General features: G+C 36.1%; 1 protein-coding gene and 1 long non-coding RNA gene across 5 annotated transcripts; both read right to left on the bottom strand.

Annotated features, from left to right (window-relative positions):
• Positions 1-18906: 18906 nt before the first annotated feature.
• On the bottom strand, positions 18907-37144 carry LOC311283856. 3 transcript variants are annotated; one of them, XR_014626122.1, is made up of 6 exons: positions 36933-37137; positions 35017-35168; positions 32177-32299; positions 31816-31942; positions 28655-28736; positions 18910-20596 (listed from the first exon to the last, which is right to left on the bottom strand). It is a non-coding gene; the product is annotated as an uncharacterized lncRNA (long non-coding RNA). The 3 variants fall into 3 exon arrangements; XR_014626123.1 differs by lacking the exon at positions 36933-37137 and having other exon boundaries at positions 18907-20596; positions 31816-31920; positions 32078-32299; positions 35017-35250; XR_014626121.1 differs by lacking the exon at positions 31816-31942 and having other exon boundaries at positions 36933-37144.
• Positions 37145-37768: 624 nt separating this feature from the next.
• Positions 37769-59090, bottom strand: nrbp2b (nuclear receptor binding protein 2b). Of its 2 annotated transcripts, XM_084398598.1 has the most exons (19): positions 54509-54644; positions 54265-54380; positions 48663-48785; positions 48206-48307; positions 47454-47543; positions 47313-47353; positions 47114-47208; positions 46894-46917; positions 46013-46090; positions 45865-45920; positions 45657-45752; positions 42779-42911; positions 42172-42277; positions 41603-41653; positions 41385-41520; positions 41249-41302; positions 40466-40529; positions 39709-39764; positions 37769-39538 (listed from the first exon to the last, which is right to left on the bottom strand). In XM_084398598.1, the coding sequence occupies exons 3-19, from the start codon at positions 48738-48740 to the stop codon at positions 39455-39457; spliced, it is 1344 nt and encodes a 447-aa protein (XP_084254724.1). In that variant the 5' UTR covers positions 48741-48785; positions 54265-54380; positions 54509-54644; the 3' UTR covers positions 37769-39454. The 2 variants fall into 2 exon arrangements, with proteins under 2 accessions (XP_084254724.1, XP_084254725.1); XM_084398599.1 differs by lacking the exons at positions 54265-54380; positions 54509-54644 and adding an exon at positions 58882-59090.
• Positions 59091-62500: the final 3410 nt, after the last annotated feature.

Here is a 62500-nt window from a genome sequence, read left to right as displayed (position 1 = left end):
TTCATTTTAGTCATTTTTATAAATTTTAAAGTTTTTAAGCATTTCTAATTTTCTTCTACATTTAAGCTTTTCATCAAATATTAATATTTTATTTTATTTCATTTCAGCTTTGTTTCAGTTACTGTATTTATTTTTTGTAGTTTTAGTAGATATAGAGTATATCTTGAGTAAAGGTGTAAAACATTTTTGTTCTTCTTTCATCAGTCTAAGGGAAAACATTGTTTTGAGAGAGATCTGATGACTGAAACTGTCCAACCGTCCTGATCTATTGGAAACGAGAGAGCTCTTCTCTTAAATTAGGCGCACGGAGAGCGTCCTTCTGTCTGCAGAGGCGACTAGACGTTTGAATGTCCTCCTGAGGGACTTCAGCCCCATTAGGGCTCAGATTGATATTGTTTGAGATGGCAGGAAATCTTTAAGTTTGCGTTCATGCTCAGGTCTGTGCTCAAGGCTGAATTTGGCAGAGGAAAACCAGAGAGAGTAAAAATCCATCGATAAGGAGGTCCATGGATCATCTAAAGGGGACATTTTGGGTCAATATCTACAGTGACGAAGCATTCAGTCAAGTATGACTTTGCACAGGGAATTTTTACCATGTAGTTTATGAACCTTTGTATAACTGACAGTCAACACAACTGGGCACCAAAGCTCATTAAAGGTTAATCTGGTTAGAGGAAATGAAAGAGCAGAACTGCACCTTTGAGAAACAGTCGAACACCTGCTTGCCTTTTGTTACCACCATGTTTGCACTGCTAATCTTTAAATAATATATATCCTAAATTTAGCATAATGGTGACACATCACAACAACAGAACCTGTGGGTTTGCCTCTTTTCATATCTTTTGAGCTGTTTCTAGAAGGTTATGCATGATTAAATATGTATGTCTGTCTGTCTGTCTGTCTATCTTGTTTAAAAGTTTGGGGTCAATAATTTTTTTTTAAAGAAATTCATACTTTTACTCAGCAAGGATGCTTTAAATTAATCAAAAGTGACAGTAAAGATATTTATAAATTATGATGTTACAGAAGATTTGCATTTCAAATAAATGCTGTTCTTTGAAACTTTCTATTCATCAAAGAATCCAGAAAATATTATCACGGTTTCCACAAAATATGAAGCAGATATTACAATGATTTCTGAAGGATCATGTGACACTGAAAACTGGAGTAATGATGCTGAATTCAGCTTTGCATCACAGGAATAAATTACGTTTTAAAATATATTCAAATAGACAGTTATTTTAAATTGTAATAATAATTAACACTATTACTGTTTTTACTGTATTTTTGATCAAATAAATGCAACCGTGAAGCATAAGAGACTTCTTTCAAAAACATAAAAAAACTATTTTTTAACTGTATAGTGTAAAAATCTAAGTCAGAACAATAATAAATAGCGATGCTTGTATGATGTATTAGTGCCCATTAGTGCAAGTAATTCATTTTCAAAGTCATCTAATAGTCAGTTTCTATGGAAGCTTGTTTCCGCCACAAAATAAAAAAAATTAAATGATAATTGCGACTTTTTATCTCACAATTGCGAGTTTACATCTCGCAATTCTGACTTTATTTCTCAGAATTGCGAGATACAAAGTCAGAATTGCGTGAAATAAAGTCGCAATTGCGTGTTATAAAGTCAGAATTGCGAGATACAAAGTCAGAATTGCGTGAAATAAAGTCGCAATTGCGTGTTATAAAGTAAGAATTGCGAGATATAAAGTCAGAATTGCGTGAAATTAAGTCAGAATTGCGTGTTATAAAGTCAGAATTGCGAGATATAAAGTCGCAATTGCCTGTTATAAAGTCAGAATTCGGACTTTTTTTCTCGCAATTGCGACTTTATATCACGCGATTCTGACTTTATAACACGCAATTGCGAGTTTATATCTCGCAATTCTGAGATATTTTCTCAGAATTGTGAGATATAAACTCACAATTGTGAGATATAAAGTCCAATTCTAAGAAGAAAAAAAAAAGACGGACTTTTTTTTTCTTTTTTTTTCTCAGAATAGTTTATCTCACAATTCTGACTTTATAACACGCAATTGCGACTTTATATCATGCAATTCTGACTTTATATCTCCCAATTGCGTATTATAAAGTCAGAATTGCGTGATGTAAAGTCGCAATTGCGAGAAAAAAAGTCAGAATTCTGACTTTATAAGACGCAATTGCGACTTTATTTCACGCAATTCTGACTTTTTATCTCGCAATTCTGACTTTATAACACGCAATTGCGACTTTATTTCACGCAATTCTGACTTTATATCTCAAAATTCTGAGAAATAAAGTCAGAATTGCGAGATGTAAACTCGCAATTGTGAGATAAAAAGTCGCAATTATCTCTTAAAATGTTTTATTCTGTGGCGGAAATAAGCTTCCATAAGTTTCAATATGGAAGCTTGTTTCCGCCACAAAATAATAAAAAAAAAAAGATAATTGCGACTTTTTATCTCACAATTGCGAGTTTACATCTCGCAATTCTGACTTTATTTCTCAGAATTTTGAGATATAAAGTCAGAATTGCGTGAAATAAAGTCGCAATTGCGTGTTTTAAAGTCAGAATTGCAAGATATAAAGTCAGAATTGCGTGAAATAAAGTCACAATTGCGTGTTATAAAGTCAGAATTCGGACTTTTTTTATCGCAATTGCGACTTTATATCACGCAATTCTGACTTTATATCTCAGAATTCTGACTTTATATCACGCAATTGGGAGATATAAAGTCAGAATTGCATGATATAAAGTCGCAATTGCGTGTTATAAAGTCAGAATTGTGAGATATAAACTATTCTAAGGTAAAAAAAAAAAAAATAAGTCCGTCTTTTTTTTCCCCTTAGAATTGGACTTTATATCTCACAATTCTGAGAAAAGATGTCAGAATTGCGAGATATAAACTCGCAATTATGTGTTATAAAGTCAGAATTGCGTGATATAAAGTCAGAATTCTGAGATATAAAGTCAGAATTGCGTGATCTAAAGTCGCACTTGCGAGAAAAAAAGTCAGAATTCTGACTTTATAATACGCAATTGCGACTTTATATCTCGCAATTCTGACTTTATATCTCAGAATTCTGACTTTATTTCACGCAATTCTGACTTTATATCTCGCAATTCTGAGAAATAAAGTCAGCATTGCGAGATGTAAACTCGCAATTGTGAGATAAAAAGTCGCAATTATCTTTTAAAATGTTTTATTCAGTGGCGGAAACAAGCTTCCATAGTTTCAATGCTGATTACTTCTCATGCTGTACAAACTCAAAACAGTTGTTTTCCTTGAGAGTTACCTGAGCAAAGCCTGGAAATCAGGTTTAAAAAAAAAGATGGACCGCATTAAACGGACTCTAAGTGCTGCTGCAACCCTCCTTAAAAAGAAAGGCTGATGCATTGCAGTAATTAGGCCAATCCTTTGGCAATGATACACACACACTTCCTCTGTTCCCCCTTCTCTCTTCAGGTGTATGTGCGTCCAAATGAGCTGAAAGATTTAGAATGATGCCAGACGAACGAGGTCAGGCAGCGTGAGGCCGCTGGATCGTGGCACGTTATCTTCAACAAACACATGTCTTTCAGTCCAATTACACTCCTGCTGCAAATGGAGCATCTGACTCCATACACACATCGCTCTGTCACTCACACAATCTCCAACGGTTTCTTTTCAGAGTTCAGGCCAATGCCCACACGTACAGACACACACACAGATCCAGGGAGGAAATCATTAGCTTCCAAACAGGTGTTTTTTTTGTTTTTTTTACTGAAATGGTATGCCTGCATGGTGTCGCCTAGATCGAGGCTAAAGGTTTACTAATTGGTTTTACACAGCAAATCTTAGTATTTTTGTCTTGTTTATCAGTAAAAGTATTTAATCTTGACTTGTTTTCAGAGAATGCAGCGTAATGTCTCAAAATAACTGTAAAATTACCTAATTGGCTATTCATGTTGCAAAGCATCATGGGTATGTTCTGTTTTGTTCTCACCCTCTTGCAGAAGAAGTGTGCAGAATTTTCTTTTCATTTAATATATTTGTTTTCCCAGTGTCAATCAACTTTGCATTTTTTTAAAGTGTATCCAAATTCAGTTTCAAGGTAAGCATTTGGTCAGTCTTAAAAGTTTTATGACAAAACATAAATATTGCATCAGTAATTTTGACTAACCCCCAATTTCCACCGGCTGCGTTACGGCTCCGGCACGGCGGCGGAGTCAATAGGTTTCCATTAAAGTCAATGAGTGTATTTCCACTGAATGCGGTACAGCTGCGTTCCGACTCCGGCGATCCGCAGCCCTCCGGAGCAGATACGCAGAGCTTCTATTTTTGCCGGATGCCGGAGAGCTCCGCAGCAATTCAGCACTTATATCGCGCGATCATACGTGAATTTGCGAGATCTCGTGGGTCCTTGTGACTTCAGCTGTCAGTCATGACCGCAGCCGTTCCGCAACAAATACGGACCTGGTGGGTATTGACGGACGACGGAACACGGAGCTGTCACGCAGCGGAGCCGTTCCGCAGCCGTTCCGCATCTGGTGGAAATTGGGGGTTAGGCCCTGTTTACACGAGAACGCTCGCGGGTGAAAACGACGGCGTTTTTGGGGCTTAAAAACGCAAAAAAAATGAAACCACCCTCCAGAGTGGAAATCTTAAAAACGCTCCACCGTCGCGTTCCCGTCTAAAGGGTAAAAACGCAAACGTCTGCTAGACAGTGAAGGCACTGATCTGCTCACGGTGGCTCTCGTCGCGTACGCGTTTACGTCACAGACATGCGCTACATCGAATTTCACACACTTTTGCACACACCATATGCACGCAGATTTCCCCCCCATAACGCTTGTCTAAACGCAGAATAAAAAGTGATAACGCAACACTACTTTTGCGTTTTCTCTTCAGATCGTTTCCGTGTAAACATAGCCTAATTTACGTTAAATACAAAATGTCCACCATATATTGTGGACCTGTTTGAGGAGTCGTTTGCCCGACACCGTTTTCAACTAAAAACAGAAAACTGTGTATGCGTTTTGGCCGTTCATTTACAGGACAAAGGCGTTTTTAGGGGTCTAAAAACACAAGCTTTTGAAAATGGGTTTCAAAGTGCAAGTTTTTGAAAACGATGCCGTTATCATCTCCGTGTAAACCACAAAAACGTGAATTTGGGAAAACGGTGACATCATGCGCATGTGTATTACGTGTTCAGTCTATAGGCGGTGCTTAGTGTTTCTTTATAAAGTGATATCGCCAACTACTGGCCTGGCAGCAGAATACAGCGTTTTTAGTCGTTTCCGCGGATACGTGTGAACATGATCATTTTGACAAAGGAAATGATTGCAGTGTAAACATACACTTAGTGGGTTCTTCTACTATGAACCATTCCAAAAAATTTTTTTTAAATAAATGAAATATAGGCTATTTGATATAGATTAAACACAAAATGTATATTCTGCATTTTTTGCTTAAAATAAGAGAAAACTATTTGCCACAAGGGCAAGAAAAACAACAATTCAATCTTTTGTTGTTCAATCGTTGTTTCTTGGTTTAAGAATGTTTAGATAAATATACTAAGAAAATGATTGTCACTAGTTAATGGCTGAAGTATTTGTAGTAAGTAATTGTAGGTTACCACAGATGCAGGCGTTTATGTTCAAGTTTAGACATAAAAGTATCAAAATGATTTGTTTAGAAGGCTTTTTACTCAGAGCTTGTTTAGTTTTTTTATCAATTCAGTTGAGGTTGCTTTTGTTTGTGTGAGATATCAGTTCTGTAAATGAAAGATAATGGTTTCTTCTGGCCTTTGGTGCTCTTTATAACAATACTGACAGCAAACTGTTGCCCTGTTGGCCTACATTTCTCACGCTATCTAAAGCTCATTTACTAAGCTTCGCTCCGTCCACATGTTTACCAGCAGAAATATTGCTGTCGAAGACGTGGCCGCCCATCAGCTCCACTTCCCTTCGCTTCATCTAAATTGTCTCACAAACTCTCTGCTTGTGATCCGACAGAACTCAGGCTTGCGGAAAGTTTTCACGCTGCTGGTTTTCTCTCTTCACTTGTCTCTTTTTATTCTCTGTACTGCCTGCAGTTCTCGGCTCCCTCCTCGCTGTCTTTTTCGGTCTCTTATTAGTTCGCCTTCTGTCTTTTTCTACATCAACTTTTCATGATGCGATTCCTCTGAGGTTCGGCCCAGCGCATGCTCCTTCTGAGGCCCATGCAGAATTGATGTGCAGGCGGGTCGGGCAGGCATCCGTCTCCAGCCCCGGTCTTTGATGTACTCGTCCGTTCTCAGCCCTGGACTCAGAGGCACTTGAAAACGTGTTGTGTTATTGATTCCTGGCAGTGATTCATCATCAAATGTGTTAAAATTCACAAAAAGAAAATTGCGTTATACATCACTCAGAGAATTTATCCTTTGAATTTTCACAGAAACAAAACTTCTCTGAATTCTAGAAACTAAGAGAATAAAGAAGTTCTGAAAGGCACAGTTGGTGGACAAAATTCAGAAATTAATAATTGGCTAGTGTGGATTTGAATTGAATTGGCTACACCCACGGGATGTTGAATTGCAGTATCAGGAAGAGGGATTTACTGAATTGTAATTCTTCTATTTAAATTTCATCAGTCTAAAACAAAAGTTGCCAAATTATAAACATTGCATCATTAGTTGTGTGACTAATTATGCAGAATACAAAATGTTCACCACATTGTACACTGTAGGGGGAAAAAATACTATTCCTAATGAGTATTTTTGTCTTATTTTCCAGTTAAAGGCTGAATGTAGAAATCAGAAACCCTTGTTAATAGCGACACCGGTGGCCGTTAAGTGAACTGCAGCCTGCAACTTATTACTCGTGCACACATCACGTATCAATAAGAGACGTGCTGCGCCTGCGCGCTTTCATCTCATTACAAAATAAACACAAAAACTGACAGCGGTGAGAAATCAGCAATTAAGAAAGCATCTAATCATAACGATATGGATGTTTGCACCAGCTCTGCAATTTACCTGCATCATGGGCTAATTAAAATTACTAAGTTATGATCGTTTGATTATTAGACTATAGAAATCTGCCTATCTGAGAATAAATCCCTTTTCTTTGCATGACACACTGACATTGCGGCACAGAATGGCTCCTTCGGCATTATCCTGAATACTGTAATCATTCGTTTCATGTGTCATTCATAGACGAAGAGAGGCTCCTGGGAGCGCGCGTAAACATCACATCCTTTTGATTTTCCCGGAAAAAAACGTCCCGAGTCCTTCACATAAAATAGGCATAGAGTTCATTGACAACCTAGGAAGTCAGTTCTTTGTATTTATTTGTGAAATTTACAAGCAATTTCTGAGTGAAAATTGTTTCAATGTAAATCCTACACCAATTTTTTCAGTGTATTACAAAGTACTACAGTATACTTGCAGCAATATGAATTTTCTTTTAATTGCTTTGCATCCGCATTCTGTTTGCAGCCTCAATTGAAATGCAAAGCCTTCTGAATGACACCATCCTGTTTTGCAACTATCCTTATTGTCAATTACCTGAAATCAAGTGCATGATGTACATGCAGCCTGTACCAGCGTCAGGAAGTGTGTGTATTGTGTGAGAGGATTCCACCAGAGAGGATTTTGTAAGAAATGATTGTCACTTTCATCTCATCTGACTGTGTCTGTTCTCCTGGAAAACTCTGGTTTGTTTGATTCCAGCAGTTCTTGGTTCAGACCAAGTGCTTTGTGACCTTGAAATCCTCCATTGTGTATAAGCTGAAAATAAAAAGAGAGAGTGCAGACAGAGCAAAAGCTATGCAGGCAACAATGCACCATCAATTAAATGAGGGTTTTGTTTATCTGAAGCAACACATCTATTTGCGAGTTGTGGTGTTGCCCTAAAAAGCAATGAAATTCTAATTTGTTTCTTATGTTGTAAGTGCACTAAACCTGATGCTAACACAGTTTCCTAAACTAGTGCAATTCAACAAGTTTATAGTGTAATTTGTCTGTCCTTAAAGAGGCCATATAAGGCCCTTTTACAAAGTCTTCTTGATTTAGTTTTTAGGTTTACTAGAAAATGTTTTCATGCTTGAATGTTCAAATCACATATTTTACACTGTTGTTGCAGCACCTCTTTTCCCAGTCTGTCAGTAACGGTCTGTTTAGTTCCTGTCTCTGAAGCTCCTCCTTCAGTGTGCTCTGATTGGTCGGCTGGACCAGTGTGTTGTGATTTGTCAACCAATTTGAGTGTGTTTGGGAAATGTCCCGCCTCTTACCATAACCGTGAGTTTTAACACACTACTTACTAACTCAACCAGGCCTCGTCCCTGTTTTGTGTATGCCTTGGGTGGGAATTATTTAAATGAGGAATATTGTGACGTGTTCGTTCCTGGAATTAAACTCAAGGCAGTTCAGAAACAGTGACACTTATATAAAGAATAACTCCCTTTGGAGTGGCTTTGTAACTTTGCAGACCTTTTTAATGCTCAAACAGCAACATTACACACTAAAGAAAGTTGAAAAAATTATTGCAGAAAAAAAATGAGGATTGGATTAACATTCAAAATCCTCTGGAAAGGTGTCAACTGTTTGGTTTACCATACCAATATTTTTCTACAATTTGACTTCATGTTAGAGGTTTATTAAATGTGCAAAAGCGAGGATGCAAGCACACAGTGTCGTTTCAAGGTTACAACACAGAGCATAGTCTTATGAACAAACTCGCACGCTCGCATTGTGTCTTAACATTCAACATCATGCCTTCAAGATCTGGCCTGTTTTTTAATGAGGTCTCGGTAGATACTGGATATGAGGAATTGAGTTCTTCAGAACTCCTCTCTATGGTCGGCTGAACTCGCTGAGGCTTGAAGAGCTCGTCGTATTTAAAGTCCCCTCAAAACAGAGAGGATTTAGAAAGCTGAAGTGTCATGGATGTGTTGTTCCCCGAGAGTCATATTACAAACCACAGGGGTGCCATCCGGAGAACATTATGGCATAATATGAAGATATGATACACACTTTAGTAATGCCATTTCAGATTAGGCGTAACTGTGAGGATGGGTTTGAAGGGGGAATATAATGGAAAAGCGGATTTTCTGGAATAAAAGAGTTTGATGTATGTAATGAGCTTTCAAAGCGAGCGCCACAAGATGGCGCAAGATGGGGTCCCATTTGAGATAGAAACTTTTTTTTTTTCACCAAATTTTAGGGCTGTCAGAGTTAATGAGTGAGTTTAGATTAATTAATAATGCTTAACATGCAATTTAATGAAACTAAAGCCCTATTGGTATGCTATTAGTTTTAAAAGGGCAAAGTGGGATAATACAATAATTAAAAGAGCTTTATTCAAATTATCCATGTCAGTCATTTTTCCAGGAATAGCCTGCATATTCCCATGCCGTTAAGAATGTACTATCTATAAAGTAGCCTGGGAAAATACCCACAGGAATTTATTGGTAAAAAGCCTGTGAATAATTTTTCAGTAGCCCATATCCAGTATCATAATAATCCAAGACATATATGCGCATATTTAATATATCCTGCATAATTAAAAAAAACAGACGGTTAATGGCCCCCATTTACTTCCATAGTAGGAAAACAAATACTCTGGAAGTCAATGACTACCAACATTATTTAAAGGTGCACTGTGTAAAATTCTACATATATATAAAAAATGATATTCTATTTTCAGAAATCCATTATAATATACATAACTATGTTTTAAGTGGTGTATAAAGACCTTACAAAATGAACCGTTATGTTTTTATTACCTTAGAATGAGCCATTTCTATCTACATACACCGTGTTTCACGCCGCCATGTTTCTACAGTAGCCCTAAACGGACAAACTTCCAGTAGCACCTCACTGCAGTACACGAGATCCAGGGGGCGGAGTTGGATCCAGATCTAAGGGGTGGAGATTGGTAGGTTTAGGGGTGGGTTTAGGGATCAGGGGGTGGAGATAGGTAGGTTTAGGTATATGTAAGGTGGGAGGAGTTGGATCTGAATCCAACTCCTCCCCCTGGATTTCGTGTTCTGCAGTGAGGACCATCTCACAGAGCACGTTTTCGTCACTCTGTTGTTTTTGCTTCTTCTTCGTTGGTGTTTTTAGAGGCAACTTGCACCGTCACTATGTTGAATACGCACGAACAAGAAGTAGTAGTAGTAACGAAGTACGTATAGTGAAATTTTAACAAATGGAGGATCACACGTATCATTTTGCGCAAGAGCCGACAGAGCGGCAATCTTCGTCGGCAAAGAAGACAAAACACGATGCAGCCAGGCAAAGTCGGGACATTCGACGGGATAAATCCCGTATTAACATCGGTGGGGCTTTTTCCAGATGGAAGTTAAAAATATTTTAAAAATGGCAGCAAAGGTGCCTGTTTTCTGCTGGTTCGGTAAGTTAGTCCAACTTTAGCACTTTCTGTGGTACAGAAACAGTGACAATGTTACATACTCTTGGCTTACATTTCCCATGTTATTTGTCGGTGGCCAAAATCATACTTGCACTAGATGTGATAGTTTTTGAGATGTTCTTCATTTACTTGGGTATTTTAGTCCAAATGAGCCAACATTCGCTACTCTCTGCTGTCTCAGATGACGACATGTTTATCCTGTTTTGGCCACCGTATAGCTTCTTCGAAAAGGAGGGGTGAGCGGGGGCTGAGGCGTTGGTTGCAATTCGCAACCGAACCACTAGATGCCGCTAAAATGCACACACTGCACCTTTAAAGCGGCGCTATGCAGTTTTGGCAATTTCTTCGCTTTTTGCTCGCGGGTTTCTCTATAGAGCTCCCCCTACAGCTTCGGAACAGATATTTGACAACACTGTCGTCAAAACTCGTTGGCGACTCGCCCCCCTCCCATCTTCTCCCTCCTGTCATGTGCATTTGTTTTCAAAGAAGCCGGCGAACGCACGGAGCCACTGAGGTATGTATGATACACAGAAGGCTAGCACATAAATGTTTAGATAGTGTATGTGTGCAGTGCAGTAAAGCAATTCGTTACATCGCGAGACCTGATATCACGCGATACTTCCTGACGCTGAGCGTTTGGGCGGCCCGCCGGCCCAAAGTTGCAAGGGTGTTTTTTCCGCTCAAAGGCGCTAGGGGGTTGCGAGAAGACCACCATTCAACCCGAAAAAAGTCATATAACCATTCCAATGACTCCGAAGCTGTTCAGTTAAGGTAAAAAAACCCTGCATAGTTCACCTTTAAAATATCTTCATTTGTGTTCAACAGAAAAAACAACGTGCGGGTGAGTAAATGATGACAGAAGTTTCTTTTTTTTAGTGAACTATCCCTTTAAAAACTGTATATCAATAATTGGTTATCCAATTAGAAAATCCAGGCTCAATGCTAGGCTTTGTATGTTAAGATCAACATTCTAGTGCTCAAAGGAACCAAAAACCACTGATCATCCATTTTGACTAATTAGTCATCAGATCATCCCCTGACCACAGGCTCGGTGTTCATGTCTATGCAAACCCATTAATCAATTAATTCCTGTCAGGCCATCCGCTTCGTTTAAAGGCTGCGTTACGGCACCAAACAAACGTGAAGAAAATCATTTTCCATAATTAACAGTAAGCTGCTTAGCAGAGTAAAACTGAAGGCTTTTAAATTCCATCTGCCACATTCAATGCGCCTTCACAACACTGGGTCAATTTTGAGATCAATTTGCATATGCATGTTCCCCATTGTTTGCATTTCAATATGATTTGATGATGCGTTACATTTGCTGGTGTTTCAGATTCACTTTGACAGTCGGTGAATGGCAAGAGCTAATAAATAATTAATCAATTCAGCCATGCTGAGAGCATGGCATCACTCCAAAGTTTTAAAAGAGAAAGATAAAACCATTAAGAGCTCATGCAGGGGTTGGAGAGAACACAAGTATATGTTCACTAAGCCATCAGAAGTTATTTATCAGCAAAACCCATTTAGGTGTCGAGGCCTAAACTCTATATTTGCTTAAATACAGAACGGCTGCTAGAAAATGATATCAGTCTGATGGTTAGGTCAATTAAGTACATACTGTATATAAATGTGTGTGTGTAAAGATATATTAACAGTGTCTGCAAACACACAAGAATGCTGGCTATCTTAAGTCTCCATGAAATCAAAAATGAAATCAAATTATTTAACCGTGCACATCATTATTGTTTTTTATTGTTTTTGTTTTATGAGCCTTTGTAATCTTTAATCAAAATAACTTCTCCATCTTGCATCTTCTCTGATGAAGTGTTACTGGCGCGAGGGCGGGGCAAACCTGTCACTCACATGAGATCCACCAATAGCAAACCACAACCATCCAATCAATTCCCCATGGACAAAAATCAAGCCCCGCCCCTACATTTGTTCTTGTTCGAGAAGCCGTTCCACTCGGGGAAGAAAAGACTATCACAACTTCTGTTTCATGCCAACTTTAATACTTTTCAGTGTCTGCGTTTCTGCGAATGGCTATGTGTGCCAGAACCAAGCTTAACATTCTAATACCTACAATTACTAACACGATCACATTGCTATAAAACAGCAAAGCTACGAGGGCTTTTATTGTATTGTACATTTCACTTTCTTATCTTTATTGAGTGAACATAATCATTGTGACACGCTGCCTCGCTCTTCCTTCGGGTCGGTCGAGGGTCGTCCTGAGCTTATGAGCGCAGGAAATGGGAATCTAAATTAATTCACATTCGCTCTAAGCCGAATCTTCAAAGCTGAAATGAGTTCCCATTCGTGGTTGAATCTATCAATATGTAAATCAGCAGATGGCGACGGCCAGCAGAAAACGCAGCGCTGATCACTCCAAAAGAGGTTCCAGATAGGAAAGTGACGCTCCGAGATGAAGGTGTCTATCGTCATCCAGGTTTCAGCGCTTCATTTATGCAGGACGGTGATATGAGAAAGTTCCAGACTGTTTCAAATATCACACTTTATCAGGGAGAGTGAAACGCTTTATGTCAGCAAGCGTAACGGAGCGCCATATGAGCGTGACACGCTGAATATTTCATGTGGAATTTTCCTTACTGTGTTCCAAACACTCCCGGAGTGTTTCCTTCACTTTGCTGGCTGTGAAGGGAATTGCTAGATGCAATTCCCATTACCACAAAACAAACACGGGCAATAAACAAGGCTGTACTTTGATTGTCAAAGCACATTGCATTAAATAACAGTAGTTGTTATGTTATCTAACGGGGTATTGTGTATAATCGCTCTTGAATGAAAGGACATTGGCCTACCATGTTATTTACGCAGATTGGATCAATGACATCGACTCTATTATACAATTAAGAACTAAACTCAAAGCTAGATCCAAGTGTTTAAAGGGATAGTTCACCCAAAAATGAAAAGTTGTTCCAAACCTGTATGAGTTTCTGTCTTCGGCTGAACACAAAATATATTTTGAAGAATATTGAAACTGGCCCAATTGACTTCCAGAGTGTTTTTTCCTATGGAAGTCAATGTGGTCCGTCAACTGTTTAACCTTCTTCAAAATATCTTCTTTTGTGTTCAACAAAAGAAAGAAATTCATACAGGTTTGGAAAAACTTGAGGGCGAGTAAATGATGATGACAGAATTTGGGTGAACTGTCCCTTTAACTCTTTAACGCGCAACAAAAAAGCAGTAAGTAATGTTATTAATAATCCATATGTTCACAATCTTCTTTCAATGTCGGGTGCATTGGCACACAGTTTTAAGTGTTTTTAACACATTTCTACATATTTAATAACAGTATTATATATATATACACAATTTTGCTACATGTTTTATTATTGTATTCATATTCATTGCATTATGATGTGTTGCCAGTCGCAGATTCTTTTTTTTTTTTTTTTTGCAATCGCTTAAAACCACGAAATGTAATATTTTCTATTGTTTCCTGTCTGCTGCCTTTGATTAAACCTAACTGATGCCTTTTAGTTTAATAAACAAATTATTATGGTTGAAATAACATTTAAGCTGTTTAAACACTTGTTTGTACACGACACAGAGCATCCGATAACCAATGAACCGTAATGAGTGAAAGATTGGCAAACGTGACACTATAAGTCCAAACAGTCTGGCCTTGAGTTCAGTCTGAATAATAAAACTATTCTGTGCATTACATTGGACTCCATATGCAGTAGCTTCAATTCAGTACTCCTAGAAAATAAGGCGCTACATTTTCCTCAGGGGTCAAAGGTCATTACTTTAGGGGCTATTAAGGGTCAAAGGTAGTGATAATTACACTCACCGATCTGTATTCAGCCACAGAATAATTATGATGTTCAGTCATCACAGCAATTGCTTAATGAATACTTTGAATCGTTCACACACGGCTAGAGATGCAATTTATATTTTCACAAATCTCAGCTCTGAGACAGAAAATTGCAGTCTGAAGGGTGCGATGTGTTTATTTATTTATTTATTATTGAAAGTGTGGACAGAAATGTAAATGTCATAATATAAATTGTAAAAGGTGAAAAACAAACCTTCCAGCTGTAGGACTGAAATTAATCCAAGATATTTGAAATGAACAAAGACATTTGCTTTACTGTTTTCCACCCCCTCTTTCCCCAATGACCATTTGGAGTTCCCAAAGGCACAGAGGGGCTGATAGAGATCAAGATGTGTGTACTCCAGGGGGTCGATGAATTGTCACACCTTTAATACAATGGGGGAAGCTGTAATGATCTGATTGGTCAGCTTGAATGTCTCACATGGTCAGGGAAAGGATAAAAGAAGATTGTAACTGTTGCTCTATCTCTTTAGCCCGGGACACAGCAAACCGACGCCAAAGAACTAGCGCTGATGAAAGCCGACTGTGTTCTCGCCTCGCGTCGCCTGCGTCGGGGGAAAAGCTGCACTTGAACACACCGAGAGAACTACAGCCGACTGTCAGCTAGAATGTGTGTTCTGCGCCTGCGTGTAAATGAGACAACTGTCTATTTCTGCAGATATATTCATCTATATCCGTCATTCAAAAGGGGAAACTGACGCTGCCGGCTGCTGATACACAAACCATAAACAAAGCAGCGCGTGCTTACCGTTTTGAATATCAATCCTGCTAAACACTTTCTTTATTCCACTCCGCTCATGTTAAGGTTAACCCTAACCCTCAGGTAAGATGACGTAACATTAGAACTGCCTTCTATTCGTCCCGTTTTGACTTCTTTGCTCGCTGTTTTGCTATTCGTGCACTGACTCGTTCACTAAGCTGAACAGCCAATCAGAGTACTCTCTCTCACCGACGGCCTGACGCCGATTCAACGTCGATGTCGAATCGGCCGAAAAAAAGCCGACGAGGACCAATTTCAGCCGACCATGCGGAACCGTGCGGAACACACTCTGAGAAGACCGTCAACTTGGTGTGTCCCGGGCTTAAGATGCTCTGGCTTTTTTTATTCTCAGGCCCTTCCTGGCTTTGGGTATTTCTCTTCTCTCTCTCTCTCTCTCTCTCTCGTAACATTTTATGCTGGGTACAATTAATGGTAGAAGTTATTATCATCTCATACATCTATTTTGTAACTATTTTAAGATTAACCATAACCATATATTGTCATTAAATCCTTTTTACAATTACAATCAATTACAAATAATGTGCTAAATAGTTTTGATTTGCTATTGACTTTGAAGTGCTATCTATTGCAATACAATATCGTCACTCTATACAGCAACGCTCTCCCACATATTTAGCTACTGTAACTGCGCTTATTTACGTAGATGGTATAAGTAGCAGTGGGTGGTAATAGACAAGAAATGTGCAGTTTTCTACCATCATGCTGACAACGTTTCTTTAGTCATTCGGCAGTCTTGCAGCCTGAACCCCTGCAGGAAATCTTACACAGCCTAAATAACGAGACGTCTTGGGACTAAATCCTTTCCTTTCTTCCTTTTTTATTCTTTACCTGGAAAGACAAATCACGTCTGTCTACTTGTGAAGTTATTATCCGTATGCTTTTATGGTATTGGCTCGACAGAAGCCACAGTGTTACTTTGCCCAATGATATTTCCCACAATGCATTGCTCAAATGTATTATTGAGGCTGCATCTGCCATGTGCTACTTTTATCCCCAGTGACCCTTCAGAGTTTGAGAGGCACTTAAATTCATAAAATCTTCAAGTGTTGACTGAAACCAAGCAATTTTTTCTTGTTTCCTTGAACTTATTCCGATATTGGTTGTTTATGCAGGGAATTTCTTTGTTTCCATAAAGGTATAGGATCATCTACAATCTCTCTCGTCACGTGTTTATATTGGATTTGATCTGAATATGATCCACAAGTGTCTGGACTTCACATTGAGGGCTTTAAGTGTGGTGTCATTTATTTCAAATCTATTTGATCAATTGATCAAAATACAACCACACTGAGGAATAATGACAGTGAAAAAATTAAATATAGATTAAATGATAACTGTATGTGAACCAGAAACATACAGGAACACTTTCAGAAAGAGGAAACGAAATGAACGAATGTGGATGAGAATTGACTTTCCGAGGCTTAGGGCATTGATTAAATGAAATCCCGGTCTGATTATGGCAGAATGGGATTACATGGAAAAGGAAATGTTGGTTGCTCACACTGCAAATGTCTGGAATCACAAGCTCATGCAGTGATTGACTTTTCACAGCTGTACTGATAACAAGAGGATGAAAACCAGTGGATAACAGTAATGAAATATGAGAACTTACTTTCTCTTCAATAATAACTTTTCGTCCTTTTCCTAATCATGCAATCATTCTTTCTACTCACCAAAGAATCCTGAAAAAAAAAGGTATAATGGTTTTTACAACAACATTAAGCAGCACAACTACTTTCAACATTGAAAAAATGTTTCTTGAGCAGCAAATCAGCACATTAGAATGATTTCAGATCATGTGACACCGAAGGATGGAGGAGGATGGATGAACTTGAAAGTTCTAAGTTATGAACAAACGTTTTTTCAGTAGAATGTTCACAAAATGCTATTTATATGGAATGGAATTTGTTGGACGTTCGTCTAACGCTTTTCAACTTGTTTCAGAACATTCAAAAGTAACATTCCCATAATATTTGCAAAATTATAAAACAGAATGTTCGTATAACCAAGAAAAAAAGGTTTTAAAACGTTTAAAAACTGGACGGTTGGGTCGGCACGATAACCTCATGGGCAGCGTTCTGACATATGGTGCCGTTGTGCTTCGGGTGACCCGAGTTCGAATCCCGGCTCGTGGACCTTTCCCGATCCCGTCCCCCGTCTCTCTCCCACCTCGCTTCCTATCCACTCTATACTATCCTATCACAATAAAGGCAAAAATCACCAAAAAAAAAATCTTACAAAAAAAAAAAAGAAACTGGACGGTTGGAAAGTTCAGGGAACATTCAGAAATAACGTTTAATGGGAATGTTATCAAAACGTTCTTTAGAATATATTTTTGTTAGCTTTTCATTAAAATGAACACACAATAAACATTCCCACATGACATCGACACAAATGATTCTTCATAAAAATTTGCATAAAATGATATAATAATAATAATAGCCAATCCTCAACATAACACAAGCTTCACTCTTCACCACGATGTTAACTCCCAGAACTCCCAGGATAAAAACTCTAAAACATGGTAAACACTAAAAAGTCTCACTCTTTTCTACTTTTACTCAAAACACACTTAATTTCAACATTTATTCTCCTCATTAAGGCCCTCACAAAACATTCTTTTGCTTGAATGAACAAACATGATTCATGTTGTCTCCACACAAATCTCCAGACAAAATACAATTTTAGATGACCGTGGGGAAAAACCCAACAAAGAATTGTGTTTCATTAGTTCGTTTTAAGTAGCTTGCAGGTAGCATAAATGTATTTTTCAGTAAGCGTTGGCAGAAAACAACATATTCGTGGGACAGCAGGGCACTGTGTACACAAATGGATCCGACAGGACATGCGGACAGCAGCGGTAAACATCCGCCGTGGCCTGGATTTACTGTACTAATGTCAGATGGAGGAAAAACACCCCGATGCGCTCTGGAGCGGCAGCCCTGATTCGCATGGATTCTGTGGATCGTCTCCGCCTTTTGTCCATAACAACTCCCATTATTTTAGGATCACTAACCGAGACGTAGTCAAATCCCAGTGATTCTAAACAAATTGGCCTGGATCAGCCACATTATTTTAGAATGGCTCATCCCTGCAGTACGATTCCTGCGGGATGAGTCGGATTACATCCGCCCTCCTTTCTGCTCTCCGTTTGCTACTTGTTGTGGTAAAATGTCTCAAACTATGATCATCAAATTTGAATTAAGGAAAATCAAATTCCCTATCATCAATCACACAAATCATTTCTGCAGACGACCTGTCATGACAGAGCTCATCAAAAATCACGCACTTTTTCAACAGCATGGGTTTCAGAAGTAGGCTTAATTTCTCATTCATTTTCTACATGAACATTTCAGAACATTCTGTGGTAAACAATCCTAACCCTTGAACCACATCAGAGATGAAATTGTGCAACATGTGATTTGAATATTCAAAACGCATGCAGAAACGCCCTACTTCTTGTTAAGTGAACGAGCAGACGTGCGTGAATGATTGAATATGTCAGTTTTTTGTGGTCATAATGTAATTTCTAATAAGAAAACACTAATTCTGTGTTTTATTTATTAGGTGGCTATAGCAAACATTAGATTCATTTACCAGGGTGATGGAAATTACCTGGTTCATCTCAACGGCTGCATCCGAAATCACACACTTCCCTATTTTAGTATAGGAGAGTAGATGAAAAACAGTATGTGACAAAAGTATGTCTGAATTCACAATAGGCTACTCATAAAAAAAAAGAAAAAAAAAAGACCTACTTCTTCCGGAAAAAAGAAATTTAATTCTGCTTTAAATTTGAATTGCAATAAAATATGAACAAAGCAGAATGGGGTGTTCTGTGGTCCTCACTTTTTCTTTTTTTTTTTTTTTTTTAATGGTCCACCAACTGAATATCGTTGGGAATTGCTGAACTATGTGAAACTAAGCAATGGGTTTTAGCACAGGCTCCATTTCACCCATTCATGCAGCTTTAATTACTGAACATTATCAGTTCTAATACTGCTCCTGTACAGCATAAAAATGCATGAGACGTTACCGGCACGGGCAGAAATATGAGAGTCATTCTGCTCACGTTACCTTTCAGCTATTACCAATTATTTCCCCCTGAATAAACACTGTGTCAGAAGAGGAGCCGCAAGGTGCATTTTCCTACAAATTAGTCAGGAAAGGATCTGTCCCCCTCCACACCAGTGACAGTATAATCGATATTCCTCACTTATTTTAATGTCTAAACCACAGCTACGGACACCAAGAGTCAGTTTGGTATTCAGTGTTTGGTCTTTTGTAACTGCTCAGAGTTGCAGTTCTGTAAGTTTTGGATGTGTCGAGTGAAATGCCAATGCAATACAGTGGCAGATTGTGCAGATGAGTGCAGATTCGTATACTCTCTTGAGGAGGGGCTTATTTTGAATATGCAATTACTTAACGACTGCTAAAAAAGTATGTTCTATGTTATAGTATGAGTGTCACCATGTTGTCATTATCATGTGACCTACCAGCCATTCACTGGCATTCATAAATCCTCTCCCCCTGGCCTCATGGGATAGTAAAGTGTACATAATATGCATACTACAGTATCTCACCCAAAGTATTAAAGGGGTGGTATAATGCCCTTTTCACAAGATGTAAAATAAGTGTCTAAAGTCCCCAGAGTGTGTTTGGTAAGTTTTAGCTCAAAATACCCCACAGATATTTTTATATAGCATGTTAAAATTGTCACTTTTTGAGGGTGAGCAAAAATGCACCGTTTTTGTGTCTGTTCCTTTAAATGCAAATGAGCTGCTGCTCCCGGCACAGAGGGCGGAGCTACAACAGCTTGTGTCCTTTTACCTCACACAGACATGCAGTGAAAATTTCAAAAAAAGCCTTTTATGTTCAAACCGGAGTCAAACAAAGATGGAGAGACTCAAGAAGAAGTGATAACATGTAGACAACATTTCTGAATGGTAAGTTGAGGAATTTATGTAGCTTATGTGTAGTTATCTTCTTGTCATTGATTAGCATATTCGGGCGGATTTATGTAAATTTCAAGGTTAGTGACGTCACTGACCCGGGAGGAATGTCGTGTAGTCCCTACCAGACGTTTGTTGTAGTCCTTAAAAAGCCATTTCTGTAAAATAAAATATCTCCCTTTGCTTTGAACTTTGAGCGTCGTAACTTTGCAGATGTTGTTTATGCTCAAACAGCAACATTACACACTAACTAAAGTTAGAAAAGTGAAATCATAATCAACCACCCCTTTAAGGTCATCCGGGGACTTTTTTACCAACTCTTTTATGAGTAGGCTACTGTGAATTCAGATAATACTTCTTTTGTCACATTCTGTTTTTCGCCTACTATATAGTAGGGAAGTATGCGATTTCAGACACAGCCATTCATCCCAGACAGGGCCGTTTCTAGGCAAACTAGGCGCCATCAGTTGAAGGGGTGCCAATGTGGAGGATAGGCAATCTAGGGCTCCAAAATGGCCAGAATCGGCCCTGATCCCATGAATCCAGGTCCTAGACGTCTGCGTGTTGAAGCTCTGTAAGAAGGTGTAGACTGTTGACTGACTGCGGTACACCTAGAGAGGGAACAGTAAAAGAGATCGGAGCACCTTTTTAGTGAACTAACAGCGAACTTTCGAAAGCACAATTCATCCCAATGCATTACTCAAGCTGTTTGTGGAGGGGATGTTGTGTGATGTATTATTAGTGATGTTGGAAAAAATGTAGTATTTATCTAGAAGCCCTCTAATGTTGTTTATAGCTACAGTCTAATGCAGAATTTATCACATGGGCTTGTCTAGTGGTTACAAACGCCCCCTAAAAAACCCTAACCCAAGTCACCCCAGAGCTTACTAGTTTGTACTACTTCAAACAGTGCTTTAGGCTTTCTACATGCACAGCAATCAATGCAGATGATAACATTCAGAATTTCACAGAGACTAAGAAACTACTCCAAACACCCTAGCAACTGCCATAGCAGCACAATCACATCCACTCAGAACAGAACACCCTACAGAGTGCAACAGTCGGGTTCGTAAAAGGGAGGGAAATGGATTTTTAATGATAACTTTTTTTAAACCTTTAAAAACAGACCTATGAGGTTGTTAATCCATGGTATTTGCTTCTGCTTAAGCGGCCAGCTCGCATTATTTCATCTTATTTTTGTAATAATCGTATTTAACAACAGAATTCTTATAGAAAAACGACATTACCCTTGATGCTGTACAGAAAATAACACTTAAAACGCAACACGCTCCAAAATAGCTCTTTAGCTCCTCCCACTCCCATGAAGCACTGCGAATGACGTAATCTCCCTACGCTCTCAAAACACTAAAATTGTTTGCAATAAACTTAATATGTATTGGTTTTATACATATAATCAACATTTGCAAATGAGTATTTTTTTTATTTTGATTATGCTGTTCACAATGCTTCATGGCATTGTAGTGCTTTCCCTCACTAAAACCGTTAAATACAGTCTTGTACCTTTGTCTTTTTGTTCAAATACGTACTTTTCTTCTTCAAATCAAAGTTTGTGGTGTTGTGATTCCCCTCGTAGCTGGTTGGCTTGGTTCATGGCTTATAACTCTTTAACTAATACTTTTTTTTTTAATTTCTATGAGAGAAATGAATGGAAACAATACTTCCCGAGCCAACGCCGATGAAAAAGTGGGCGGGAACTGTTTCACTCCATTAAGAACCACTCAGAATACTCCAGCAACCGCCTAGCAACACATTAACCATTCAAAACGCACAAGTTTCTCAAGGCAATGACCCCCGGTTTTTTTTTTTTTTTTTTTTTAGAAAATGTTAAAATCCAGTAGTTTTATATAAGAGTTTGTCTTCATAAATATTTCAACTCGCATATTTTTGAAAATTCCTGTGGCTTTGATCAACAATTTAATATCATCAAAGTCATAAAATTATCATTAAATTACAGCACACTCCAGGCGTCCTACAACCCTAGTTTCATTGGCTCAGTCTCACCTACTCTCCCTCTCCACCATTATTCATGTAGTTAGATGTTCATTTAGGTCTTATGTAAAGCGTTGCAGTGAGACTCTGGGGGTTCTGTGTTATTCCAAAGCATTAACCCCAAAGCTTTAGCAGTATTATGCAGAAGTATAATAAGAATTAACATTTCATACGACTTTTTCATTGAGCATTACAATAATCACTGGTACAAACCACATTCGGAAATATTAACACAGTTATATTGGATTATTAAGAACCAAGACTTGTACAACATAAGCAATGAGAATTAAAATGATGATGACGATTTCCTTCAGTCACAAAATGGCCATTTAAAAGTTCAAAGTTCTCAACGAACAATTTCGCCACCTAATTTCAAATCGGCACGCTTACAAATTGATTATTTTATCATCAAGAGGAACTCTCCCTCAAATAAAACCACGGTACTTAATGAACAGATTCTTATTTGCCTGCTGGGTGTCTTCTGACATACTCTGAAAGAGTGCTCATTATTGACTCATTAATGAACATCTTAATTAAGTACATCATTCACGGCACTGCCATTCAAATGCGTGCTTGTCTGTTATGAGAACGCCTAAATCTTCGTTTAACTTCTATTTAAATGAAGGCATTGCATGATGAACATTTATACATCTCAATGAAGTGGTAATTGGCTGTTTGTGTCTCAGAAAATGTACCCGCTCCAACTAATCACAGACACACATAAGAATTGCTCTGCGTAGCAAATTTGTATTCTATTGTTTTTCTCTGAATACTGTAAAACAGCGATGTTGACTTATATATATATATTGGATTTATTTCTGTCGTATCAACTAATCTCAACCACTTCTGGCCATTTTTACAGAGTTTTAGAGAACTATCTCCATAGATGTTCCATAAAGACATATAATTATGACAGGGCACATATCAATAAAACAGAATATTTGCATAATCACATAATGCTCTCTGTTATCTTCATATAGAATAATTATTATTATCATTAGTGTGACTCTTGATTACATACTGAATTAACTATCCCATTAGCTAAATCAGAATAAAAATGTCAATTAAAAATTACACACCTGTTCTTAGGAAAAAGTGAGTCTTGTCTATGCAGAAGTCACCACCATAATGCTAAGGTGTTGTGTGTGATTGCTAGGAAGAAGATCTGCATGATTAATCGTTAAAATATTGCAATCTCGATTCAAACACCCACACAATTTCATTCCTAAATGACAACGATTCGCCTGTGTTAATTAAACCTTTGACAAAATCACACCGGAACATTCAGATCTGCGTTGGCGCTGAGCCAGAGAAAGCAGTTGTTATGCATGTTTGAAACAGCTTCACAAACAGTCTTTTCAACCACACAGTGTCGTTATTTCTGTGTTACAAATATTCAAATTATCACAGAAGAAATGGGTTACAATTTTATAGTTCGGATATAAACACTGATGTCTACGGAAGCAGTCAGAATAGAGCAAATCAACTTTTGAAAGCAACTTGACGCTTTAAATAATGATTGTCAATTACATCGTTACACCAGTAGGTGGCGACAAGTGACTTTAATTAAGTTAAAGCTGCAGTCGGCAAGTCTGGCAGATTGGGTCGACTTAGCCAAAATTTTGAATGTTTACAACTCTCATGCCCCTCCCCCACTACCAACGAGCACCCGCCCATCGTCAGTGCGTGTGCACCAGATTTTCTGTGAACGCGTCCGTCTCTTCAGCATCGATCAACACCATGGACTCGGAGGTAGGCTGCCCTGGTTAATCTATCCATAGATAGCAATAACCGAGGAATTGGAAGCTTGTTAGTAGATTTTCTCTCCGCCATCACGCTTCGTACAATCTTCAGGCAAACTTCAGGCGTGTCGTGTGCATGTGATATTGTAACGTGCGCGAAGGAGAGGGGATCTGTGGCGTGGGCACGACCTGTGACTGACATTCAGATCTCACACCCCCCTGCGCTGATTGGACTCGATGATCCGGGAGCGGTGGATTTTTGCAAAACAAATAACACGCTCCAGGTGGAGTTAGAAGCTCAGGTTTTGTTCTAAAACCACCTTATTTATGTTGTTCTGTCGGATTATAGTGTCGAATTCACTGAATATGACCAAAAAATATTTGCCGACGGCAGCTTTAAGTCTTCATTAATGAGTCATTGAATCATTCACTCAACTGATTTAAAAATAAATAATTCATTCAAATGTAATTAAACATTTTTAAATAGACAGCAGCAATTAACATCTAGTCAAAACCTCTAGTAAATTAGGCCTACATGTTATTTTGTTTAAAATGTCTGTTCAAAATCGTGGGAGAATCACGATCTCTGTGATTCTCAATTTATCCAGAAATATGCAGCTCTACCAGGGATTTTTCCATACGGTTGCTAGGGTGTTCTGGGTGGTTGCTATGATGTCACTAAGGTGTTCTGGGTCAGTAACGACACACCTCTTCTCAACAAACCACACAATTTGAGGTATCATTCATGTCTGTAGCACAATTAGTGCGGGACGAATTACACTATAAAGTTTAATAAGCTTAGGGCTTTGATTCAAACTTCTCCAGACAGAACAGGTGTTTTTAGTTACGATGTTATGACTCTTAAGAAATTCAAGTGAACACTAATTAAACAGAGATGGGAGAAAAGGAGGCATGCACATATGCTCAAACTCATACACATGCCTGGCAGCTCACCTTTGCTATCTCCTGGTTAGTAATAAAAAAAAAAAGAGTTTGAGATTGAGACTGTAATATCCAAGACAATTTTAATTATCTGATCTGACATTTTGCCATAAACAGACTATTTATTCAGGTTTAGGTTAAACAAATTCTACAATGACCTGGTGTGATATTTGTAAAGGAGAGGGTTTTATCAGCAAGTCTATTTCACAGTTGACCTGTCTTCCCTGAAAATCAAAAAGCTCTCTATAGTCTATAAATTGGTGGCTTGAGTTTTTGAGCTCCGGAATAAAAAGTTTAAAATGGCAATTTTCCAAGAGCTGTAGGTACAAGTCTCACTAATAGTGGTTCAACCCTCTCCTCCCAAGTCATTCGCAAGCCATTTTACTTCCATAACACGATCAGACTTCTGAGTGAAAAAACAGGATATACAATGAGGGAAACAAATAGGTTATTATTAGATAGACAGTCTGAGGGGCCGTTCACATTGCACATGGAACGCTTTTTTACATTTCACTTATTTGGTATTACATTGTTTTGCATGCAAGCCTGCGCTAGACGAATGTGTTTGACCGAGACTGGCACGAAACTGTGTTTCTGTAGGTTCTGACGTCACAAACTACCTTGTAACCAATCACATCAATGTGTGGGCGGGCTTTAGCATATCATTAACTATGCTCTGAAGCAGGGGAGTCTCAAGAGAAGCCAGGGCTTCCCCATATAGTTTTCTGTTGATATGAAAAATCTGGTACATTTAGCAATATACCGGATGACTTATGTATATGATGTATATTACGATATTATAATGAACTATATGCCCATATATGCCTGAGATGGCGAATGGGGTTTGTGTAACATTAGCAACACATTATTAGCTGTTTGATAACATAGTCAGGCAAAAGGCTAATCATATTAATTACCATTATGTCCGATGTTGTAGAGAGAGCAATAAATAAAACGCATTACCATTCTGATTCTTCTGAATCAGTTTCTGGTTCAAACATAATAAAACAGTATATCCACTTGCCATCATGCAGCGTTTACTACAGTAAAGTTGACCGAGTGGATCAGGTACTCTGAGCTCATGTGAGTGAGTGGAGGCGGGGCTAATTTGCATATTCATGGTCCGAGTATACTAAAAGAAGCAAGGGTGTAGAGTTCCATTCAAGCTATTTTAAGGCATGAATATTTTTTTTCTAGGAAAAAAAAACAGACTACAGGGGCCCTCGAGACTCTAAAACACGTTTCCAGACCTTATAGGGGTTTTTTTCAGTCCTCTACCCTGCGTCTTGAATTTTCAAATGCAAAATTTTTATTAAATGCTGCTGTCTGTACATTATTTTGCCTATTACACGACTACTCGCCAAATAAATTCTTATATCTTTTTACCTGTAGGCTATATTATCTTATCAATTATATTATATTATATTATCAAATATACAAAACAATCGACAACAAAACGAACACTGCAACGATATACAGTAATATTAATACTGAGGTTCTCTGAGGTCATTTTCACTATAATTCATAACTGAGACGCAAGATGGCACCAGTTGCATTTGCATGAAATGAGAAAGAGCGAGTCTGCGGTGTGATTAATAGTGACATGACAGTATCACGACAGTTTAAAGGTACAGTAAGCGATTTCTGAGAAACGCTGTTGAAAGTGGGTTGGACCGAGCACCAAAACACTTGTAGCCAATCAGCAGTAAGGGGCGTGTCCACTCATTAGGGGGGAGGAGCCTGTGTTGCTGCATACGCACAACCGGCGTAGCGTCATAGAACGTCTCTGAAAAGGTTCACGCCCACTTTTAGGGGAACAAACCGGCGACCGCCATGCACAGTATCGGATTTAGGACGTGTACTAACCCTTACAAACATGCCAAAGAGTTGTTGTGTGGTTGGGTGCACCAATAATATTTGTAAAAACCCCAAATTGAAATTTATTCCTTTGTATTCCTTATATTTCCATGTATTGATGCCAATCTCTGCCTGCCATCGTCATCCATATCTTGCTGTTATGGAAATATCATGATTTACGGATATGCTATCGAAAGCTAAATCAGGCTAGTTGTATGGCTGGACAGAAAAGTGCACTCAGTAGTTACTCTAAATAGCTACTCTAAATATAAAGACATAATATATACATTTAAAGATGTTTATTTCTTAAAACCGAAGTAAAATCATTCACTGGCTACCTGGTGACTCGATGAGGTACGAGTAAATGTCCGGGTAAGACACTTCTGGCCACTGGGTGGGGTTGTTAGACCAATTTGACCCTGGTAGAATGAAAGGGACATGTTTTTAAGTTGCCCAAATTAAGTTTATAAATGTATCGTTCACACTCTATGGAAGACAGGGTGGACATATAATTACTCGACATATTTCATCCAAGTGATTTCTGAAGTTATACGTGTCTGCCGGCTGTGTACGGACGTTGTTTTGTGCCGCTATTTTGTATTGAAGTCTATGGGAACTCTGGTTTGTTTTCCCCTAAAAAGGGGCGGTTACGAAATTGACAGTTAAGTTCCCGGATGTGCTGGTTGTATGTATAGCGTGTTGGTGAATTTGGGGGCGGAGCTATCAAGATAGGGGTGTGATCCTTTTGGGTAGGGGCGTGTTTGTTTTGGTGATTTCAGATGTCAACAGCGTTTCTAAGAAATCGCTTACTGCACCTTTAATTAAAAATGGATGACGTGGCGCGATTGATCAATCAAAATCAAGGATTCCAGAGAACCGTGTAACAAACATATTAGAAATCTTAGATATCTTAATATTAAAATGATATTATTAGGGTAACGTCAGACAAACATCTAGTATGGAATCTTCATATGACTAATAACACTTTGAAAATGAATAATGGAAGTGTGCTGCAGTCAGTGCTTGCCATAAAGGATTTCTGTGGCCTGTGTACAGTATCCCGTCTTATCTCCACCTCTCAAACTGCTCTCTCGGGATTCTGATGACAGTAAAGCAGCTCTTCTGCACGAACTGAAGTGCCTTAATGCCTGCACTGGCATTTTAAAACCATTTCAGGGAGCCGGTGAATTTGCCTTCACACGGGTCGAGACATTGCGATGGCAGATTCGGCCACAGCTAAAGCTGACATTAATGCAGAATGGTGCACATTATTTGGATGTTTGTTTCAGACATTACGGATAAGGTCTAAGGTAAATGCTTTCAGATGTGTTTATTGATTTTGCACTCTGGGAGCATTTAAGGCTTTCAAATCTACACATTTCTGCTGTTTTGTCTCCAGGAAGCTTCTTAAAATGAGTTTGAGAACATAATAAGCAGGTGAAATTTCTTTTTATTCTCCTTTTTTTTCATTTGCAAGAATAATATTGTTTGTCTACCAGCTATTTCAGTATGGCTATTTTAGTGCCACTAGAAGAAATAGAACAAATAAACTAAAGACCGCATTCCAGCTGAAGTGGCCTATTCAAAGCTCCAGAGAAGCAGCTCTGATTTAAACATACAAAATGATGCATGACAATGTAATTTTTGAAATGACATGTATGGGGAAAAATGTTAAATAGGAAAGGAAGGAAAAGCAATTGTTGCTATCACAGTTCATCACTGTTGCCTGAAAGGAGATTGAAAATTAGCTAGTAACTAGAAGAGAACATCCAGTGACAAACTTTAATCTTGTTGTACCTGTAAAAATGAATATTGAAATGAAGTTCAGCCCAAAGGCTATTTCTCTTGGAAAATTAAATTATTACATGCTGGCCAATGTAGCCTGAAGCTGTGGCAGTTCAGATTGCGCTAGATCAGCGGCTCTCAACCTTTACAACTCCAAGGTCTCCCTTTGTCAAAGTCGATTTTCCTTATACACTCTGATTTTCCTCTTGTACTGTTGAAATTATAACAAAAGGTACTTCTTTCAAAGCGCTTTTTATTAAGAAAATCTAGGGCTGTCAATAATATCAAATAATTAACTGGTCATATTTCAAGGAAATAAAACAAAATTGGTACCTAATGAAGCTGTGATGCAGCAGCTCTCCAGATGCAGAACTTCTTACGCTGGATATTCTTCCGAACTCTCTGCTCAGTTAGCCTATAATGTTTAAAATACAGGAAACAAAACAAAGATTAAAAATACAGGGGAAATGTGTGTGTGTGCGCGCATGTGTGTGTACTTGTACAACTATCTTTGTGAGGACTAGTTTGAGTTTTAGACCATTGAAGTGAGGACAAAGAGAGTAAAGTGAGGACATTTTGGCTGGTCCTCACTTTCTGAGAGCCCTTTAAAGGCCTGTTTGAGGGTCAAGACTTGGTTTTAGGGATAAGGTTATAATGAGGTTAAGGGTCGGTTTAGGGTAAGGGTTCGGGTTAGGCACTTAGTTGTGATGGGTAAGGTTAGGGAAAGCTGTTAGAGATTGCATTGTGTCAATGAATGTCCTCATAAAGATAGATGTACAAGAAAGTGTGTGTGTGTGTGAGTGTGGATACTAGATAGATAGATAAAATATCAAATTACATAATACTAAACCTTATAATTTTAAGATATCTACAACACTCTTGGAAGTTTGCTGAGGCCACCTTTGGTAATACAGGTAATAAGAGAAGTTAGAAAACAATAAAAACTAGAACTGGGAGAACTGGGAGTGCAGTCGGGCGGAAATCTTTTGTATTGACATTTTTTGCTTTGCAATTTTAGTTTCAATATTGCTTGAAAGGCAGCAGGATTCTTAAGTAAAGTTAAGTGGGTGCAGTTTTGTGTCTGTCTGATTACATACTAATTAAGTGACACACAAAAAAGCTAACAAAAGACTAAAATCCCAAAAGCAAATACCACAAATAAGACGACAACATAAGTGAAGAAAAAGATTTCCATTACAGAATGATGTAAAACTGTGTGGTTGCCATGGAGACGGAAGCTGTGAAATTCTGTATTGTACAGCCACCTAGTGGCAGAACATGAGTTGGATAATTTAATTAATTTTCCCTTGAAAAAGTAAAGTGATGGATAGTTCCAGTTCTTATACTACTCTTATAATATACTACTCTTATATTATACTACACTGTATCCTATGGAAGCTTTTTCCTAACAAAATTAAAATGAAAAATCAAATGCTTAAATTGACCAAATAATAAACCAAAAACAGCTGTTCAAATGATAAATCAAATTCAAATGAGACGTGTCGATCAAGTGGTGTGGGCGGAGTTTTAAGGTGGAAGAGGAGACATTCTTGTGTGCAGTTCGGGTGACAAAATATGATTCTGTAAATCATAATGATGAGAAAGTTTCTCGTAATTATGATCTTTTCTCATAAGAAACTCTTGAATTACTTCTATGATGCAGACCAGCAGGGAAGGGCAGGCTAGCGACATCTGCTGGTCAGAGCCGTGTAAATGCAAGAAACGTTCTGCAAAACAGGTGTTTTCGTTAAAGTCAGTGTAATTTACAAAGTGTAATCTATAATATCATTAAATAAAATTAATGATAAATGATCAGTATATGCCTAGTATTCATTTGTGGCACCATTTGTCACACCTTGTGATGCAGCAGCTGCATCACAAACTGTAAGAAAATGATTACTTAATGCTTAATCTGTAAATGAAAGTTTTACATGATAATGTTTTCAAAACACTTACTCACATGCAATAGCGAGTGGGCATACCATAGATATATATACAAAAATGCCTCATTAGTGGTTGTTTCTATGGGCCGCTATATGTAAGCCGTCCGCCATATTGGAATGGTCAAACATGTTGACTGAGCGTCTGCATTCTCTGCAACCGTAATAAATCTGCAATAGATTTAGCTAAAGTAACACGAAGGCATCAAGCAAACACGACATTAAAAAGTTACCATATAAAACACAAACCAACACATTCTCACATGTGAAAGGTTTTCCCATTTCTTGGTGAATTTAAATCTCGGCAGTTTCACAATCACAAAAGTGAGTGAGGACAAGCTGACCGTTCCATGATGGCGGGACGCGGGAGAGCCGATGTGTCTGGAGAGGTCGAATGTGGCATCTATGGCTGATACTGTTTCTTATTCAATAAAGTAAGCCAATCACAACAGTGGCCATTTACTGACTAGCCTTAAAGGAGCCGCCCCTGAAAAACTGATCATTTTACTGCATATATATATATATATATATATATATATATGTACAGTATATATGTATATATGTGTGTGTATATATATATATATATATATATGTATGTACAGTATATGTATATATGTACAGTATATATGTATATATGTGTGTGTATATATATGTACCGTATATGTATATATGTACAGTATATATGTATATATGTGTGTGTGTGTGTGTGTGTGTGTGTGTGTATATATATATATATATATATATATATATATGTACAGTATATGTATATATGTACAGTATATATATATATATATATATATATATATATATATATATATATATATATATGTACAGTATATGTATATATGTACAGTATATGTATATATGTGTGTGTATATATATATATATGTACAGTATATATGTATATATGTGTGTGTGTGTGTATATATATATATATATATATATGTACAGTATATGTATATATGTGTGTATATATATATATGTACAGTATATGTGTGTGTGTGTGTGTATATATATATATATATATATATGTATGTACAGTATATATGTATATATGTGTGTGTGTGTATATGTACAGTATATGTATATATGTGTGTATATATATATATATATATATGTACAGTATATATGTGTGTGTGTGTGTATATATATATATATGTACAGTATATGTATATATGTACAGCATATATATATATATATATATGACCCCTTTAAAAAAATCTTAATTATTTCAAACATTTGACTGCTAGTATACAGTATATTATGGAAATTAATATAAAATTGCTCCAATAAAATTGTGATAAAAACAACTCAAGTCTCTATTAAAGATAAATAAAACCATACAACTATCACAACTGCCAGTTTCAGTCCAATGCATTTAAAAAAATAAACCTGTTAGCATAAAATTCAGAAGTGAAAGTCATATTTGCATGAGCAGGGTGGAGTGAGGGATGATGTTTTTCTCAGAATAGAACAGCACTGGTGCCAGATGTTCGCTGCCCCAAAGGGAGCTCGCTTTTAGATTCATAAATAAATGAGACATGCAAATCCTACCTGTCATTGGGGACTCAGATATGGCTTCATTCCAAGGAGAGAGCGGGACCTACTGGGAAACATCAGGATTGCCTGGTTTCATGGGATCTCATCGTGTGTAAAGGCCTGTTCACACTAAGGACGATAACTATAACGATAACGCTAAAGTTCTAAAATATGAAAGAATAGCAGAGTCCACACCACAACTAGAACAATAACAGCACAGAGAAACAATATTGTTGGAGTCACTTTCAGAACGCATGTAAAGCGACAGACGACAAACCTGCAGTGTGTGTTTAGAATAAACAGAAGAGTATTGTATACGCTGGTGTAGACGCTAATATAGTTATCTTTATTTTTATCGTCATTGGCATGAACTGGCCTTTACTCAGCAGACACACAACTCTCCCGGCCATCTCCCAGCATTATTTGAGGAGTTTCAGGATGGTATTGACCCATGCATCTTCAGCCCTCAGACACCTTTGACAGGTTATGTACACACATGCTGAGGAGAAATGCAGAAAACAAAAATGCATTTTAGTATATAGGGCCATTCTAGAATTCGGGGTACATCTCACATCAACAGAAATAGTACAAAAGCTATATGCTTTATCATTATGATAACTATTGGTTTATATATATATATCTGCTAGCTGCCAAGCTTAATCATTAAACACCATTTTGAAACGACAAGGAGGGACATTATGTATTTCCTGGTGAATTTGAAAACGTCTCTTTTGTCTATTCTGCCATATTAAAAGAATTTTAAGAATCATATATTTTGAATGTGATATTTTCAACACGGACACTAAGGACAGAAATATTATTTTCATGATAAATCTGCCTTAAATATAATTTTGTCAATTTGTTATGCAAACCTCTATCCTGTGTGGATATAACATATAATATATATAACCTGAAGGATATGAGAAGCAGCATAATTGAAATGTAAAAAAATAAATAATAATAATAATAATAATAATAATAAGTATTAGTATAGTATTAATTATTATTATTATTATTATTATGTACAGATTATTTGAAATGTAAAAAATAGTTCGCAAAAATAGCAGTTGACTACACATTGTTAACTACTGCACACACACATTTACTCTCCTTTGACACAGAAAGTTAAATTATGATAAAAACGATCTATGGCAAAAATTATTATCATCAGTGAACACAGTAGGGAATTGAAATCATAAAATATTGCAAACCATAACAATGCACCCGATATAGTTGATGGTCACTTAATATGACGCCATAATAACGACAAAAATATTGAAATAAAGAAAAGATGTGTAAAAATAATTCAGTATATGATGCTCGTTGAATGATGTTGTGATCAATCTTTTTTTATTTGCAAGGGTTGTTTGTTCAGCAATATAGTTAAGTTATTCTTAAAATAAATGTCAATGAAATTTTTTTTTTTCTAAAGTATTTAGATGTTATAAATACATGGACTATAGATTTTGATTTTAACATATTTGCATTTTTTTTTTTTCTTACTCGAAGACTCATTCACCTCTAAAACACTCTGCAAAAACTATTTTAAGGAACATGGATTTCAAGCTAACTGAAACATAGGGTGCACAAAATATCTCCGTGAGATTTGAATATGCTTATTACCCTTAAAGGATTAAAATATGATATTTCTGAAGAACATTAAAAAAATAAAAATATGAATCATCAATGGACAAGAAATGTATCCTAAATTTCAGAATGACTCTTATATTTAGTATATAAAGTTTAGTTTTAACATTAAGTTTGATATATGGTAAATAGTTCAACAGATGCTCATCTGTAACTTAATAACATAAATCATTGTGATCAATTTAGTGATCAGTTTAATAAAAAAATTCCTGATATTTGTTCTCATATATTTTTATATTACAATAAAACAATGGAATTTATTCAAAATATCTTCAGTATTAAAATACTTTGATAGCCTTTCATTGGAATTAAACATCATTTCTTTTTTCAGGAACCTACACTGTAATTTTTTTTTTTTTTTTTTTTTCGCCAGATAACCTAAAAATGTGCTTCAAGTGGCAACATCTAAATTAACTTGTTTTACTCAAATAAAAAATATTTAATAATTTAATAGGACTAAATCAACCTAGTTACATAACAGACTAACATTTAAAATTAGTTTAAACTGACACACCAATGTTTATTAATGTGCACCGACTAAATCTAAACTGAACAAAGTAAACAGTAATAGCCTAGGTTTAGGTAAATGTTTTTAGAACAAGTGGAAATTCTGGTTTCTGTGAGTTTGTCGGAAGATTGCACTAAATAAACAGTTAAATGTTTGATTCCAGAGTGTAAAAGGCTTATTTCTTCAGACACAAATTCTGTGATATTTCATGTTGTGTGTAATTTTGTTTTGTATTTATTTTGATATTTAATATATAAAAGTTAAAAAAATTAAGTTAATCCAAATAATAATTTATAATTTAATGCTAATTAAACAAATCTCTTTGGTTGAAAGAGTATTTTTTACTTTCAATTGACTATAGAAATGTGATTTGTGTAAATTCATTTTTTTAAGTTGAGCTAAAGTAAACCAATTACTTGTAACAAGTTGAAGTAATTTTTTTACTTTGATCCAACGACTCATTTTTTTTCAGTGTACTAACACCAACAAAAGAGTCAGATCAGGTAGCTCCTGATATTATTTTTATATCTTAAAAAACTGAAGCAGCACAAACAATTGTTTATGGCACAAACGATTGAGAATATTTTGCCAACGTTTTGCGTTGGGTGGGGGGGGGGGGGGCAACTTCACGCACGTTTCTTTCAGTCCCTCTTCGTGTGAAATTTACTTTTTTCTTCATCCACATGGAAATGCATCCTATATACCACCCAAAGTAAGCAAAGTATTTACACTAACAACTAACAAGATCATTTGCATTGACAGAACTAGTCTCAGTGCTTTACTTGTCTTTATAACCTTTGTCAGTTTAGTGTTTAATGTACTCTTAATGACAGTACAGCAGACAACAACTATGTTTTTCATCATTTCCATCTGCATATTGACCACTGGAATTCAAGGTAGGTCAAATACAGAATGTTTTATATATTTAGACAGTTATGAAGAGATTTCTAACCATCTGTCTTTTACAGGCTCAAATGGACAAGTGACAGTTACTCAAACTCCTCAAGTCCAACCAACTCAACGTGATGAAACGGTCAAAATAAACTGCAAAACCAACTTACCTGTTGCTGACTGTAGTCTCTGGAGGAACTGTGTGTCCTGGTTCCAGCACAAACCTGGACATGCTCCCAAACTCCTCATTTATAACATACGTGACCGTCACTCAAACGTCCCATCTAGATTCAGCGGCAATGGCGCTCACACTGACTTCGATCTGACCATCAGTGGAGTCCAGAAAGAGGATGAAGCACAATATTACTGTATGACCCGACACAAGATTGACAACAAGTATGTGTACACACAGTGATAAAGAGTCGTACAAAAACCTCCCTCAGTCTGTTTCACGCTGATACACACCGCAGGTGCTGATGGGGAGGAAGTGAATCGGCACAATAACACACTCACTGCAATACATTTATAGTACAATCTACAGTAGGATTTAAACATTATAGTTTATTTTAGATATAGTTTTAGACTTTTATTTATTTAATGTGCTATTGAGATAAGATCTAATTTATCTGTGTTAGTGAATTTCATTAAAATAACAGATCATTGAGAGATGGTAGGATATGTTTTGAGTGCTATCTATTTACAGTGTAATTTTTAATACTTGTTGACCGAGCTGCTCCCAAAATGTCTGTATGAACGAAAATATAAAAATTTTCACTCATTCACTTTTTTTTTGTAGGGCAAGCAAAAATTTCAAATAAAAAATACTAAAAATAGACATTTTACTTTCAGAAGAAATAAACACAATTACACACAATACCATTTATTTACTTATTTAAAACAAATCAATCCAAATCTATCAATCCAAAGTATATAGAACATCAATATGTTCTATATAAAATATTATATAATATTACGTAAAATATTCTTACATTGAAATTTTACATACTACAATAATTATTAGTATCACTGTATAAAAAAATTGATTACTTAACAGAAACAATTAATAAAAACTGATTTACCATACTTGCTTTAATAACATATTATATTTTCTTATTTGTCATTTTGTAATATATTCTTAGGATTTGTTTTTACTTTTTTTTTTTTATGTGAACCATGTTTGACTGCATGATCATGGGATTTAATTCTGTTGTATGCTAAAAGAAAACCGCTACACTTTAAATTAGACCATTAATTTATTAAGCTTGTATGATACAACTTTAATTACTTGATACATTTTTTATAGCTCTTTTTTATATTTTTAGGCCAATACTGATGCATTAAGTAGGGCCTATGGAAGTTTGTTAAAAAATAAAAAAAGTAATTGCAAATTTTTAATCTTAGAATTCTGACTTTATAGCATAAAATTGCGAGTTTATATCTCGCAATTCGGACTTTTTTTCCCCTCACAATTGCATGTTATAATATCAGAATTCTGAGATAATAATTCGCAATTACCTTTTTTTATTATTATTATTTCGTGACGGAAACAAGCTTCCATACCCCTCCATACCTAATCTTTCTTTGACCTTCATAATCCTTATCATAGCTTATGTTGGACGCTATACTTTGAAATATAGTTTTTAACTTTAATCGCAGATTTCTGATGTTCCAATAAAGATTATTTTCATAGGAACAGCATCATTTGCATAGTCATTCAGTGAAGCTAAAGTCAGCTATATAATCCTGTGACTTTAACTGTAGGCTAACGTTACCTCTATGACCTCTTTTCTCATAACAAATCCACAACAAAAATGATATTTCTCATTTTTCTCACCATCTTGCTTTGGTCACTGACTTTAGGTAACTTTCATTCTTAATAGATTTACAACACTTTTCCTATTTTTAGGTTTTGTAATTTTTTTAACATGTCTGAATAATTGTATTATCGTTAACAGTTTCCAGTCAAGTGCAAGCGACTCAGAGCCCGTCGGAGAAGACTCTTCAACTAGGAGAATCAGTTACAATAACATGTAGCAATCTTGATGTTGGTAAATGGTGTGATGGTAAATATTGTCTGAGCTGGTACCTCAAGAAATCGGGAGAAGTTCCTAAACTCCTCATCTTTGGAGAAAATGTCCGGGCTTCCTCTATCCCATCTCGATTTAGTGGAAGAGGATCCGATAATGATTTCCAGATGATCATCAGTGGAGTCCAGGCTGAAGATACAGGAGATTATTATTGCTTCGGCGATTTAGGTGGTTATAGATTCACACAGTGATAAAGAGCCGTACAAAAACCTTCTTCAAGAACCTGAGGGGATCAAGATGCTGCGACAGAGGAAGTGAAACCGCTAACACTGTGGGGAAACAGAAGGTTTAGAGATATCTTCACATTTCAGTGGATTAGATCTTATGCTTTCAAAGCTAGCTTGTTATTGCTAGCCTCTCCCAAAATTCCCTACCCTCTTTAAGAGGTGTTCGACTTAAAGCGGTGCTGTGCAGACTCAGCGATGTATGACATCATCAAAGTACCGCGAGAGTACGGTAATTACTACATGGCGTGAATGCAGCTTAATTTGATGCAAATAATTTTGTGGAAGTTCAGGTTTTTTTTTGAAGAAGAAGAAGAATTGGCAACAAACAGAATATGGCACTGTAATTGTCTGCGCACATTAAATTTTGCGCACAGTCTACGGTTAAAAATGTGTAGATCGATTCATTAAAGAAATAATAACAATGCATCACTAGGTAGGTTGTACCCATCTTTACATGCTATTTTAAAAAAGAGTATTAAATATTAAGCATCTTTTTACAAGAACATAAAGCGAGGCTACATGGGATTTAGTTATAGCCTAAATGTCAGGACCATTTAAAAGTATCTAGTGAATACTAAAAGCTAATCAGAAAATCAATCAACCAGTCGTTCATTTCATAGTCTTTATTCAGTTAAGTAAATGCTCATGACAAAGAACTTCTTATAGTTTTTCACACAGAAATGTACATCATAACGCATTCCACAAAAGTCCTCACAAAAACCATGTAGTCTGACAGCTGGTTAGCTGGTTGACTAACCAGGATCCATCAGGTTCCTAACATGTGTGATTCTGTATAAAATGTGTGGTTCTTTGAAATTAAATTAAATTCATGTTATTAGACACCAGCAAACAGCAATGTTTATATATAAGGCAATGCATTCCTGTATATGCTCCTTGCAAAACAGACCATCTGCATATTAAGACATTCTCGTGATAGCTGACAGGGCAATGTGAAGGAGAATAAACAATCATATATTCATTTGATTGGCATTAACCACATCAGTTAAAGCAATACATTTGGATAGATAGCATTTTGGGAAAACTGACGAGCTAAAGAAATACAAGCTAAAGAAGCCTTCCTGTAGCCTTCAGGCGCTTATGGCAGATCAATAGTTTGAAAAGAATATTGTCAAGCAAGTTTTGATGTTTATAGCTTAGCTAGCTACCTGAATAACAACAAATCTGGTTTAATGGCATAGATAGCGTAACTCTCAACCCCTCGAGTACTAATGTAAGGTTTGTTAATGCCACAGTAACTCAAGAACGCACGCTAAGTATGTGCAACGGGACCAACACTCTCATGGCAGTTCGTAACTTTTATATTTTGATGAATTGGTGGCTAATTCGTATGAATATGTATGAGCTTATTTGTAGCATCCATTGTAACGGTAGGTTGTAGAGAAGCGCGCACAACGACGGAGTAAGACCTTTTTAATTTATCCAAACAGAACACACAGGAGATAAACTTTTAAACAACCACTAAGAAACAAACATCACTGGACAAAGAACTAAGGAGAACTCAGGAGACTTTAAATAACAGGGAGCTAGTTTAGAAGAACAGAAACAGGTGTGGGATAATTAGCTAATGCTAACTAGGAAATCAGGCAGGAAAAACAGGAACAGAACACCAGAAAACGAAACCACGTTACATCCATCTGTTTATGCCCCAATAACGGTTAGGTTAGCGGTGGAAATTCTGGCTTTCTTTATCTAAAAACGTTACGTTTCAGTACTAATCACATCGTATGAAATCGCCAGCGCTTTCTCATGACATCACGTTGACCCGGACTGTTCACTTCTGTTGGCATCCGCGTTGGCGTACTTGCGTAGAGTATGTTTTTGACCGTAGAATTGTGTTTAAGCTGCAAAATGAAGTAGATTGGCAATTTCGAACGTTTTTCTAAACGGATTGTTTTTTCATATATCATCTATTGAGCTCTCCACAGCAGACACCTCCTACACCACTCGCAATTCTCTTCTTCAAGAGAGGCAGAATTGCCCTTAAGCTCCCCCCTGCATGGGATTGTGGGAAGGACGGTTCCTACAGTGACACCTGGAAGTGCTGGACGGAGACTCAGGGAGGTAAGCACAATCATCATGGCCCCCTAACCTGTCATAGAAACCAGTATGCCTTGCTCTGCCATCGACCACGGTCTCAATTTCAACTATGCATACCAACTGACAAACTGGATCATTCGTTTCCATTGTCCTTCTCCAATCTATTGGCGGGCCTCCCTCTCTCAGGTTCCACTGGCATGTAAATGCCCGTCACCATGGCAACAGAGCATTGTCATTCATATCGTTGTTGTGGCACTAGCAGATCCACGATGTCGGTTCAAAGCGTCCTCCAAGAACACCACTATCTTGTCACCATCCTCCTGTGGAAATTGATGGCAAAATGTGGGATTAGGACAAGATGAACAAGAGTGCTGCTTCTGTGAGTTCTCATTTCATGTTACATGTAAGAAAGAATACTGATATGCTTTGAGATGATGAATATATTGAGGAAGCTTGCAGATATAATGCAGTGTGATGTTTTTAGTCTCACCTCACTGATGAAGGAATGATGGATAAGTTCATTGACCAAATCTCTGGAACTGTCATCTGAAACGACCACAAACACATACTATTTTTAAATCTGAACCAATCTCTGAACACCATAACTATAATAATTATAGTCAATATGTTTGATTAATAATAATAATGATAATTGATTAGTGTATTTTGTACAAAATAACAAGGAAATTGAAGAAGTGAAAAGTACTGTATTTTTTCAAACCAATATTTATACTATTGTAGTATTTATTAATATTTTAAATTAGCTTTTATTTTAATTTCCATTTTTGTTATGTGCTTTTGGCATTATTATTTTTTTGCAAAATAATTGTACATTTATCTTGAATTTATTTTTTATTTCTGTGATAGTTTTAGTTTAGTATTTAACTAGTTTAGTTAGTTGCCAAGGCAACATTTAATTAAGTTTTTCATCTAATATTTATATTGTATTTTTTTTTCCTCTTTATAGCAATTGCTGAAAAATTACGGGAAAAAAAAGCTTGAAGCTTAAGTTTGAATAATAAAAAAAAAAAAACTTGTCTGTATTATACTGTTGTGTTGCTATATATATATATATATATAGATAGATATAGATATATAGATATAGATATAGATATATATTGTACATTGTTGTGGGTCATTAACTTTTACCCTCTATTGCACTTATATGGTGAAGAGATGATAATGTGAGTTGATTTTGAGAAAAAAAAAAATCAAAGGTTTATTAAGGTCTTTAAGGTTTCACTCACTTGGCATAATATCACAGCTGAGCTGCCGATGGAGTTTATCATCCAGCTTCAAGAAAAGAGTGAGCTGTGAAAACAGAAGCCACAGACACAGCAGATGTTGCCATCAGTATTCTTAAACATGAGTATAATAGTTTGCATTATCATAAATAACTATCAAAACAAAGGCAGATGAATCACCAGAGACACAAGAAAGATACTAAACAGAAAATCCCATTCAAATAGCAGCGTCACTGATCAAGACATTTAAACCCTCCTAATGCATTCTGGTCCGTTTTGACAAACCAAAAGTCAAAATCCATAGTTTTTCGTACAAAAATTAATCTTTGGTTATGTATTAAGACTGTCAAAATACACATCACTAATTTCTTTCTGGTTTTTTAATAAAAAATGTAAGATATAACCATTTAAAGGCACACTATGTAACTTTTTTTGTTCAAAATAATTCTGAAATTAAAATAAAATGACAGATTAAATTAATGTCTGTTTGTAGATCAAAAGTTCATAGGCCATATAGTCTAAATTTGAAGGAAAGAGGGTTTGAACAAGAACTCCACTTTTCACCTATTGATAATACATTGCAGCGTAAAAGTTTATGCAAGTAAAATGAATATAGTTTGAAAACTATAATTGTTTTATAAGCTTATGTTCCACAGGATCCAAACATACCAGGTGTATTGCATATGCATTACGAGGTTAACTTGAAATTGCTCTTGGGAGAATATTTCTGCTTTAGATAAATATTGTGTCCTAAACACAAAGTACACTAAACTGTGACAAACTCACATGAGTTTTAGCAGTGTCTTCATTGGACTCCAGGTTACAATGCATCTGTACCACCTAGAACAATGACAATTTAAGATTAAATAAAGAAACACAGTGAACTGAACTATCATACGTGTCTTTTGATAAGAACACACACCTTCCTGGTTTCTGCCTCTTGAGGCTCAGGCGTGGGGGTCTTCACCGTCTCCACCTGTTCTTGGGACATGGAGAGGGCGCGAGGTACAGGATGGGGTCGGGCGGACGCAAAGTTCATCAGCGGGTAAATGCCATTCCTGGGCAGTCAAACACATATTTATTCATTACGAACCACAAAAGCCACAGGCTACTTTTTAACTTTTATCTGGCAACACTTACTTCACATCCTCTAGAAACTTGTCGAGCTCGAGAGGAGAAACATGAGAATACCTGCAGGACAGGAGAGATCAATTAAAATAATTGATCAAGCAAATATAGTGTCATACTGTATATCAAAGTATCATAGTGCTTTTTCAGTATCGTTCAAAAGTTTGAGGCCGGTATGATTTTCAAACGTTTTTGAAGTCAACAGTAATATTTTAAAATATTATTACAATTTAAAAAACAGTTGAATATATTTTCAAACATAATTTATTTCTGTGATCAAAGCTGAATTTTCGGCATCATTCCTCCAGTCTTCAGTGTCACATGATCCTAATATGCTGATTTGCTGTTCAAGAAACATTTATCAATGTTGAAAACAGTTGTGCAGCTTCCTATTTTTGTGGAAACCTTCATCCATTTTTTCTGAATTCTTTGATAAATAGAAAGTTCAAAAGCATTTATTTGAAATAGTAACATTATAAATGTCTTTACTGTCACTTTTGATCAATTTAATGTGTCCTTGCTGAATAAAAGTATAAATTTCTTTAAAAATTCCAAGCTTTTGAGGGGTAGGTGAGACTTACTTGAGCTGAACGCGGGGACGATCGTCTTTGTGAATAATCTCTGCCATGACTCCATTTGGGTCGAATGATTTGGTCTTATCCTCCACACAGTTCTCTGGAAGCATGTCTTTGAACCCAGATCAAATGTGAAAGCAATATTTTGAATATAATAAATAATACATTTTGTATTTGACCTGCAATCCAATGAATCTTAAATTTATGTAATTTAGGTAATCCTTCACAACAAAATATTTGTATATATTATTACATGGCACACTAAAATAATAGTGGCTCTATGGCTGTAATACTGTGATGATGATTGGTCAATTACATTATACAAATATTATTGTTTTTAATGACCACTAAACTGTAGGCAACTGATTTCCTGTGAGCCAGTAAAATCATTTAAACTCAAATAAATCATTCTTTTCAGTAATATATAGTCAGTTTATCATCTATAAATACATTGTCTATTTGTGAAATTATTAAAATTGTCACTACAAGTGAGAGAGAATAAATAATAGAAAAAGGTGGCATTTTATGGAGTGGTTTAAAACAATATCATTTTTTTTCTGTGCAGTTACAATCAATACATTCCCATTTTGGATCTATTTTCCAGCACACTTACACTGGTTATTGATGAGACAGTGTGCTGCGAGCAGCTTCAGTGAGTGCACTTCAAACAGCACGCGGTGAAACAGCAGGTCATGTGCCGTTGGACGGAGTCTGGGGTTGTGACGCACACACGACTGGGTGAACTCCTGTGAAGCAAGAAAAAGAGCATGGCTGCATCCGAAATGGCATACTTCCCTACTATATAGCAGGTGAAAACGGTTTGTGACAAAAGAAGTTTATGTCTGAATTCACAGTACGGACACTTTACTATCCCATGAGGCCACGGGAGATTTAAAGGCACACTATGCAGTTTCCGTTTTCCTCAAACAGCGACCCCTAGAGTCACTGTGGAGTACTTGTATTTAACGTTACTGTCATAAATACCACTCATGCAGAGCCGTCTCTGCACTCTTCCGACCGCGCTTTCTTCGTCGACTCTGCTATGATTCACGTCTGAAATGTGTGCTAGTGTCTTCCATAGAGGCTGCTTCATATGTTATTGATGTATGTGACGTCGTGCCGTTAAGCAAGTCGTGATTCTCGCGCCACCTCTCAAACCTGCATTGTTGGTTTTGCCAGCGGCGTCCCCCCCCCGAACGCTTTGCTATCGGGATGATTCGCCCCACTACAAGTTTGTTTACCATCAAAATGATTTTGAAGATATTATATTAAGGTACAAATCTTGCATAGTGTGCCTTTAAGAATGGCAGTGAACTGACGCTGGTAGGTCACATGATAATGACAACATGGTGGATGTAGAACGTCCGGATTACATTCATACTACACACATTCATAAATATAGAATGTACTTTTTTAGCAGTCGTGAAGTTATTACTTATTCAGAATAAGTACCTACTCAAGAGAGTATGCGATTTTGGACGCAGCCCATGACAGCAACAGTCTTATTTTAGTATCAATGATGTCCTATTATAGTTTTTAATATTTTGAATTAGAATTTAATTTCATATTTTTATTAATATGATATTAATATATCATCTTTTTATTAGTTTGTTTTTTCTTTTATGTATCAAGTTTTAGTAACAATATTCAACTAAAACTAAAAACTTTTTTCTTTTTTTTTCAGTTAATGTTTATTTTTTTTCAAGTAATGAAAATGTGTTTTATGGTTTTAGTTTTAGTTAACGATGATAATGCTGCCGATTTAATAACAGAAAAATGCAGGTTTAATATGAAGAACTAAATGTTTAGTTGTGGTGTTTGCAGTGAATCTCATCACCACAATGCTGTGGGTGTTGTGGGTTACCAGTGCCTTGCTATGCAGTTGCTAGGGTGCCTTGGGTGGTTGCTAGGAGGTTGCTTCCTGGCCCAAGTCAAAAGATCGCTGCTTCCAAAATCAAGTCTGAGTCAGTAATACAACTGAATTTGAATTTACTTCATGACTGTTAAAAATAATACGCTCCATATAATATGAATATGGTAGTATGAATGAAATTGGGACGTACTACATCCACCATGTTGTCATTATCATGTGACCTACCAGAGTCAGTTGCGTCGCTTCACTTCCATTTATAAATCCTCTCCCGTGGCCTCATGGGATAGTAAAGTGTCCATCGTTTGCAAACTTCAGAATCTCACCAAAAGAAATAGGTCATCCAGGGATTTTTTGCCTACTGTTTTTTGAATACTATGTATTCGGACATACTACTCTTTTGGCGTACGTTTTTAGAATACTACTATATAGTAGGGAAGTGTCTATTCGAGTGTCTATGATATTCTACCCAGCTAACAAAAATATGTTCTAAGAATGTTTTGCTAACGCTCCCATTAAGTTGACAAAACGTTATTTCGGAATGTTCTCGTAAATTTTTTCAAACGTTTTAAAACCCCTTTTTTTTTGTTATGCGAACATTCCATTTTATGTTCCAAACATTATGGAAAAGTTACTTTCAAATGTTATCTCAACGTTCTAAACCAAGTAGTAACATTTAAAAAATGCTAGACGAACGTAGTAAAACATCTCCGAAAAAAAACGTACCATGACCAATGTATAAATAATGTTTTTGTGCTAACGTTTGGAGAAAATTATTAAAGGGATAGTTCGGCCAAAAATGATATTTAACCCATGATTTACTCACCCTCAAGCCGTTCGAGATGTATATGTCAATCTTTTTTCAGACGAACACATTTTCAGTTATGGAGATGGATGCTGGCGTATGACGTAGGACGAGCATAGAGTTTTGTTTTGCTCTGCTCTCTGGCTGCGCTGTCACGTTCGTTCTACGTCACGACGCTTCCTACGCTACGTCCTACGTCATACGCCAGCATCTATCTCCGTGAACGCGCGTCGACCGCTACCGGAAGCCAGTTATTTTCGTTTATAAAGTTTTAAATATGTATATTTTTACGACAAAACCGCACGGATTACCCTCAGAAGGCCTTCGTTTATCCCCCTGGAGCCGGATGGATTACTTTTGTGAAGGATGCATGCACATTTTGGGACTTGAAGGAGGTGGACCCCATTGCTTCACACTATAACCACTGAAAGATCTAAGACATTTTCTAAAATAACTGAAAATGTGTTCGTCTGAAAAAAGATTGACATATACATCTCGAACGGCTTGAGGGTGAGTAAATCATGGGTTAAATATCATTTTTGGCCGAACTATCCCTTTAAAGACCACATAAGTTTGAATGAATGTTCTATTAACATTACTGGGAGAATGTTTGCACATAACTTTGAAAGAACTTTACCAAAACATTAGCAAGCGACATTTAACAAGTTCTGAGAACATTCCCTGTTAGCAGGGTAGTCACTAAATGTACCTGCTTATCATCTGCCAAATGAAAATAATAAGTCTGATTACTTAGAAAAGCATCTATCATGCACATTAAACACAAACCCCAAAACAACATCATGCCTGCACACACACCTTCATAAGAGCGTCTTCTAGCGATTGGCCCGCACTGGTTATGGCCTCCTTGGACACGACAGAATCCCCATTGGCCTGGATCTCCAACACGGCCATCTGGAGGAATACACTCAAATGTTATTGCATGAGGGACTTGGCTCGCTTCAGTGCAATACAGTGCTGTAAGTAATATATAACATTGCCAGGTCGTGCTTTGTCGGCATCTCACCTCCAAAGCGCAAATCCCGAAGGAAAAGATGTCAATGGCGTAGTCATCTTCACATGCTAAGAATAGAGAAGGAAATATAAAATATATAAACCGAAAAGTCTACACAAACATCCAGTAGAAAACAAAGTGAAGATGTGGTCAGACTCACAGCCGTACTCTGGACTGAAGAAGTGCAGGTTCTTCTTATCATCTCGATTTTGGAGTATTTTACCACGGACTGGGAACACTGGGTAAGAATAGATGATAACAGTGGGTCAAACTCTCATAAAAATACATTTTCTGCAAAATGTGGGTTTCTAACTTTATTAACTTTTACCCTATGAAGCCTACTGTCTCATGTTTGATTCGCTTCTAAGTTATCAACATGATCTACAACATGCTTTCTGTCATTTGATTGATACTTTATACATTTTTAGTATAATTTTAAAAAGCAGCCCCTTCAGGTCGTGATACACGTGTCTTTTTGCTGTGAAATGTAAACATAAGAATAACTTTTATATCATTAGTAATGTTTCAAGATACTTGCTTCCTGGACTGAAGCAGCTTAGGTTCACCTAATTACCCATACCTAATGTTTTGGAAAAATCATGAAAATGTGAGTTTTAAATTATACGATACATCGGCTTTTGAGGAACATTTATTTGTTCATCTCTTAATCACCATCATTGCATTGCAATATGTTTTTCCCCACACTATAAAATCTACAGAGCTGATCATAAAACTAAGCATTTAAATATCTTATGATGACATATTTTTGGGAGATATAGAGTGAGAATATATCTTCCTCAAATATGAAAGCCATATTCTCTTATATCACACTAAATAAGCATTAAAAGCCTGATGTATCAAATATGACACTTTATAATATAGATTTTGTCTAAAGGTTCAATAAGCTGTTCCATTTCCAGGCTTTTCCAGGGCTAATAAAAAACAAAATGAATATACAATGGTATATAAAGTTTTTCTCAGTGTAGTAACATGGTAAATTCATACATATTACATATTACATGAAATGTTAAAATGACTCACCATTCACAAAGAGTCTGTGCCAAACTACAGAGGGGGAGAAAAAGATTTGAAAGAAGACAATGGAGGATGATTACACAGATTTTAATAGCAAAAGTGCTTAGTAAATATGGATTCACATTTTAATAAAATCAAAAAAAATTCAGAAATATTTTTTTCTAAGTAAAACATTTGACTAAAAAGAGGATATTTTACCAAAAAAAGAGTGCAGGGTAAAATCTACCTGATCCAATTTTAATGAGGCCGTTGTGCTGAATGAAGATGGTGTCACATGTGAGGTTGCCGTGAATGATGGGAGGGTCACAGGAGTGCAGGTAGCTGATGAGTGGAAGAAGTTGCATGCTTGTTAATGTACAAAATTCCCATGTTTTAAACTCACACAACCTTCAACACAAACACACACAACTGAAAAAGTGTGTCACCTGAGGGCAGAGAGAATCTGTGTACACCAGCGTTTCCAGGCCTGAAATACAGAAATGTAAACACAAAAATCACAATAATAATCATTTACATCATATATTTAGACATCAGTCTCAGGCTTAACATTCTTATGAAAGCCTGACCTTGACATTCATGGTCTTGTGGTTTTTCTTGGTCTTTTTAAGGAACTGTTTTAAGCTGCCAGACGACATGTACTCTGTGATGAACACAACCTGTGAGGGATATAAAGAGAAAGCTATTTTGATATAGTGGCCACTTCAAAAATATATATAATTGTGTATATCAAAATCATTCAAGGCTGCATCCAAAATCACATACTTCCCTACTATTCTATCTGCTGTGAAGTAATTATGTATTCAAAATAAGTATCTACTCAAGAGCGTATGTGATTGCAGACGCAGCCTTGGACTTTTCAGCAATGAATATATTGATTATATTGTTCATGTGGATGAAATCCAAATGTTCATCACAAGCAACAGAACCTGTCAAAAGTGGATCTGAGGCAAACATAATGGATTTTATTTGTTTAATATGGTCTTTAAGGTTACATACTAGCTTTACTATCCATAAAAGTGAAGTATGTATTTTCTGTGCCACTGCACCAGACTGCAAAAATATGGATTGTTTCCCAATAAGTTTATCAAAATGCATGAAAAATGCACTTTCCAATTAAGAGATACTTTGATGTAGTTATTTTACACCGTCACAATAACATGAAACTATTATAATGAAAAGAATAGAGATACCAGCAGTGTGTGTGTGTGTGTGTGTGTGTGTGTGTGTGTGTGTGTGTGTGTGTGTGTGTGTGTGTGTGTGTGTGTGTGTGTGTGTGTGTGTGTGTGTGTGTGTGTGTGTGTGTGTGTGTGTGTGTTACCCGAGCATGATTGTCCCCAATGTCCAGCCAGTATTTGTGAAATTTGATGATGTTGGGATGATCCACCTGCATCAGGTTCTCAAACATCTCCTTCATTTTGTCCTACACAAAATGAAAAACATTTGAGCATGTTAATAATTTTAGCTATTACACATCTATTCTTGAGCAGCAAATCATCATATTAGAATGATTTCTGAAGGATCATGTGACACTGAAGACTGAAGTAATGATGCTGAAAATTCACCTTTGATCACAGGAATAAATTACATTTGTAAATATATTCAAATAGAAAAAGTTATTTTAAGTTGTAATAATATTTCACAATATTACAGATTTTACTTTATTTTGATCAAATAAACAGAAGCATAAGAGCCTTATGTCAAAAACGTAAAACATTTTACCAACCCCAACATTTTGAACGGTAGTATAAACTGAAATGGTTTGTTTGAGCACTCACCTCCACTGTCTTAAAGACCTTCTTGTCATGGAAGAGAACTTCGTTCCAGACCACCTCCACACCCTCTTCAGTGTCCATGGCCAGAGAAGCGCTCTCCACTCCAGGAACATTCCCCTGACTCACCTGCAGGGGGAGACAAATAAACACTTTTAACATGCACATTTTACACCTTTTGACCAACGTATTACATTTTTCATCTTCTCGAGTAACCTAAAAATTCACAATATCCTCATATGAGAACTGGAATTAAATGTTTAGTGTGGGGAAATTATGAGCTGTTGATTTTTAATCTGATGTAACCGATAAGGATTGTGCGTGTGTGTGTGTGTGTGTGTGTGTGCGTGTGTGTGTGTGTGTGTGTGTGTATGTGTGTGTGTGTGTGTGCTTATTTAAAAAAATATGTGTTATTTCATATACAGTACATACATATATATTTTTTTTATATATATTTATTATATTTTATAATATTTATAAATATAATATTTTATAATCTTTATTATATGTAGAGGATGACTCATATCTGTATTCTAGTATACTGTATATAGTATATATATTCTAGTATATTCTAGCATATATAAATACATACATATATATATATATATGTATGTATTTATATATATATGTATGTATTTATATATATATACAGTATACACACACATATATATTATTTTCATCAATTAAACAATTTTTTGTAAGTCAATGTCAATTAAGTTAGAACTTAACTTAAATTAAATATCAGTTTTATTTGTATTTTCATTTGCTGTCAATTATGTTTACACTTATTATATTAAATATTACATATAAATCAGCATCAACCATTAAAAACCCATATTTGTTGACCACTATTTCTTTGGACATCCATTTCTTTTGTAAAAAAAACCCTTTTCAAATCAGAATTTGAAAGTATAATTTGTCAGACTGAATTGAAAGGGATCTTTTGTGATTTTCAGAGAGAGCGTGTTGAATTGGGATTTGGATTAGAGCCAGAGAGAGAGAGAGAGAGAGAGAGAGAGAGAGAGAGAGAGAGAGAGAGAGAGAGAGAGAGAGAGAGAGAGAGAGAGAGAGATTAGACATGATGCCAGAGAAACATACAGAGGAGGATCATGCTGAGAGAGGGATAATGAATGAAGACATGAGACGAAGAGAGCAAAGCGTCCGTCTGCACTTGTATGACTAATAAGTGTGTGTTGTCTGCTTTGTGTATCTCACTGCTGTCAGACAGACACAGCTCAGCTTTAAACACTTTAGCTGAACATCTCCAGCCTCTAATGCATGTCAATGCACTCTTCTCATGTGTCAGCCACGTCACATATAATAACTACACTCTGGTTGCTAGCTTTACATTGTCGGTAATGTATCACGCTTTGACATCAATACATTTATTTTAAAACATATTAAATTGAAAATAGTTCACAAAATAAAATTCACAGTATTACTGTTTTTACTGTATTTTGATTAAATTAATGCAGACTTGGTGAGCAGAAGAGACTGACCCAAAACTTTTAAATGGTAGATGCAAAAGAATGCAAAAATTGTGCAATACTTCCCCCAAGTATGATATTAGTGGTTAAATTAAATTCAAGATCAAGACTAGGCAGAACCACATTGCATGCATGTTGCAATCTGAGGTCACCTCTATTAGATGTTTTACGGTACACCTCTTTCTGACTGGCACTGGAGGCAAGCTGTTTCTAGAGATATGACTGGATCAAAAGTGTTTATTGCAGGCAAATGGCAGAATCGCTGGGTATCTTAACACACCATATGCATAAATTCAGGCTAATTTTATTTATTCAAGATATTAGGTTTATTATATGTAGAGGATGACTCATATCTGTATTCTAGTACACTGGTGATCATTCAAACCATGCTGAAATGATCCCTTCTCAGTATCATCATACACTTGTTGTGGATAATAATGTGATTATAGTTGTGGAGGAACTGTGCAGCCTTCACTAGAGCCTTTGAGTCATCAGCTGGGAATCAGGCCAAGCACTCAAAACACTGCCATATATCAGCCTCACCAAATACACCAGGATGCAGACGTGCTTTTCCTGTAGCTTTCTGATGGTGGTAACCACAAGGTTGTGGCTTTAACCCTTTGGAACCAGTACCGAAGTCCGAAGTTGATATATTATGTTATGGAGAATGCCAGATTATATGTAAACTTGTGTCTATCAAGATGAAGAAAAATATACTGACTCTACAGGAGAGGGAAATTTATATGTGCTTCAATCAATCCGCAACCAGCCAATCTTTTGATCAAAAATAAAATGTAAAAAAATAAAAAGATCAGGCTTATGAGATGTCTACTATTTTTGTGTATCTCAGAAAAAATTGGTTCTGATAATTAATAAATATGAATAATAGATAACAAATATAAATAATAACAATACATCAAAATAAAAGTTATATATATATATATATGAAATATGAAAAAAAGTATTTAAAAAAAAACCTCAAAAGACATTTTTACTGGTTACATTAATTTGATTTGTAAAATGTGAAAAAAATTAAATTCTATATCAATATATTTTTAAACTACATAAAATATGTATTATATGCAAAACTATTTTAGCAAAATTTATGAGATATCTACTATTTTTGTGTATCTCAGAAAAAAATGGTTCTGATAATTAATAAATATGAATAATAGATAACAAATATGAATAATAACAATAAATCAAAATAAAAGTTATATATATATATCTGAAATATGAAAAAAGTATTTAAAAAACTCAAAAGACATTTTTACTGGATTTGTAAAATGTGAAAAAAAAAAATTCTATATAAATATATATATTTTTAAACTACATAAAGTATGTATTATATGCAAAACTATTTTAGCAAAATTTATGAGATATCTACTATTTTTGTGTATCTCAGAAAAAAATGGTTCTGATAATTAATAAATATGAATAATAGATAACAAATATGAATAATAACAATAAATCAAAATAAAAGTTATATATATATATATGAAATATGAAAAAAGTATTTAAAAAACTCAAAAGACATTTTTACTGGATTTGTAAAATGTGGAAAAAAAAATTCTATATAAATATATATATTTTTAAACTACATAAAGTATGTATTATATGCAAAACTATTTTAGCAAAATTTATGAGATATCTACTATTTTTGTGTATCTCAGAAACAAATTGGTTCTGATAATTAATAAATATGAATAATAGATAACAAATATGAATAATAACAATAAATCAAAATATAAGTTATATATATATATGAAATATGAAAAAAGTATTTAAAAAACTCAAAAGACATTTTTACTGGATTTGTAAAATGTGAAAAAAATATTATTCTATATCAATATATATATTTTTAAACTACATAAAGTATGTATTATATGCAAAACTATTTTAGAAAAATTTATGAGATATCTACTATTTTTGTGCATCTCAGAAAAAAATTGGTTCTGATAATTAATAAATATGAATAATAGATAATATGAAGAATAACAATAAATCAAAATATAAGTTTTATATATATATATACACATACATATATATATAAATATGAAAAACATTTAAAAAACTCAAAAGACATTTTTACTGGTTACATTATTTAATTTGATTTGTAAAATGTGGAAAAAAAATCTATATCAATATTTGTTTTTTAAACTACATAAAGTATATGTATTATATGCAAAACTATTTTAGTAAAATTATATAATATAATAAAATCAAAATGATTAGGACATATTTACTTTTAGGTTTTAAAGTTAAAAGTGTCATTTCTTTTGAATCTTAAAGGCTTTCTGGGTACCAGTGGGCTGATCCTAAAACGCAAAGAAAGAAGTGCAGTAATAACCGCCAGTCTGAGCCCTGATTTAACTGGATTACCCACAATCCTTTGGTCTTGTATGGCATGTTGCCTGCAACAGGGTTTCACCTGCGGTCAAGAGGTTACTGGGGCTGAGGTGGGGTTTAATACATGTTGGAATGCAATAGAGGATTTATGGAAACTTCGATGAAACTAATCCACATGGTGAACTCGTTATAATTCTCTTAAAGGCTAACAAACAATAAACAAAGCATATTTTGTACAGGCAGAATAATACCACAGTTAAATAGACAGTTAACAAATTACTTTTTCCACAAGCAGCCATTACTAAAATAGACATCATGCACAAAAAAGCATAAAGATAATTGTTGGCATGCATGAGTAAAGTTCCCTACTGTGCTGCTTCAATACCTCAATATAATTTTAGCTATAATTACACCTGTCTTCTTTAACACATTAACCCACACAAATCTATTCTCAGAGTTATAAAAGCATTAAGTCTCTATATTCTCACTGTTTTTGCTGCACTAACACTTGATTCTGATTGATAAGTAACTTAATAAAGCAAAAATAGGCCAACATCAAAGATGTGCATTCATTACGCATTAGTAAAAAGCACAATAATGTATGAAACTGCTGTTATTTAATTCACTATATTTTTTTCTATTTTCTAATGTACAATTACACAGCAATTAGTTCCAATCCTGGGATATGATTGGCTGATCGGCGTTGCAAGAGTGCTGATACTGGGACTTTTCACTGTTTCCACAGATTTTTCACTCAATTTGTCCGTGTTTGCTCGTTCCAGACGGATTGTCAGTCTATGTATTAGTGGTAAGGATTTTCAATTGCTCTTTCTGTAGTTGCATCATTATGCCTGTAGGTGGCGACAAGCAACTGTCTTGTTTAGTCGAGTGAGTCGTTTAATTCATTCATTCAACTGATTCGTTTAAAACCACTGATTCATTCAGGAATGAATCAAGTGCCTGTCATTATGAGTTAGTCATTGAATCATTCACTCGTCTTTTAATTGCACATTCCGATTTGGCTTCTTTTGGAACTATTTTCATTGGCGATGCAAAAATCGACTAACTTTATTGTATAAAATGTAAGTTATTCAATATGAACTTCTTTATTTAACTGTTGTATAAAAGTAATATCACAATCAAACATTGCTGCTTTTGGTCTGATTGTTAGAATCGCTTGTTTGATAAATCCTTACGTAATTATCACAGGCACAGCTTTCTAGTATACTTGATTCTGATTGGTCAAGCGTGAAACTGAGTTCAAATAGTGACCTGATAAACCGTAATCCTGTACAAGTTTCATATCTTTCTTATAACTGTGTGTGTCTTCTAACACAATAGAACTTAAACTAAAATAATTCATGTACATTTAAATACTTATTTGGTAAATAGCCACGTAAAAAGTATAATGTATAGTGATGTTCCTTCAGGAGTTTTATTCTGCTTTGCATCAGGGCCAGAATCATTCTGTCTGGGTTTATTTTCGCTGACTGTGCATTACCCCTTACATAATTTCAAATTGCATACTGCGATGTATCATCAAGGTAAGAATGTTTCTTTATCAACTTTTTCCATCGCTGTTGCAAACCTGCACTACCTTTCAGTTTTTGCTTTAAAATCACAGATGGATGAGGTTAAATATAGCTCAGTGTAATCTCACATGAAGCCACTGTTATGCGGGCCACTTTCCGCCAGTGTCACGTCTGGTGTACGTGTGTATGTGAAAAGGTGAAAGAGCTTTTTTGGATAAGGGACGGTGTCCTCATGCTGACCTCTAAATCCAGACACTGCTGTCCCTCTTTCAACAAGAAAACAGCCCTGGGCTCATCCCTGGACTCAAGAGGTTAGTCTGGGTTAAATCTGGATCATGTGTGGCTGGATTTTTAACCTAATCAGAAACCAAACGGGAAAAAAATAAATCATAAGTGCACCGTTTCCTTTTTATGATATATGGCATAATTGAAAAAGGTTACAGAGAGTAAAATTACAGAATGTGCTGGCCCTTATATAACTCACTGCCACAATGCAAGGACGTGTTGTTCTGGGTGGTTGCTAGGGCTTTGCTAGATTATTGCTGAATTACCAGGCAATACCAGGCTTTGCAGACCAGCCAGTAAATAAAAAGAGGTTGAAACAATGGAAGAATTGTTCTGAAATAAGAAAAAATAGCTCTATTGTTCCAGGAGCCAACAGTTGCAGAAATGCTTGGCATGCATTTGCTTTATCGATTGGACAGATGTTGAAAGTACATTTGAACTGTGATTGTACTTCAAACATGCACAGGTACTGTACATCAAAAATCTTCTAATAATGAGTCCCTGGTGAGCTGAACAAGAGTGAAGTGTGAGCTGTAATTAATATCAAACATTAGACCTTAAATAAATTACATAAATGTATGTAAAACAGGACTACTCACACATAAACTATTTTTAAAATAGTCAATATCACAGTCTAGCAAGAGTGTAAAACAAACTACACTGCTGAATAGATTTCATTGGAGAAGTTATGTAAGACTCAAAGGTCGATGTGTCTGTGTGCATAGCAGGACACTAACCCAACTCACATTTGGTCAAATATTTACTAATCTCCTTTAACCACTCATTAGGGAAATACTGAAACAGTACTAATGTATTAAAATACTACAAAGAAACAAATAAAATGCCTTTAGATCGTCACTGTTAAAGACTCCTACTCTCCTTTCGTACCACTGAGCTGAGTTTTAGGGTCAGGCAGAGCAAATTATAAGCATTGAGTGGATTTAACACGTTAGCTATTGGATTATTGCAAAGCTTTTATTTCAATCTACTGTCAAATTTCATGTTCAGTTGGTGTTTATCTTATTGGTGTTTATCTGGACTGTATATAACCCCTGTGAACAAGAGATTAGGGTTGAACTTTCTGAACTAGACCATCAATCTGTATTGAGAAAACACAAGGAGACAACAAATCAAACATTGATTAATCAAACTTGGGATCATCATAAATGATTAAATTAACAAAAACCTGCAGAAAATATGCCAGGTATAATTCTTGCCCCATTTCCTAGGAATTTTCTGTAGAATTCAGAGAACACATTCAACATCAACATTGAATTTAAAAGGTAAATAAATGCATCCTAGCCAACCGAGAGCAATGTTGGAGCCAAAAACCAAGAATCAATCATTATAATGGCGTGAATCCCTTCCAACAGTCATTAATGGCATCTGCGGTTCTGAAAGAAGCATTAATGTGTTCTTGCAAAACAGACCTTTAATATAAAAAAAGCTCTATAAAGAGACACTAATTACTACCTAACCAAAGCTGTGAAAAAGAGAAAACACGTAAATGCCAGTAGGAAATTATAAAGGTCATGAAAAGTACTACTGAAACAAACAATAAACAATATGTGTTCATATGCTTTAGTATTAGGAGATAAATAAAGACACTGTAATTGTGTTTCTGACATGACATTTCCTGCACTTTCCTGGAAGAACTCCAAGTGTGAATTTCCTGCTGCGTCCACAAAAGTCCAAACATCATGTCCTCAACATCCATTTGTGAAGGAAAACACTGACAATCTGCTTTCATAATGCAGAACTATCTGTTCCCGTACATATTTATTCTTATTATTGATGAATGTTTGTCCTTTATGCATTATTCACGTCTTCGGAAGAGTGAAAAACCTTTAGAAAGAATTTCTGAAAATATACTTTCAAATCATTTCTCAGTGGTAGAAATAGTTATTGAGGGTTACATGTCAAAGCATACAATAGTAAAATCACTTCCTGATGATTTCGAATGCAAACTGTGATGTTTTTATGCATTTTAGAAGTCATAAATCTCCAACTTCCTGAGTTGAATTTCGTATTGGTAAAGCTGATGAGAGACATTTGAATGGCTATCTTCAATACCATTAGTGGGGAATGTGAAATAGTGAGCTGCTCAATACCATTAGTGGGGGATGTGAAATAGTGAGCTGTTCCTTTAATTAACACAAGTCGAGAGCGCTGCTTGTTCAGCTGACAGCTCCAGAGGGATCGAAGCTCATGGTGTGTGTTGGCGACAGTATCTACTCTTGTGCACCTGTCTGACTGATCTTAACCCCACAACATTCATGTGTAACTCCATTCCCATTTAAATGCAAGACAATAGCCCTATTCGCACGGGATAAGTATTACCTGGTGACCTCTAGTCATTTGTAATAATTGCGGAGGTTGTCTGTGATCTTAATCCCGTGCGAATCGGCCATGTCTGTAATTTGTAAAGTAAAAATTCCCCGGCAAATGACCTATCATATTGCGCTGAACACCGAGGTCCTGTGATAATATTAATCCTGTGGGAATCGGCATCTCTGTGATTTGGCGGGGTCGTTTATAATTTATTCAAGGTTTTTGTTTCCTGTGCGCCTTTTTTATCCATCTTTCGCAAAGAATGGAGCGTTGGAGTGTTTGGGTGCTGGGTCATATCGCTATACAACCAGTGGTTCTCAATTCCAGTCCTCGTGACCCACTGCTCTGCAAATTTTGTATGTCTCCCTTATTTAACACACCTGAACCAGATCATCAGCTCATTAGGAGAGACTCCATGAACTGAACTGAGTGTGTCAGATAAGAGAGACATACAAAATGTGCAGAGCAGTGGGTCACGAGGACTGGAATTGAGAACCACTGATATACAACTATACAATTTGCAGAAAGAAAAGCTGAAAACCATCAGAAGAGCAAAAACTAAAAGAATGATTAGATGGAGATGAATGACATGTATAGCAGTGTGCAGTAAGGAACAGTCTTCTGTTTATGATTTATCATACAGCTAGACCTACAACGACAAGACATTTCCAAGCAAAAGCCTATTGACACGGGAGATAAGTCAGTAAATTCGAGTAAAATCACAGACTTCGCTTATCCCGTGCGAATGCGCCACACGAAATTTAGATGTGGGCGGGTAATTTCTAAATCACACGAGGTCCCCCAGATAATACTAATCCAGTGTGAATAGGGCTAATGAAACTTTCACTATGGATTGAACATTTAATATACTGTGCATTGATGAAAACCAGTCTGGCTTGAAAAGCGGATACTCCACGGAGTACGCCCTACTGACTGTTGCTGATCTTTCAAGGTGTTATTCATGGAGAGGAAGGGTGTCTGAGTCACATCAGCTGGGGTGCCTCAAGGTTCAGTGCTCGCTCCTCTTCTTTTCTCCATTTACACAACCTCACTTGGCACAAAGGCACATGGCTTCTCCTATCACTGCTATGAAAATGATCTGCCTGCCTTTCAGTTGGATGAAGGAGCGTCATCTGCAGCCTTGCAAAGACAAAGCTCCTCGTAATCCCTGCAAACCCATCAGTTGACCACAACGTCATTGTGCAACTGGGATCCACGACACTAACACCAACCAGGACAGCAAGGAACCTGAGGATGGTGTTTGGCGACTAGCTGAGCTTTTCCACCCACATCTCAACAACGGCCCAGTTATGCAGGTTTGCACTCTACAACATCAGGAAAACCAGACCCTTCCTGTCAGATAACACAGCTAGTTGACCAAGTGCTTGAAATTTCAAGACTGGACTACTGCAATGCTCTAGTGGGCCTTCCAACCAGCATGATTAAGCCTTAGCAGGTGATCCACAACGCGGCAGCACGTCTATTCTTCAATCAGTCAAAGAGAACCCACCTCCTGATCTCACTCTACAGGCTCCCAGTTGTGGCCAGAATCAAGTTTAAAGTTTTAATGGTGGCTTTCAGGACTACTACTGGAGCAGCTCCTCCATCCCTACCTCAACCCACTACTACAAATGTACACTCCCTCCCTCTCGTCAGCTCAGGTCACTGAATGAGCGACGCCTTGTTGTTCCCTCACAATGAGGCAAAAAGTCACTCTCCAAAATTCACCCTATCTGGAATGAGCTGCCAACCTCCACCCGAACTACTGAGGACATCACATCCTTCAAGAAGCAGCGGATGACACACCTCTTCCACAAGCACTTAACAGCCCACACTCTTAAACCAATGCACGCACGCACAAATTATAAAACAAAACAAAATAATCTTCTTGTCCTCTCTAGCTGGTTTCCTAATCTAGTTGTCTAATAAACCTGCCATTGTGCACTACAACGATTCTTGGCTCTTTGAGGAGTGCTTTGTTCCTGTTTTGTAAGTCACTTTGGATAAAAGTGTCTGCAAAACGCTTAAATGTAATGTTTTAATTACTTATTTAAACTTAAAAAATAAAGCTTTTAAAGAAGGTTTAAACATTTAAAACTTTAAAATACGTTTTCAAATGATAATACCCAGCACGATAGAAACTACCAGTGACGTAAGTGTACATTGATAGGCCGAATACATGCCATTCAAAACAGTGGAAACCGACATATTTCTTAAAAAACGGTGATTGATAGCATTTACCAGTCCCTATGTCTGCAGAGTTGTGTTCTTCTCTCAGCCTTGATGATTTATTGCACTGCTAGATGTAGATTTCGTCTCTTAGCCCTCCTTTTTGCTCTTGCAATCGCAAAACTTATACGTCTACATTCCATATCCATTATCACGAAAAAACAGCTCCAATCATGGCATCCTCCAGTTGTTGATGTTGTTGAATGCTACGCTTGAATGACGTCGCTGTCAGCTGGCTTATGTCACTTCAGAGTTCCTACCGGCTGTGTGAATGAAAATGGAAAATGGCCCTCAGGGAAAATGTAGTTATTTTAAGGACTGTTTACTGAAAGGTTCTTTCTTTGGGAAACCAAAAATGGTTCTTCTATGGCATGCATTGCTGCAAAAAAAACATTTTTGAAAGTGTACACTGAGTACTACACACTCATCTATATCATAACATATCATATATGGTATGTCGCATCTGTAATGCCATGAGAGATCTATCAATACTAACAGAGTCAGACACCCTAATGCTAAGTCTCCAGTCATGGCTGATTACTGCTCCAAGTAACGTAATGGGAAAGCATCACTCAAGCAGAAGGATAGTGTGGTATCAGAACATCTAAGTGCTTCTGCATTAGTGTGCTATGAGTTTCTAACGTAGCTGAGCTGACACAATCCTCATGCTTCAAACTAGTCAAACTGGGTCTAGACTGTCTAACTCTGCAGGAATTTGATACTTCGATAATTGTGGATGAAAGCAGATGTTCTTTAGATCACTGATATAAGAACTTACAAATATCTTCAGGGTGGAAAATGTGCATTTCTGTGTGTGCAGACACCCTTATTCATGGTCGGTTGATCATTTAATAATTAAACAAGTTGTATGTCATCATGCATGCCTTTCTCTTGACGCTACAGAACAAAAATCTGTTCATCTAGTGTGCTGAACTCTTTCCAAGAGAACCCGGAGGCCTTTTCTGGTTCTATTTTAGAAAGAGGAAATGTCTGCGTTTCTGTGTTTCGAAGGCAAAAATCCAGGCTTTAAAATAAGTACTGTAATAAGAGTTGATGTATCTGTGAAGAGAAACCCAGACTAGCATTTCCACCAAATTTCTACAGTACAATGCTAAATGGAAGCATGGTTTAATAAAACTTTACAACTTTACTCACCCACTTTCCAATGAATTGAAAAGCAACATCAAGGGAGGGTCAAACTAATGCACTCGACTCAGCAATTTAAATGATGAGAAAGCGTGTAAGCTTGTGATAACCTTCAGTAAGTCCTTATCTTGTTATCTGCACTAAACTTTTAATGTCTGAAGAGACAAATTAGACTGAATTATTTCTGACACTCTAATGAGACATTCAATATGCTTGTTTGTGTTTGTTATTCTCTTAACACTTTACAATAAGGTTTTACCCTTAGTTAACACGAAGCAATAATGAACTGCACTTCTACAGCATTTATTAATCTTAGTTAGTGTTAATTTCAACATTTACTAATACATTATTATAATCAAAAGTTGTATTTGTTAACATTAGTTGATGCACTGTGGAGTAACATGAACAAACAATGAACAGATGTATTTGTATTAACTATAACGTTAACAAAGATTAAGAAATACAGTAACAAATGGATTGCTCATGTTGGTTAATACATTAACTAATGTAAATAAATGAAACCTTATTGTAAAGTGTTACCGTTATTCTGTTTATTTTAACCTACATTGAAGTCTTCATGCAATATAGAAATTAAATAAATATGAATTAAGATATATTTGTATTCATATTTATCTCATATATTTCATATTTCATATATATATACAGTGTATATATATAGGCCTACATTGTGATCTGCCTACACAACATTCACGGCTGTCATAACAAGCGGCTTACTCGGGCATCAAGTTGCCTACACAAAAAAATGCATTTTTGAGCAGCATCGTGAGCTACCTACCTAGACGTGGTGGTAATGCACCTTTAAGTTGGTTTAACCAACATAGTGGATTTTATGGTATTACATTATATTTAAGCAGTAGTTATACTCCATTTATTCACTTTTTGAGCATAGACCTGAAAATGACATTTCAAACTTAAGCGGTCATAAATCTTGAATGCTTTGGAGAAAAGACTTAAGTTTGGTCTCTTTTTAAATACGACACCTGGCAGTTATTGCTGAAGTTTAAAAAGATTTTTTTTTAAAGTGAACGTGAAAAAAGTTTTACATTTATTGTTATGAAAAATGCACAAAATTACAAACAAAACAAAATCTGTATATGAAATATATATTTTTACAAAAACATTTTACTCTAAAACTGTGAGAAAATCAAAGCCATAGATCTAAACAAGATGTGTTCCAAATTTGAGGTTGATATCGCAACAAAATTTGTATATGAAATATATATTTTCACAAACACATTTTACTCTAAAACTGTGAGAAAATCAAAGCCATAGATCTAAAGATGTGTCCCAAATTTGAGGTTGATATCGCAACAAAATTTGTATATGAAATATATATTTTCACAAACACATTTTACTCTAAAACTGTGAGAAAATCAAAGCCATAGATCTAAAGATGTGTCCCAAATTTGAGGTTGATATCGCAACAAAATTTGTATATGAAATATATATTTTCACAAACACATTTTACTCTAAAACTGTGAGAAAATCAAAGCCATTGATCTAAACAAGATGTGTCCCAAATTTGAGGTTGATATCGCAACAAAATTTGTATATGAAATATATATTTTCACAAACACATTTTACTCTAAAACTGTGAGAAAATCAAAGCCATTGATCTAAACAAGATGTGTCCCAAATTTGAGGTTGATATCGCAACAAAATTTGTATATGAAATATATATTTTCATAAAAACATTTTACTCTAAAACTGTGAGAAAATCAAAGCCATAGATCTAAACAAGATGTGTCCCAAATTTGAGGTTGATATCGCAACAAAATTTGTATATGAAATATATATTTTCACAAACACATTTTACTCTAAAACTGTGAGAAAATCAAAGCCATAGATCTAAAGATGTGTCCCAAATTTGAGGTTGATATCGCAACAAAATTTGTATATGAAATATATATTTTCACAAACACATTTTACTCTAAAACTGTGAGAAAATCAAAGCCATAGATCTAAAGATGTGTCCCAAATTTGAGGTTGATATCGCAACAAAATTTGTATATGAAATATATATTTTCACAAACACATTTTACTCTAAAACTGTGAGAAAATCAAAGCCATTGATCTAAACAAGATGTGTCCCAAATTTGAGGTTGATATCGCAACAAAATTTGTATATGAAATATATATTTTCACAAACACATTTTACTCTAAAACTGTGAGAAAATCAAAGCCATTGATCTAAACAAGATGTGTCCCAAATTTGAGGTTGATATCGCAACAAAATTTGTATATGAAATATATATTTTCATAAAAACATTTTACTCTAAAACTGTGAGAAAATCAAAGCCATAGATCTAAAGATGTGTCCCAAATTTGAGGTTGATATCGCAACAAAATTTGTATATGAAATATATATTTTCACAAACACATTTTACTCTAAAACTGTGAGAAAATCAAAGCCATTGATCTAAACAAGATGTGTCCCAAATTTGAGGTTGATATCGTAACAAAA

This window comes from Rutilus rutilus (assembly GCF_951802725.1).
Source record: "Rutilus rutilus genome assembly, chromosome: 24".
Taxonomy (NCBI): Eukaryota; Metazoa; Chordata; class Actinopteri; order Cypriniformes; family Leuciscidae; genus Rutilus; species Rutilus rutilus.
Note: the sequence above shows the minus strand (reverse complement) of the source record. Positions and strands in the feature narration are given on the sequence as shown.

What these genes read in the sequence shown, in the direction of transcription:
- nrbp2b (XM_084398599.1), bottom strand. Translation starts at nt 48,740, where the DNA reads ATGGACACTGAAGAGGGTGTGGAGGTGGTCTGGAACGAAGTTCTCTTC. An exon ending in CAGATTCTCTCTGCCCTCAG is followed by an intron (nt 47,209 to 47,312) that starts GTGACACACTTT and finishes TCCACTCATCAG; the next exon opens with CTACCTGCACTCCTGTGACC. An exon ending in CTGTCTCATCAATAACCAGT is followed by an intron (nt 42,278 to 42,778) that starts GTAAGTGTGCTG and finishes CTGGGTTCAAAG; the next exon opens with ACATGCTTCCAGAGAACTGT.